The sequence below is a fragment of the Pristis pectinata genome, chromosome 29, assembly GCF_009764475.1.
Source record: "Pristis pectinata isolate sPriPec2 chromosome 29, sPriPec2.1.pri, whole genome shotgun sequence".
In the NCBI taxonomy this organism is placed as follows: Eukaryota; Metazoa; Chordata; class Chondrichthyes; order Rhinopristiformes; family Pristidae; genus Pristis; species Pristis pectinata.
In genome coordinates this window covers 25946973-26019061 of record NC_067433.1, presented here as the reverse complement: position 1 = coordinate 26019061, position 72089 = coordinate 25946973, and the positions used below count along the sequence as shown (strand labels likewise).

Genomic DNA, 72089 nt, shown 5'->3' with positions numbered 1-72089 from the left:
TTCCCCAGTCGTTCCTGAGTCTATGCAACTCACCTCCTCTAAAGAAGATGGGAGCGGAGGTCTGAGTGTATTTCAGGCATAGGTAGTCAGATACCTGCTGAGTAAGGAGGTGACAGGTTCCCGCGGGTACATGAAATGTGGAGTTGGGGATCTAATGAACTCATGACTTATTTTATTGAATGGAAGGGCGCGCTTCCGCGGCTGAGTGGCGACTCCTGCTCCTAATTCGGATGTCGGTGTGTCTGTATGTTCGGATGGGGTGGTGACCAGGACTGTACACAGCGTTCTAGCTGTGGTCCGACTTGTGTTTATACAGTTCCAGCAGAGCTCCCTGCTCTGCAATTGTGTGCCTTCAGCCAACAAAGGCAAGTCTCAGTTCGGCCTTCTTAACCCACCGACCGACCTGTCCTACTGCCTTCAATGACCTGTCCGCATGTTCTCCTGGTCCCTCTGCACCTGCACATTTATTCGGGTTTCCCATTATTGTGTATCTACTTACCTAGCGTGAACTCTGTACCTGCAACGCCTCACTTCCCGGGACTAAGCCAGTGCTCTCTGGTTTGGCTGCCTCTGCTGTGCGGAAACGTTTCCTATTATCCACCTCTCTATGATCCAACAAATTTGTTTTACCTCAACAGGTCAGCCCTCAGCCTCTTATGTTGGAAGGAAAATAACTAAAGCAGAGTCAGTTTCATTTGATGAGAACTCCACGGCCCAGGCGACATCTCGGTGAACCTCCTCTTCACACATCCTGAGATATTCACGACCTCCCTTTGATGTGCCGACCAGAACGTTTCTTACACTCAGTCTCTCCCGCCTGCTGACTCCCGGGTTCCGGGGGGGAGCACCCGTCGTCCTCATCTGCTCTGCACTCTATGATTCCTGCCCACACCGATGTTGTTGCCTGTTGACTGCCCTTTAAATCGGCCAGAACATTTTTGGGCTCGAATCACCAAACTTTCGGTGAACAAATGAACGCGCTGATCTATTGAAGGATGAGGAAATCCTGTTCCGATGTGAATGAGACTTCCTCCATCCAAATGCCCGCACGAACTTCAGGGTGAATGGTCATCGACCTGAAACGTTAACTTTGTTTCTCCCTCCACAGACGCTGCCTGACCTGCCGACTATGTCCAGCAGGTTCTGTTTTCAGTTTAGGATCGGTCCTGCTTCTCTGACTCCCGGATCGTTCCGTCCCTCAGTCCCGGGACACACTGATCGCATCCCATGGAAAATGACCTTCTCTCTGCCCAGTTGTGGATATCCAGGTAGTTGTGGCCACGTGGTTAAGGCGATGGACCAGAAATCCATTGGGATTTACCCGAGCATGTTTGAATCCTGCCGACTACATGTTCCCAGAAGTTTCTCTTTTATATTGTCTGTGACCACCTGATCCAAATCATTAATGCAGATTGTGAAAAGCCGGGTTCCAGCACCGAACCCTGGTCACCGCCTCCCGACCCGGGAATGAACCATTTCTTCTCGTTTCCTTCACATTGTCGCTGTGGAGCAATCAGTCAGCGCGTTCGCCTGTTAACACAACAGTTGGTGGTTCGAACGCACCCGGAACGCATCCGGTAGCTTTGGATGTGTGTGTCGCTCTCCGCTGGGTAACACTGCTGTTTTAAATTGAAAATATTGTTTGTTCACGAAAAACAAAATACGGATGCAGAATGCACAATAGCAGCACACGTGTCTTTCCTTACATTCATTTTGCGATCACACAAATTATCGAACATGGAACCAATGCATCACCTTACAGAGCACCAGTGTCGCTCATGTCTGCACTTTCATCAATACATTCAAGAAGTGTTGAGCGGCTGTTGCACAACCTTCAGCCCCTCGGTGCAATCTGGGGGCAGGTCGCTGTTACACAGGGTCCAGCCCCTCGGTACCGTCTGGCGGCAGGTCGCTGCCTCACTGAGATCATTGGCAGCTCTTCCTCATATTTTCCGGACCAAGGAGCCCCTACGTTCCGCTTCCCATTCACATCAACGTCCATGGTAAATAAAAAAATAACAACTTTAAATTATCCCTATGGTTGCTCAGATTCCAGATTTCCGGGTGCAATGTTAAATTTCCTGTTTGGGGAGCACTTGGTCATTCTGTCTGAGTCTGCCCCGATCTGACGGAAGATCACTGGAATGACATATTTACTTTGAATCTCTCAGCACGAATCAGTATTTACAACATTTCCTGGTTCTATTTGGGACTGACGTGTATTCGTATCTTTTGTGAAATACTTGCGTCATACGCCTCCACGTCAAAGTTTTAAACAAACAGGAACCATCTTAAAATTAAAAAAAATAAAGTTGGTTTCGATCTTGATTTAAAGTATACAACTGAAAGGTGTGTCACCCCCGGGTAGAAACGGTCCCTCTTCTTACTCGCGTAGTCTCTCCCAAACAAGTGAATAAACCTAGGATGGTTCGGACAGATTATTAATCACAAAGGCATCAAAGAGTGTGCGAAGTGATAGAGAACAGCGGATTAACGTTAGGTGATCAGCCATGGTCGGATTGAATGGCGGAGCAGGCACGACGGGCCGAATAACCCACTCCAGCTTCTGTTTTCTAGCTGTCAATATCTAAGCTTTGTGCTCAGCGAAGGGTCTCAGAAAGTAGCTTCCGTACAAACATGTAGACAGGGATGTAGCTCAGTGGGAGAGCACATGCTTTGCATGTATGAGGTCCCGGGTTCAATTCCCGGCATCTCCATGTTAGTCACCGGGATTTTTGAACAGTGAGGGAACATTCTCGTGGTCCCAGCCTAGAAAGAATAGCGACTGTGGACTTCCAACCGCGAAGCATCCCCAGGAATGACTCACCGTCCCTTTCTGCCAGAGTGAAGTGTCGGGACGTTCTGGGCGGGATAAGCAACACAGTGAGTAAGAGCCCAGGTCTGGGTTCTGAACGGACGATTGATTAGGTAGGTAAATCGAAATGGTGACAAAAAAGTTCTTTGAAGAGGCTGAGGCGATAGCTTGCAAGAGAGGAGCGCCAGAAGTACAGGAAGTGCGGGGTAACTAGGGGATCTACCTCAAGAGTCAGGGGAATAGATTTGGGACGGAAATGAGGAGAATCTGCTTTTCCCAAAGAGTATTGAATCGGTGGAATTTTATGCCCAGGGAAGCAGTGGAGGATGCCTCATTAAATATATTTAAGACACAGTTTTATAGATTATACATCGTAGGGGAATTAAGCGTTATGGGGAAAATGCAGGTAGGTAGATCTGAGTCCAGGACCAGGTCAGCCATGATCTTATTGAATAGCAAGGAAGATTCGACGGGCCAGATGGCCTTCTGCTGCTCCCATGTCATGTTCTGACATTCTTATGTTCCACACCGACATCATGCTGCGAACCCATGCCGCCTAAACACAGCATTGGGACCCGACTCTTTACCGACAGCGGACTCCGCCGAAGACGGTCAGTTGTCTGTGGGACGTCTCCGTTACTACATGCGACTAAAGATAGGCGGGGGATAAGTTCAGAACAAGTTGAAAGTAAATATAGGTTTGACAGAAGATCAGGAGAATGCACGAACACTGAACCCACCACCACACATTTCACAGTCCAGTGTCCCACATTTGTGACATCGCAGAGATCAGCGCACGCGGAGTGCATTGGGCGAGCCTCAGCCCGAGAGAACAGGCTTGTGATCACCGTCACTGCACCGCCAGGTCAATACACTGGCCCTGAGGCACACCGACATTCCGCATCCGTCACTGCCCCGAACGGCCATTTGACTTGAAGATTATGGCAAACGATAATTTGCAAACCACTACATCTGGGGATACGGAGTTGTTGCGTTTGATGCAAGCACTTGCAGTGTGGAAAACAAAGTCAGCTTCTGTTGTGCTTTAAAGTCGCGAGTTCAGTTTCACGAAGAAACAAAGTGAGCTGCTGGTTCTTCAGCACTGAAGGAATTCTAACATTTATTCAATCAGAGTGACAGGATTGGGAAGTTAATGTGATCTCATCATTGGACAATACGAACCCCGGGTGTGGGTGAAAACATCTTAAGTTTTACAAACCCTACAAGCGGAATGAATTGCCCCCATTATAATGTAAATAGTATTTTACCTGTGAAATATTGGGAACGAGGTACGAGAACCTGGAGAGAGCACAGAAGTCACAGAGATAATAACCTGATGGGAAAGATCGTTGGAACCAAGGAAGGGAATACGGAGAGAGGAGGAGGAAGCGGCAGGAGAGTCAAAGAAAGAAACAAAAACGAACAAGGGGTCGGTGCGAACTCAGGAAAAAAGAAACTACAAAGAAGAATAGAATGAATAACACTCTGAGAACAGCGATCGCATTCCCTCTCAGCAGCAGAGTGGCGCAGCGGAAGCGTGCTGGGCTCATAACCCAGATGTCTATGGATCGAAACTATCCTCTGCTATTTCCCTTGTTGGCATCAACCATCAGTGCATTTTACGCCGAGAAACTGTCATATCACACCTAAATACAATTAAACCCTCGGCATTTAAATTAAAAGTTTATTTCTGTTCAATACATTTACAAGTTTTGTGGAAGCTTCGTTCAGATAAAAACATGGTCCTCATCGTGCACAGCCATAACCAAGCGTTAGGTATTCTCCGAGAATATTGAAACAGAAAATGCAGGAAACGCGCAGCAGCTCTGGCAGCATCCGTGGAAAGAAAACATATAGAGGTTTCAGGTGGATGACCCGATCAGAGCAGGGAAAAGAGAAAACAATGAAGTTTTCTGTAGCAGAGGAAGTGGAGAAGAGGAGTGGGTCGAACAAAGGAAAATCCCCTGATAGTGTGAGAACAAGTGAGTTACTGTGACAGTTAGAATCAGGTTATGATTTATTCTGTGTGACGCGTTGTGAACAACAGGTCTGTGGGCCCGGTCCTGCAGGAAGACTGCACGAATGGAAAGTGAAGTTACACAGGGGGATGACGGGCAGAGGCGGGCACGTCTATCATAGGAAGATCGCCCCTCCTCCATTCTCTCCGGAGGGTGGTTGGAATCAACTGTATAAGTTGATGAATTACAAATCATTTCCTGCATTAGTTACTGAGAAAATAAACCCTGATTATGAAAGTTCCATACATCAGCAGACATTCAGGTCCGAATCGGAGCCCCACCTCCGGCTGTGACTCAACACAACCAGTGTCTGAATCGCTGGAGAACCCTGAGACCACTCCAGTCACACGGTAATGTGGGTGCAGAAAGGTGCCAGTTTTACAGTCAACGAAGTAACATCGGGGCTTCGTGTGAGCCCTCCTGGGCCCTGACAATCGAGTGCCATATCACATACTTCCATCGGATCCTCGTTAGTATAGTGGTCAGTATCCCCGCCTGTCACGCGGGAGACCGGGGTTCAATTCCCCGACGGGGAGATGATTTTCTTGTTTCCCTTCCAAATTTAATCATAATTGCAAGTCGTATTTTGAATCAAAACATTCGAAATACACAAGAACAAAAGAAACAGGATCAGGATCAAACTGGGCCATCTGGTTCGTCGAGACTGCACCGGACACAGATCCACCTAAAGCCTTCACCCCACAGCCCTTAATGCTCCGACTGTGCAAAACAAATCCAACAACGTCTTAAACATAGTAAATGAGGTAACCTCTTCTGCTTCCTTGGAGATAGAATTCCACAGATTCACTACTCTCTGGAAAAAGCAGTTTCTTTTCTCACCTCTCTCCTAAATCTATTACTCCCAATCTTGAGGCTATGCCCGCTGGTTCTAGTCTCACCCACCAGTGGAAACAACCTCCTTGCCTCTCTCTTATTTATCTCTTCCATAATTATTTTTGTTTCGATAATATCCCCACTCATTCTTCTGAATTCGAGCAAGTATAGACCCAGACGACTAAATCACTCCTTATAAACTGACTCCTCACCTCCAGGATCAACCCGGCGAGACTCCTCTGCAACGGCTCCAAAGTCCGTGTATCTCTCCTCAAGTGAGGAGACCAGAACTGCATGTAGTACTCCATCTTTGGCCTCACCAATACCCTGGACAGTTGCAGCATAATCTCCCCGCTCTTAAAGTCTCTCCCTCTGAAATAACGTCCAACACTCCACTTGCCTTCTTGATAACCTGTTGCACCTGCAAACCAATCTTTTGCTATTCATGCACAGGAACTCCCAAGTCCCTCTGCACAACAGACTGCCGCAATAAATACCTCACAACAATGACAATATAACATTAACCACGGCGTTCCCAAGCCCAACAACCAAGTCGTGTTGTTTTCATGGATTTTGCTGAACTTAACAGGCATATTAGGGTGAAGATGAAGTGTGATATCTGGCTCCAGGATGACAGGGATAGCTCCAATGAGCCCAGTGAGGTAGCAGCCCTCCGTCCCCGGGCGACGGGAGATTGTGATTAATATGGAAACGCTGCAGCCGAGCGCTGAGGGAAACCGAACCATGGTGACTGTCACTGATTAATTCCTGCCTTTCCAAATGCGGAATTGCCTTCTCAGTCATATGTATTTCATTAGATTTCCTGTCACTGACTGTACACCTACAGACCCATCATTACCTGCCTTATCTCTGCCGTCCTTCTCGGTTAAGAGTATCACACTTACTACTCTCCATTCAACGTAATCATCACGTGTGCCCCGGGATAAGTTAAAAAGTCTTTGTTATAGCCCCAGAATTCCTTCCCTTGACGCCTCTGTATCAACGATGTGGATGAAGGGATCATCCAGGTCTGTATCTCGCACATGGATGAGCGGCAAACCGAATTTTCAGGACCGGGAAGACAGCCTGCAAAGGTAGAGACCCAGGCTAATAGAATGGACAAAACATGGAAGCTGGAGAAAAGTGTGGACATATCTGCGGTTATCTACTGTGTGGGAAAATTAGTGGAGTTGATTGTGAAGAATGTGAGGAACATCTTGGTCCCAAACGGAACATAACGTTGAACTGAGCGTCAGCGTTGACGTGCTTGGGTGACGGGCCAGTTCTGAGGATCCCTGTGCTCTATTCTGGATATATATTTCACATGTTCTCAATAAATTCACGACATGGTTTCTAGAAGTGGACTAAAACGGAACAGTAGAATCATGTAGTCGAATGAGAAAGCACTGAAATGCGTCAACTCAAAGATACCACGAGAGGTGGGCTTCCATAATGAAAAACAACAAATGTACAAAAGCTGTGGATGCATTTGTGCAATTGGAGACGAGTTTGAATTGGAAGCTGTCTGATCTAAAAAGCATCACTGCCGTATAGACTACAAGAGAGTAGGTGCTGCAGTTAAGCATTGCTCGTTGGAAATCATTGGGGCGACATTAATGTTGCCAGAAACGGGAGGTGGCAGTGTTAAACAAATCGGTAAAAGAGTCCAGCAGAATGGCGGAGTAGGAATCCACACACAGTTTTTGGAATAAACAGCGGATGTTTATTCACTCTCTTTGAAGTACGCAAAGGAATAGCACAGTTCAAATGAGATGAAAAGACACTGTAGAGACACTGTCTAAGTATGGTGCTTATCTAAGTTCGACCCTCTGTTCCAGACCTCTCCCAATACTTTTGATGCCTTATGTGTCTGGAAATCTACCTATTCATTCCTCTATATATCCAATGTTTGGAGGAGAGACTGTGCGAGTGAAAGGAGGGCAGTTGCTAACCAATAGTGCACACTCAAAACTGAAATCTGTATTTTATGCCACGCGTTCGACCAACTTTGCGCCGCGCAATTGAACATAGTGTGTGTTAATTTGAGGCAGGGGCGAATAGAGGAAACGTTCTCTTCAAACTTAACATTGTATAGTAGACTCAAATAAAAACAAAACAAGAAATGGTGGAAATTCGCATCTGTGATGAGAGAATGAGAGAAAATATTTCGTTGTTGTGAACCTAATTATAATCAGATCGTTTCACCCTCAACCTGAATGAATAATTATCTCAAATCAAATGAAAATAGAACATTGAATTGAGTTGATCAGGAAGTCCAACCACCCATTTGTGTTAATATTAATGATGTTACTTCATTTGATATGCACATTAAGTGAACGGGATATGGAATATCCTGGATACCAATCCTGAGGATTGATAAGGAAAGCTCCCAATGAACACAGTGAGACAGGGGCCTGAGGTCAACCGGCACTGAGGGGAAGGGTCCGGTGTAACAACAGCACAAAACATTTGATGTTTTGGCCAATGGAATGCAAAGAGGGCATGTGCTGGTAATATTGCAGCGAATAAAATATGTTTGAAATTGTATTCAAAAAATATGTAAGCCTTTGCGGCCTCTGAAGTGTGCAGCATTACACAGTTGACATGGACTCGCACAACATTAGCTGTCGGATCGGCAGCGGACCTGGCTGGGGTGGAACCACCAGCCTTAGAATCAGAGTCAGATTTATTATCACTCACTTAAAAGACGTGAAATCTGCTGTTTTGCGATAGCGGTATCTTTTAGTTAACAGCAGAATTCCTTGAGTGTTTTCGCCATGGAGACACCCTGACGAAAGTGGGAATGAATGGACCATTCTACGATTGGGAGGGGCTGACCAGAGACCTGTGCTTTGAACCGTTTTTTCACAAGCTACATCAATGATTTGGTTCAGGAAGTCACGTACAATATAAAGCAGAAAGTGCTGGAAACTCTTAGCAGGTCGGGCAGCATCTATGGATACAGAAACAAGATACACGCGTCGGATCGTTCGATGAAGGGCTTCAGGGCTGAAATATTAACTGTGTTCCCCTCTCCAGAGAAGCTGACCGACCTGCTGTGTGTCTCAGTATTTTCTGTTCGAGCTTCAGATTTCCAGCAGCTGCAGTTTATTTGACTTTCACAGACAATAGATCTAGGTTTGCTGATGATACAAAACTGGGTGTCAGTGCAGTGTCAGTGTGAAAAGGATGAGAAGAGACTTCAGGGGGATATCGACATGCGAAGGGAATGGACGACGACATGGCGGATAGAATGTACTGTGGAAAATTGTGAGATGCTCTTCAGATCCGGGAATTCTTTAAGGAAGAGCGATTTAAATGTGTTTGTGTTGTGAGGAACCCGGGTGTTCTTGTAAACACAACACTGAAAATTAACATGCGAAGTCAGTGAGCATGTAGGAAGGCAAACGGTAAGATAGTCTTTATTGCGGGGTTTTGGATATAGGAGGAAGCACGTCTCACTTGTATTATACCTGACCCTGGTGATACGTTATATGTAACGCACGAGAGTGTGAATGAGGGGCGGGAGTACTCAAGAATGAAAAATATGATCATTATTATGAATCTCTCAGATCACGGCTCATCTGTTGGACCCTCCGCAAACAGACTTCGAGGTATGTTTTTAGAAGTAAATATTCTTAGAAATGTTACTATGTTGTAAATATATAATTAGAATTAATCACAAAAGCCATGAACACACACGAAAACATGCCATGGGAAATGTAAATTTGAAGCCTTTTTTAACAAACGAAAGGGATCCTTTTCCTGCCTGTGGCAGTTTTTGATAAGAATTGGTTCTCTGGTTGGGGAGTGAGTTCTCAGACTTTAATCCTATGTTATTTATGTAGACGAACGTCAATAAAACATCGACAGAAAGCGCAGTGGAAGCAAAATTCAGGAAGGAAACGGAACAGTACAGTGGTGACAATGAAATAGAATTGACCTGCGAAATAAATCAGAGGAATCCAACTGAATATTTGAACCTTGATGACATCAAGCAAATCCGTCATTTTCCTGACAGCCACGTAGAGTCATGCATTTGGAATGACCGCGTTCTCGTTGGCACAGGATGACAGTCAATACCAACTTAACTGAAAGAATGAGGACAGAATGTGGATACATTATTGACGAAACACAAAACAAAACCAACGTTTGGTTGAATATGTGTGAATCTGCCATCTGTGTGTTTGTATCTCATGGCCGAAACTGAACCATTAACCTGTACAACGTTGAAGCAATTAAACTATCTTTAAAATTGAGCTCCATGCGTGAACTTGGAAGCTTGACACAGGAAGCGAATATAGTGAGAAGAGAATTCATGGGAACAGCCGAGTCAGGGTTCAGGGCCGATAAAGAAGTATCAGCGTGGTTTACGGAGAGTAATCCAGTGGATGCCTCTTCACACTGTTGGGTCGGAGGAGAAGTGATTGGCGGATTGCTGATTGTTCTCTAGATTGGGAATTTAGGCATTGGCCGGCACTAAACTGAACGTCTTATGTACAGGTATAGAAATTAGGATCAGCAGTGGACCACTGGAACATTCAAGCCAGTTCTGCAATTGAAATCTTTGCTGGTAGTCATTTCAATGCTGCATTCCCATGATAAGAAAAAAGAACGATCAAAAATTACTGTTGAAGTGGCGCAAATTTCGAGGCAAAAAAGAGAACTTGCAAAGTTCTCCACTGAAAATCTGTCCAAAAGTCATAACAGTAAATTGCATTTGATATCTCCAATGAGGTAAATCTATCACAAGATGATACCATGTGTAAAGTATTTAATGATTAGAGTTTGTTCAGTGGTTTCTGTCCAATGTGTCTGAGGTGATGAGTGTAGCCTAACCAGAGTCTCGCCGATCTGCAACATTACCTCCCGGAATTGACCTCAATCGCCGGCTAATGAAGCCCAGCACAACATACGACATCTTTCCTGCCCTATTCAGTTGTGAGGAAACTTTGAGGGATCTATGTACTTGGACCCCAAGATCTACCTGTTCCTCTACAGTGCTAAGAATCCTGCTGTTAGCCATACACTCGGCCTTCAAGTTCGTTCTTCTGAATGTCTCACTTCACACTTCTCCGGGTTGAACTCCATCTGCCACTTCTACACCCAGCTGTGGACCCTGTGTAAATCCCGTTGCAACCTACGACAACCTTCTTCACTATCTACGGCAGCACCAACCTTTGTGTCATACCAGCTCCACTTCCTCATCCAAACCATTTATAAAGTCACAAAGAGCAAGGGTCCCAGACAAGATTCCTGTGGAACACCACTAGTCACCGACCTCCAGGTCGAATCGTCCCTTTCTACATCCACCCTCTGACTTCTGTGGGCAAACCAATTTAGATTCCACATAACCAATTTTCCATGGATACCATACCTCCTGACTTTATGAATGACCCTACCATATGTAACCTTTACAAACGCCTTGCTATAATCCATACATACCACATCCACTGCACTACCTCGATAAATATATCTTGTCACATTCTAAAAACAGTCCATTAAGCTCATAAGGCGTGACCTGCCCTTCTCAATGTGTTGACTATCCCTCATAAGACTATGCTTCACCAAATGCTCATAAATCCTGCCTCTAAAAATCCTCTCCAATCATTTGTCCACCACTGACGTAAGACTCACTGGTCTATAATTCCTAGGATTATCCTTTTTACCTTTCTTGAACAACGGTACAACGTTTGCCATCCTCTAATCTTAAGGTACCACTCTTCTGGCCAGGGTGGACTCAAAGCACATCGTTAACGCTCTCGCAATCTCTCCCCTCACGTCCCATCGTATATCCTGTTTTTCCCGAGGATGTATCTATTCTAATGCCTTTTAGTAACTCCAGCGCTGCTTCTTCTTGAACTTCGACAGGTTCCAACACATTTGCCGCTTCAGTGCTCACCTCACATTCACCTAAGTCCCTTTCACTGGTGAACGCTAAGCTAAGTATTCGCTAGGGACCTCCCCTAACAAAGTCAGATCCAGACAAATATTTCCCCCTTATCCCTGAGCGAACCTACCGTCATCCTGGTCATTCTGTAAAAATGTCAGGGTTGTCCTTAACCCTACTTGCCCAGCGCTTCTTATGTACACTTCAAATTCTCCCAAGTCCATTTTAAGCGCCTTCCTGACCACATTATAACTTTCAAGAGCCCCATCTGATTTTGCTTCCTAAACTTTAAATGCGCTTCCTTCCTCCTCTGGACAAAACCCTCCAACTGTCTTGTTAACCATGGTTCCTTCATCCTGTCATCCGTTCCTTGTCTTTGCGGGAAAAAAAAACTATCTAGAACTCCGTGCAAGTTGCCCCTAAACAACGTCCAGATTTCTGCGATGCATTCACCAGAGAACATCTGTTCCCAGTTTACGCTCGCAAGTTTGTGCTTAATACCACCGTAATTTGCCCTCCTCCAGTTAAATGATTTGCAATAATGTCTGCTCCTATCTTCGCCGTGGCTATGACTAAGGTCAGGGAGTTGTGGTCACTATCGCCGAAATACTCTCCCACTGAGAGTTCTTTCACATGTCCAGGTTCATTGCCTAACACCATATCCAGCATGGCCTCTCCTGCAGTCAGCTTGTCCACATACTCTGTCAAGAATCCTACCTGCACAAACTTACCAAATTCTGCCTTATCTCAATGTTTGCAGTGAGAAGGTGCCAATCAATATCAGGGAAGTTGAAGTAACGCACGACAACAACCCTGATATTTTTGAACCTTTCCAAAATCTACCTGCGTATCTGCTCCTCAGTGCCCCGATGACTATTTTCGGGCAATATTCCCAATAGAGTGATCGCTCCCTTCCTGTTTCTGCATTCAACCCAGACTGACTCAATAGACGATCTTTCTATGATATCCTCACTTCTTACAGCTGTGATATTATTTCTGATTAGCAATGTCACCCCACCCCTTCTATCCTCTTCCCTATTACTTTCGAAATTTCTAAACCCAAGGACCTTAAGCAGCCACTCCTGTCCTTGCGACAGCCAGTCTCTGTAATGGCTCAAAGTTCATCACCCTTTTGCTTTACATTTCTCGCATTAAGGTACTCACATTTCAACCCATCTAACTTACTGCATTTATGCCCCGTCCCCTGTCTATCTCTCCTCGCCTTCGCTGTACACATCGCATTAACTTCTCCACCCACTGATTCATCCAATAATCTGACACTCCAGTTCCCATTCCTCTGTCAAGCTGGTTTAAATCCTTCCCAACAGCTCCAGCAAACCTGCCCGCAAGGATATTGGCAGCAATCCAGTTATTGCTACTCTTGAGGTCCTGCTTTTCAGTTTCCTTCCTAACTCCCAATAATCGCTCTTCAGGACCTCATTCCTTATCTTAACTACGTCGTTGGTGCCAATATGCACCAAACCTTCTGGCTCCTTTCCCTCCCCCTTAAGTATGCTGTGCACTCGATCTGAGACGTTCCTGACCCTGGCACCTGCGAGGCAACATACCATCCGGGAGTTTCGTTCGTGTCCACATAATATCCTGTCTGACGCCTCAACCAACGAACTCCCTGTCACAAGAACTCTTCTTCCCTACTTCATTCCCTTCTGAGCCACCGATCCAGACTCCGCGTCGGAGACCCGCCTGCTGTGGCTCTCCACCGATGACACACACTCCTAACAGCATCCACAACGATATAGTTGTTATCAAGAGAAAAGGTCACCGGGGTATTCTCTACCGACTGCTTATTCCTTTTTCCTCCCCTAACCGTCACCTAACCACATACATCACGCACCCTAGATGTAACTACCTCCTGGTAAGACCTATCGATCATCTTCTCAGCTTCCGAATGATCCGGAGTTCAGCCGCAGCTCCAGCTGGAAGCAGGCTGCTGTTAGCGCCTTGCCCCCGGGCCCGCGAGCACTCCATTCACAGCTGATTTAAACCCGCACCCGCCGCTCGCTGAGGGAATGGAGCTCACAGAGGAAGCTGCAGCGGATTTGTGTGTGTTCTGCCTCCCGATGTCAGGACCAGGGACGGGTCTAAACGGCGCATGCGCTCATGTCCGTCTGACGTCGCAGAGCGAACCCCATCTGGGAAACCGTTTCACAATATCTCCGCCCCTGATAATGTGAGATAACTTTCCAAGGTTCCCGTCAACCCCCTTCACTCCGTGGCAAATAACCGCACTCTGTCCAGTCTCTGCTGATAACGGAAAAATCCAGCTCAGAAAACATCCTGCAGCCCCTCCTGTCACTTCCTCTGTTCAATGGGAATGTCCCATTTTTATGGCTGACCGGCCGGGTCCATTTTTTGTTGTAAATCTTCCGTGTCTGGGAATAAGAAGTTTTAATTTTATCTTCCTTGGTAAGTTGCTGTGTTTGTCAAGGCAAATAGCAGAGAGCGGTTTCGATACATCGGCCTCTGGGTTATCGCTTCAGTACGCTCCCGCTGCGCCACTCTGCTGTTGGTTAAACATTGTGGAATGTGGCTGCGCTATGAATGTTTCGCCGTCCCTTCGACCATGTTCATTTGTTCTGTCTTTATCCTCGCTGACTTCTCTTTCTTTCCTGACATTTTCCTTCTGTCTCTCTTCACCTGTCGCTCTGTCTTCACTTCCCTGCTCTTTACTTCCAGCCCCATCCAGTCACTATCCCTGTGCTGTCTGTGCTCTCTCCCGATCGGATACCTCGTTCCCGACATTTCGGTAACGACTGTGTTTGACATGATTTCATTGAGCCTGTTACTGCGGCCCTGCTGTCGTACATTCTGTTTATCTTCCTTTGTGTGTGTTAGGGATATAAAGGTTGGCGAATTAACGGCGGTTCTAATTCCCAGAGCAACGCGGCCGGACCAGGCAGTGACAGGTGGTGAGTAGATGGGGTGCTTCAGGGTCCAGTGTACTGACTTGGCAAGGGAGTGACGGTGATCACAAGGCTTTTTTCCCGGGCTGAGGCTCGTCCAGGGCACTCCCGGTGGGTTAACTCCTGCCATGTCCGAAATGTGGGGCAGTTGACTATAAAATCTGTGGTGTTGGGGACTGTGTTTGCGCTTCCCTGATCTTCAGTCAAACCTTGGATTTGTTCCTACCGTATTCCGCGCCTCTTCTTCGTTGCCTGAGGGAACGGAGACTTTCAGCGAGCAGAGCGGGACTGATACTGCCGCCGGTCTTTTTAATTCTCTCGTCTCCGCCTCTCCAAATGATATTTCAATGGCATGATCCTTTACCTGCACAGTCTGTTGTCCGCTCAGAACCCAGACCAGTGCTATGCCTCACCGAGACTTTGCACATGAGCCGGGAAGGGCGAGTTTCCAACTCTCCCACATGGGGGGTTCAGTAACTGGCCGCAGGTGGTTACCCGCCCGTACGCCAAGGCCAGAGCTTCACTCCTGCACAAAGCGAACGAGTGAGTCATCCTCGGTGATGTTTTCTTCTCACCCTGTGTCCTTGCCAGTGAGGCTCAGATCCCTAAACTGTATCAATAAAAGGATGATACTGCCCAAAGAGGCACATTTGTAGGAGATGATAACTACATTTGCACAAACTGAACCGAGATGCGACTCCTCAAGGAAAGGGTTGAGAGTCTGGAGCAGCAGCTTGATGACCTTCAGCTGATTAGGGACAACGAGCAGGAAATAGACAGGACTTAAAAGAGTTTGTAGAGAGTACCTCTGTGGCGGTCCCCCTCGAAAATCGGTATCTCATTTTAGATTCCGTTGGAGAGGATGACCTGACACAGGAAGACCTCGGCAACCAGGACCTTGGCACCATGCCCGGTACTATGGTCCAGCGGGGAAAGAGAAACGCAATGGTTATTGGAGATTCTATAGTAAGGGGTACAGATAACAAATTCTGCGAAACCGACAATGAATCTCGGATGGTGTGTTGCCTCCCTGGTGCCAGGGTACGGGATATCACGGACCGGGTCCAGAATATTCTGAGGAGAGAGGGTGAGCAGCCAGAAATCTTGGTACAAGTAGGTATCAAAGACATAGGTAGAAAAATAGAAGAGGTCCTGAAGGAGGAATATAAGGCATTAAGGAGAAGGTTGAGAAGTATGACCTCAAGTGTGGTAATTTAAGGATTACTACCTGTGCCACGTGCCAATGGTAGAAATAATAGATAGCTCTGGCAGATGAATGTGTGGCTAAGTTACTGGTGAAGGGGGCAGGGCTTCAGGTATCTGGATCATTGGGACCATTTTTCAAGGAGACATGACCTATTCGCTAAGGATGGGTTGCACCTAAACTCCAAAGGGTCCAATATCCTGGCGGGAATGTTTAATTTAGCTGTTGGGGAGGGTTTAAACTAATCTGGCAGAGGGATGGAAACCAGGATGTTAAGATACAAGATGTTAGGGTAAGGTAGGAATTTAGAGAAACAAGTCCAAGACAGTGTGCAGTGAGGATGGCAAAAAGGACAGGCAGTTTAGAAGTCAGGATAATTTGCTGAACAATGGAAGTACAACAAACCAGGACGTTAGGATACAGGATGTTAGGATGGAGGATGACGTATATAGAAACATGTCTAAGATAGTGTGTAGTGAGGATGGTATGAAGGACAGGCAGGTGAAAAGTCAGGAAAATTTGCTGAACAATAGGAGTACAAAAAAATCAATATCAGATACTGGACTAAATGTACTATATTTAAATGCACGGAGCATTAGGAATAAAGTGGATGAACTAGTGGCACAGCTGCAGGTTAATAAATACGACATTGTGGCAATCACCGCGTCATGGCTTTATAACGAATGTGATTGGGAACAGAATGTACAGGGATACAGAGTGTATAGGAAGGATAGGCGGGTAGGCAGAGGGGGGAGGTGTGGCCAATTTGGTCAGTAGTGATATAAAATCAAGGAAAGGAAGGACATTGGGTCAGAAGAGGCGGAATACTTATGGGTGGAGCTACGAAATAGCAAGGGTAAAAGGACAATAGTAGCAGTTATATGTAGGCCCTCTAATAGCAGTCAGGAAGGGGATGACAAGTTGCAGTTTGAAATAGAAAAAGCGTGCCAAAGTGACAATGTGAAGATAATTATAGGGTATTTTAACATGAACGTCGACCGGTATATCCAGCAAGGCAGTAGAACTCAGGCGAGTGAGTTTGTGGAATGTCTACGGGACGGTTTTTTGGAGCAACTTGTTGATGAACCCACCAAGGGATCGGCTGTTTTGGATTGGACGCTGTGTAATGAACCAGTGGTGATTAGAGAACTAAAGGTAAAGGAATCATTGGGAACTAGTGATCACAATATGATTGAGTTCAGTTTCAAATTTGAGAAGGAGATCCTGATAACTCGTGTATCGACATTTCTGTGAAACAAAGGAAATTACGGTGGTATCAGAGAGGAGTTTTCCCATATTGATTGGAAGAGTAAGCTAGCTGGAGGGAATTTCTACAAGTAATAAAGAAAATGCAGGATAGATATATTCCAAGAAAAAAAGGTTTTGAATGGAAAAAAGGCACAAATGTGGATAACGAGAGAGGTGAAGGCTAAAATAAAAGCAAAACGGAGGGCATACAAGGAAGCAAAAATTAGTGGGAAAACGGAAGACTGGGTAACTTTTAAAAGCCTGCAGAAAGAAACTAAGAAGGTCGTTAGGAAAGAAAAGATGAATTATGAAAGGAAGTTGGAAGATAACATTCGAAAGGATACCAGGAGTTTTTTTTAAATATATAAGGAGTGAAAGACAGACACTGTCTGATAAAGGAAAAATCGATAACGGTGCGGGAGATAGTATAATGGATGATAAAGAGATGGCGGAAGAACTAAATGAGTATTTTGTATCGGTCTTCACTGTGGAGGACATCAGCAATAGACTGGTTAGCCAGGGGACTCACGGAATGGAACTGAGTTTAGTTAAGATTACTAGGGAGAAGGTGCTAGGAAAACTAAATGGGCAAAAGACTGATACGTCTCCCGGACCAGATGAGGTGCATCCCCGGGTTCAGAAGAAGGTGGCTTTAGAGATAGCGGAGGCACTGGTGATAATTCTCCAGGAATCGATAGACTCCGACATGGTTCCTGAGGACTGGAGGGTCGCAAATGTAGTTCCGCTGTATAAGAAGGGTGGGAGGCAGCATAAAGGAAATTACAGACCTATTAGTCTGACGTCAGTGGTGGGAAAGTTATTGGAATCGATCCTCAAGGATAGGGTTATGGAACACCTAGAGGTGCAAGGCAGATTATGTCCTAGCCAACATGGTTTTGTGAAGGGAAGATCCTGCCTGACCAACCTATTGGAGTTTTTTTTGAAAAATCACAGGTAGGGTGGATAAGGGAGAGGCTGTAGATGTTGTGTATTTAGACTTTCAAAAGGCCTTCGACAAGGTGCCGCATAAGAGACTGATTAATAAGGTGAGAAGTCATGGAATTACAGGTAGGATAACAGAATGGGTGGAGCATTGGCTGGTTGGCAGGAAACAAAGGGTAGGAATAAAAGGATCTTGGTCTGGTTGGCTACCGGTTTTTTGTGGTGTTCCGCAGTGTTCGGTGTCGGGGCCGCTTCTTTTTACCTTGTACATTAACGATTTGGATGATGGAGTAAATGTTTTTGTGGCTACGTTTGTGGATGATACCAAGATAGGTGGAGGAGTAGGGAGTATTGAAGAGACAGGAAGGTTGCAGAGAGACCTAGATAGTTTAGGAGAATGGGCAAGGAAATGGCAGATGAGATTCAATGTTGAGAAGTGTGCAGTTGTACACTTTGGAAACAGAAACAAAACGGGGAGATTATTATCTGGAAGGAGAAGAAAAATCAAAGTACAAAGTACAAAGGGACTTGCGGGTACTCGTGCAGGATACCTTAAAGGTTAACCACCAGGTTAGATCTGTGGTAAAGAAAGCGAATGCTCTGTTGGCATTCATTTCGAGAGGTATAGAGTATAAAATTAAGGAAGTGTTGGTGAGGCTCTACGGGGCACTAGTGAGGCCTCATTTGGAACACAGTGCACAGTTTAGGGCCCCATATCTTAGGAAAGATGTGCTGATGTTAGAGATAGTTCAGAGGAGATTTACGAGGATGATTCCAGGAATGAAAGGGCTTACGTACTATAAACGTTTGATGGCTCTTGGACTGTACTCACTGGGGTACAGAAGAATGAGAGGGGACCTCATAGAGACATTTAAAGTGTTAAAAGGACTGGACGGAGTAGATACGGCTAGGCTGTTAGCCTTGGTGGGTGAGTCCAGGACCAGAGGGCACAATCTTAGTATTAGAGGGTACAGGCTTAAAACAGAGATGAGGAGAAATTTCTTTAGCCAGACGGTGGTGAATTTGTGGAATTCCTTGCCAGGTACAGCAGTGGAGGACCGATCATTGGAGGCGTTTAAGTAAGAGATAGATAAATATCTGAATAGTCGGAGTATCAAGGGATATGGGGATAAGGTCGGAAATTGGAGTTAGAATAGTTTTTTGCACATGCCCGTGCCCCAATTTCTCATTTCTTTTTCCTTTTTCCCTGGAGCAGACTCGATAGGCCGAATAGCCTACTTCTGCTCCCTTGTCTTGTGATCTTGTGATGTTGAGCGAAATATTGGAAGTGATTTATCCCTGCAAGATGTCACTATCCCAGCTCACTGGGAGCTCGGGGCAAGATCACATTTCTCCAGGAATTTCAGCACATTGTTTAAAATTCACTGTCACCATCGTGGAGATGCCGTACATTGAACCCGCAACCTCATACATGCATAGCATGCGCTCTCCCACTGAACTACTACCCCGTCACAAGTGAGCAGGTTCTGAGACACAAGAGACTACGGATGCTGCAATCTAGAGCAATAAACAATATACTGGAGGAACTCAGTGGGTCGGGCAGCTGAAGAAAATGGACAGTCGACCTTCGGGTCCAGATGATGGATCACGACCCGAAACGTCCACAGTCCATTAACCTTCACAGATGCTGCCTGACCGCTGAGTTACTCCAGCGCTTGGTGTGTTGTTCCAGATTCCAGCATCTGCAGTCTCTTGTATCCACAGTCCGCTGCAGCCAATCAGCGCCCTGCCCCGGGCCCAGCTGATTTAAATCGCTCCCTCTGCAGCTGAGGGAATGGCGCTCACAAGCGGAGCTGCAGCAGACAGCGCACGTGCTCTGCTGCCCGCTGTCCATCAGGGCCATGGTAGGGCTACGCGCTGCATGCGCTCTTGTTCGCCTGACATCATGGAGCTGAATCCTCCCGGACCTTACCCTAGTTCACTTTGTTCAGAGTCAGAGCGAATGTTCCGGGGCTATGGGAGGGACAGGGCGGCTTTAAACCTGGTGTCCGTCCACTTTAAAAACATATCCACTTGGGATCGTTCTCTGCAAAATGTTTCAGCTGTCTCTGAGGCCGAACACGAAGTACCATCTTCTTGTGAGACGCTCCCGTTCGAGCTCACTGCAGACCGGGCTGTTCTACATTCCAAGTTTCCGATGAACTGATCACTTAAACAACAAACCCGTTATCGATTTTACAATATTTTTATTCAAAATTCTCTTGTATTTCCAGTTAACTTGGGAAAAAGAAATAAACATCTCCCCGTTGGGGTATTGAACCCCGGTGTCTCGCGTGACAGGCGGGGATACATACCACTATACTAACGAGGAAGCGATAGAACGATGTAGCCTATCTTTCGGTTGTCAGGGTACAGGAAGAATCACAGGATAATAACTATTTTTATTCGTTGACTGCAAGGCAGGGTCCTTTCAGATTACCACCTCATTGTGTGACTGTAAGGTCTAGGATTTTCCAGAGATTCAGTCACTTATGGTGCGTAGTTTGGGCGACCTTTTGGGGCTCAAATGCGTGTGATTGGAAATAACATATATAATCAGGATTTAATTTCCCATTTGCAGATGTGAGAGGCAGGAAAATATGTGTTGCTGATCGACTATTTCAGGGATCTATTCTCACCTCAGTCCGATCCAGGATGTATCATCACTGGGTGTTGTGCAACTACGGTCTTTTGGAGGGTGGCGACATCAATTGGACGGAACAGGGACTGCAGCAGAGTGAGGAATAACCCGTCAGAAAGCAGCTCGGGGACTGGTGATCGAGTCCCAGACTCAAACAGCACTGGAGACGGTCCAGTATACGAATCACCTGCAGCATCATGGAGCGGTGTTGGTATAGTGGTGAGAATAGTTGCCTTCCAAGCCGTTGACCCGGGTTTGATTCCCGGCCATTGCAGGTTGTTTTAAATGCCTCAGAATTCAACCTTCGGCAGAACACGAGGTGAGTGTAAGAGAGTCCCACTGCTGTTTCATTAACTATCACTTACTGTGGGCAGGCCAGTGGATCAGGGAAGGAATTCCGACCCTCAATCGTTCCCTAAAAATCATGAACGGATCACTGCAGCTTCCTGCTCTCACTCTGTCCCAGAATCCCATCACAAATTAGGACACATGTGGTCTCTCCATTACAGGAAGGATGGGGAGGCTTTGGAAAAGGTGCGGAGAAGGTTTACCAGGACTCTGGCTGGATTGGAGGTTATAAGCTATAAGAAGAGGTTGGACAAACGTGGGTTGTTTTCTATGGAGCACCGGGAGCTGAAGGGAGATCTGATAGAGGTTTTTAAAATTTGAGACGCACAGATAAGGCAGTGAGACAGAATAATTTTTCCCAGGTTAAAAATGTAAAATACTGGAGGGCATGCATTTAACGTGAGAGTGGGAAGTTCAAGGGAGATGTGTGTGGAACGCGATAGTGAAGGCAGGAATAGGAGGAGGTGGCAGATAAATGCTTTGCTGAGGAGCTGGTGCAGGAGGGAGGGTTTTAGATTTCTGGATCATTCGGATCTCTTCTCGGGAAGGTAGGCCTGTACAGAGAGGACGGGTTACACCCGAACCAGAAGGGGGCCAATATCCTTGCGGCGAGATTTGCTAGGGTGGTTGGGGAGGGTTTAAGCTAGTTTGTGAGGGGGAAGGGAACCGGAGGAGTAAGTCAGAGGAAGAAGGGGATGGGGAAAAGTTAGATCAAACAGGTCGAGGAGCTTTGGGGAAGGAGAAGCAGAATACAGACTATAAAAGTAGTAAGGTAGATGGAGTGAAGTGCCAGGAATAAGGGGGATGAACTGAGGGCTGGGATAAGTATGGGGGACTGTGATATCGTGGCTATTACTGAGACGTGGCTGACGTCAGGAGAGGAGTGGATATTGAATGTTCCTGGTTTTCGGTGTTTTAAGAGGGATAGGGAAGGGGGCAGAAGAGGAGGAGGGGTGGCGATACTGGTCAGGGACACTGTTACGACTGTGGAAAAGATGGATGTTGTAGAAGGATCATCTGTAGAGTCTGTATGGGTGGAATTAAGGAACAAAAAAGGAACAGTTACTCTACTAGGAGTATTCTATAGGCCCCCCAGTAGCAGTAGAGATATGGAGGAGCAGATTGGCAGGCAGTGTTTGGAGAGAAGCAAAAATAACAGGGTTGTTATAATGGTAGACTTCAACTTCCCAAATATAGACTGGAACCTGCTTAGTACCAAAGGTTTAGATGGCACGGAATTTGTTAAATATGTCCAAAAGGGATTCCGGACGCAGTATGTTGACAGGCCGACTCGAGGGAATGCCATGTTAGATCTAGTTTTAGGAAATGAACCGGGACAGGTGAAGGATCTATTGGTGGGTGAGCATTTGGTCGACAGTGACCATTGCTCCATAATCTTTAAAATTGTTATGGACAGGGACAGGTGCAGAGAGGAAAAGAGCATTTTTAATTGGGGAAGGGCAAACTATGAGGCTATAAGGAGAGAAGTTGGGAGTGTAAATTGCGATGTCCTTTTTGAAGGAAAATGTACCATGGAGATGTGGTCGATATTCAGGGATCTTATGTAGGATGTTAGGGATAGATATGTCCCGGTGAGGCAGAGGAGGAATGGCAGGGTGAAGGAACCGTGGGTGACAAGAGAGGTGGAACTACTTGTTAGGGAGAAGGAGGTAGCGTAAATGAGGTATAAGCAGCAAGGTTCAAACAGGGCCCGTGAGGAATATAGGGTAGCGAGGAAGGAACTTAAGAAAGTGCTGAGAGAGCTAGAGGGGATATGAAAAGGCGTTGGCGAGTAGGGTTAAGGACAATTCCAAGGCCTTTTTCAACTACGTGAAGGGTAGAAGGATGGCTAGGATAAAGGTAGGTCCGATTCAAGACAAAGGTGGCAGAATTTATCCTGGAGGAGGCGGAAGTGGGAGAAGTTCTCAATGAGTACTTCTCTTCGGTATTCACCAGGGAGAGGGCTGTTGATGACGCGGAAGGGAGTGCTGGTAGCGGTAATGTTCTCGAGGTTTTAGATATCAAGAGAGAGGATGTGTTGAAGTTGTTAAATAATATTAAGGCAGATAAATCTCCGGGGCCTGATGGGATTTTCCCCAGACTGCTTCGAGAGGCTAGAGAGGAGATTGCTGATCCGCTGGTAAGGATCTTTGAGTCCTCGTTCTCCTAGGGGATGGTGCCAGAGGATTGGAGGGTTGCGAATGTTGTCCTCTTGTTCAAAAAAAGGTAATAGGGGTAGGCCAGGGAATTATAGACCAGTGAGTCTCATGTCTGTGGTTGGTAAGCTGTTAGAAATGATTCTAAGGGATAGGATTTATGAACACCCAGAAATTCATGGACTGATTAGCGACAGCCAGCATGGCTTTGTGAAGGCAAGATTCTTGCCTCACAAGCCTGATAGAGTTATTTTAGGAGGTGACCAGGGATATTGATGAGGGCAGTGCGGTGGATGTGGTTTACATGGATTTTAGTAAGGCGTTTGATAAGGTTCCTCATGGTATACTTCTTCAGAAGGTCAGAGGCCAAGGGATCCAAGGAAGCTTGGCTGTGTGGATTAGGAATTAGCTTGCATGTAGAAAGCAGAGGGCTGTGGTGGAAGGAGTGCCCTCGGATTGGAGGGCAGTGATTAGTGGTGTCCCGCAGGGATCAGTTCTGGGACCTCTACTTTTTGTGAGGTTTATAGATGACTTAGAAGAGGGGGTGGAGCGTTGGGTTAGTAAGTTTGCGGACGACACTAAGATCGGCGGTGTTGTGGATAGTGTGGAGGGCTGTCGGAGCATACAGAGGGATATTGATAGGATGCAGAGCTGGGCTGACAAGTGGCAGATGGAGTTCAATCCGGAGAAGTGTGAGATGACACACTTTGGAAGGGCAAACTCCAGGGCAGAGTACTGGGTAAATGGCAAGGTACTTGGCAGTGTGGAGGAGCAGAGGGATCTGGGGGTTCATATTCACAGTTCATTGAAAGTTGCCTCACAGGTGGAAAGAGCAGTTAATAAGGCCAATGGGATGTTGGCTTTCATAAATCGCGGGATTGAGTTTAAGAGCCGCGAGGTGATGATGCAGCTTTACAAAACTCTAGTTAGGCCACACTTAGAGTACTGTGTTCAGTTCTTGTCGCCTCATTATAGGAAGGATGTGGAGGCGTTGGAGACAGTGCAGAGGAGATTTACCAGGATGCTGCCTGGGTTAGAGAGTATTGAATATGAGGAGAGGCTTAAGGTACTGGGGCTTTATTCACTGGAAAGGAGGAGGATGAGAGGAGACATGATAGAGGTATATAAAATATTGAGAGGAATATATAGAGTAGACAGTCAGCGCCTCCTTACTAGGGAACCAATGCTGAAGACGAAAGGGCATGGCTTTAAGGTATGGGTGGGAGGTTCAGGGGAGATGTCAGGGGGAGGTTTTTCACCCAGAGAGTGGTTGGTGCATGGAATGAACTGCCTGGAGTGGTGGTGGAGGCAGATACATTGGACAGGTTCAAGAGCTTGTTGGATAGGCATATGGAGGAGTGTGTGCTGGGGGGATATGCGGAATGAAGGGTTTAGGTAGTGTGAGGGTGGTTTGATGGACGGCACAACATGGTGGGCCGAAGGGCCTGTTTTGTGCTGTGTGGTTCTATGGCTAAGTGTTTTACACAGACAGCTGTCAGTGCCTGGGACGGGCTGTTGGAGTACAAGTGGAAGCAGGTCCGATAGCAATGTTGAACACGCTGTTAGATAGGCCCATGAATCTGCAGGGAGTGCAGGGATATGGATCATGTACAGGCAGAATAGCTTAGTCTAATTCTACATCGTGTTCGGCATAGACATGGTAGGCCGCATGGCCTATCCTTGTGCTGTACTGTTCTATGTTCTATGATCCCAACATTTCCCAGATGACGTGTTCGCACTGATTGACGTCAGTCTGTTCACCCCCAGCTCCCTGTCTATCCGAGTGTAATCTCTCCCCTCACTCCCCCTCCGTTTCGACACGGTATACACCCTGCTTCTGCAGTTACAGGTGTAATACACGGTCACAGGGTCACACAGCATAGAAACAGGACCTTCGGCCCACCGTGTTCAGACCAACCATTACATTTCCGACTGTGCTAAACCCCTTGTCCAGCACTCGTCTCAAAAATAACTCTACATTAGTGATGAAAATGCACATCTGGATACTTCATCAATGTTGTGAGAGTTACTGCCTCCGCCGCCCCCTCTGGTCGTGCGGCCCAGACACCAACCACCCTTCGGATGGAAACCTTCCTCAGATTGTCACCAAACCCTTTCCCCCGTCCCGGAACAGGACATTTCTATCCGTCACCCGTCCGTCATTGTGCCTCCGCGATTCCACTTTCCATGGGTAAAGCCGGCCTGCCCTGTATGTCCTACAGCCCCATAACGTGATGTGTTTGGTCTCACCCTGTCAGAGATGTTCCACTTGTTCTCCCCACTGTCCACTCTCCACTTTCTTAGCTGCTGAACATTCACTTGTTCTCTCTCTGTCCCGGGAGTGAAACTTTTGATTTCCATAGACGCTACCTGACCTGTTGAGTGTTTTAAGCACTCTCCGTTCTGCAGCAGAGAACAGCCTCATACAGCAGAGAATATTGTGTATTGGACGAGAGCTGAGCACAACAGGGATTGTCGTTCTACCTTCCGGATCTGTCCGCATAAAATGAGAACTTTAATATTGAAACGCAAGGTTTTCATTCTAAGTGAAGTGAAATGTATATTGTGGGGATGTGTGACGTGACAGCGTCCTGTTGTAAAATGTTCAGCTGAAGAATAGCAGAGGATGGTTTCAATCCATCGACCTCTGGGTTATGGGACCAGCACGTTTCCGTTGCGCCACTCTGCTGTTACACAAGCAAAGTGCATCTTCCTGTATTTCTTATTTCATTCTCATTTGCCGTTTTCCTTTCCGACTTTTCACTTTTTTTTTGCTGGCTTCTCTTTTCTTTCTCCTCACTTACTACTTTATTTCTTCCCATAATCTCTCTCTCTCTCTCTTCTCTCTCTCTCTCTCTCCTTCCTTTCTTTGTTCCTTACACCCTCTCCCATTCCGTTACCATCTCTGTGCTGTCCGTACTCTGTCTCCGTTGGATCCCCGTTCCCAATATTTCAGCAATAACTGCGTTTGACATTATTTAATTGACCCTGTTACTTCGGCCCTGTTGTCGGACATTTTGTTTCTCTTGTTCCGTGTCTCTTCCGCCTTCTTTCGGTCAAATATGAATGTACAGAGCAGAGGGCACGGTCTGTGTTGCAATGCGGAATGATCCGGGGATACTTTGGTCACCCTGCGGGAGCCAAGCAATGGCTTCACCCACATCTGGTGGTGGCTCATTTAGTCGAATTCCGAGGTCTCATTAACTTCCCACACCTGTCACTATAACTCAATAAATGTCAGATTACCTTGTGTTGAAGGTCTGACAGCTCACCTTGTCTCTTTGTGACCCTCCTGATGCAAGTTGTCGACCCGAAACGTCGACAAATTCTTTCCTCTCACGGATGATGTTTGACTCATTGAGTTCCTCCAACATCGAACAAGGATCAGCACAACACAGGAACAGGCCCTTCGGCCCACATTGCTGTGCCGAACTATTTAAATTATTAATCAAATGCCCAAACTAAACTAATCCCTCCTGCCTGCACAATGTCCATAACCTTCCATTTCCTGCATATCCATGAGCCTAAGAGCCTGTTGAACGCCCCTTTCGTATTTGCCTCAAACACCACCCCAGGCAGCGCATTCCACTCACCCACAACACTCTGTGTAAAAAAAAGCCCCACACTTCTCCTTTGAACTTACCCCTCTCACCTTCAGTGCATATTCTCTGGTATTGCACGTGGTAAGATTAAGAAGCACATCTCTGGCAGTTGGCGATGGAAATATTAGAGGTGAGTTATCCGTGTCAGATGTCACTTTTCCAACTCTCTGTGGCTTGGGCCCACATCACGTTTGGATTTTACTGGCCGGATCCGTTCTGAGGTCAGTCCGATGTCTCACCAGGAACGTGCACTGGGAATTGTTCAAAATTCAAGGTCACCAGCATGGAGATGCCAAGGATTGGACTCGGGACCTCATACATGCAAAACATGCGTGCCCCCACTGAGCTGCATCCCCACGGCCACTCCGTAATGTAAAAAAAAGCCGCTGCTTGCTGTGTCTCACCTGTTGATCAAAAGACGTAGACGTTGGAAAATAGAGAGTAGGGCTGCCACCGGCCTTTCGGCCCTTCAGCATTCAGTGCGATCATAGTTGATCAATCCTCTATCCCTTTCTCTCCCCAAACCTCGTGGGACGAAACCATTTAGATTCCAACTGAATTATCGAAGAGCCAAAATTAAATCAAAACACGATAGTCCCGGCAAGTCGGTCAGTTCCAAGGATATCGCCGGAGGAAGCACACACATCCCGATGAAAGGGAAGCGGAACATCGGGGCTCCCGGACGTGAGAGCCCGCAGGGAGGGCTCCCACTGAACCAAGTAAGGCAGCACCAGGGAGCGTCCGCCTCCGGACAACGCAGTGTTACCCAGCTGATAATGACAAGCACAGCAAAAGCTGCCGGTTCGCCAGCGTCCCTGGGTGGGGTCGAAACACCAACCTTTCGGTTAATAGCCGAACGCGCTGACTGATTGCGCCACAGAGACAAGCTGAAGGAAGCGGTGATGAATAACAGTCCTGATGAAAGGTCTCGGCCTGAAACGCCGACTGTTTATTTCTCTCAGGACTATTTCGTGTGTGTTAATGAATGATTTATTTCCGGGTTGGGAGGCGGCGACGAGGGACTGGAGCTGGGATCCGGCTTTTCCCAAGCTACATCAATGATTTGGTTCCGGGGATCACGGAAAAATATATAATAGAGAAAATGCTGGAAACACGTAGTCGGCAAGATTCGAACCTGGGAGGGGAAACTCCAATGGATTTCTAGTCCATTGCCTTAACCACTCGGCCACGATTACCACTTTCCCCACAGCTGGGCAGACAGAAGGACATCGGCCATCGGATGAAATCAGAGGATCCCGGGACGGACGGGCACAGCACCGATCTCGCAGTCAGAGAAACATGACTGATCCTGAACTACAAATAGAAACTACTGGAAACACTCAGCAGGTCAGTCAGCGTCTGTGGAAGGAGAAACGAAGTTAACGTTTCAGGTCGATGACCTTTCACCCTGAACTACAGGTGGCAAGTTGGACGGTGAGAGACTCACTCAGAGTGGGACAGGGTTTCTTCACGCCGCCACCACACCCCGAGATGTCCCAGTTTGCTCTCAGTCTCTGAATGTGGGCATCAGCAGCAGGGGCATCGTTTTATTTTTATTTTAAATTTTATTTACAGCGTGGTCACAGGCCCTTCCGGCCCACTGAGTCAGCGCCGCCCATTTTAAAACCAAATTAACCTACCCGTACGACTTTGGAATGTGGGAGGAAACCAGAGCACCCGGGGGAAACCCACGCAGACACGGGAGAACGTACAAACTACTTACAGACAGAGACGGGAATCGAACCCCCATCGCTGGCGCTGTAATAGCGTCGTTCTAACCGCTACGCTACCGTGTCGACCGAGCTGCCCTGGACAAGGTGGAGCCGGGCCGCCTCCCTGTGCAGCTGCGTTCCGTGTAGTGAGGGAGTTCCCATTGGGCTCTCAATGACGTAGCTCCAGGATCCTGACCTGGCGCCCAGGCAGTGATGGCGATGCGTGAACCTGCAGGTTGACTGGGCTGGGCGGCCGGGCCGGTTTCACTCTCCTCCTCCTTTCTAATCCATCCGACGGTCTTGCCAAGCCGCTTCAGAGGGCAGTCACCAGGTAACCCTATTTGCTATGGGCTCGAGTCAGATACAGTCCAGAGCGGATGAGGTCGGCGGGTTTTCGTCCCCCAGTACCCGAGAGTCAGCAGGTGCGAGAGACTGCGATCGGTTGGTGGGGCTGAGCTGATGTCCCGTTTGTTGTCAAAGTGTATTGACCGGACACGTCTCTCTTCTCTCTCCAAGGGCGCTGCGTGTCCTGCTGAGTTTTACAACATGTTTTTGTTGCCATATCAAATTTCCAGCAACTACAGTATTTATGGGCGGTTTGTACCTGACTCTGGATATACAAGGGCGGACATGGACTGGGACGAGACTGACATCGGTGCCTTAAATTCTCCCCTGACTTGCACAAGTGTATTTTAATGAGTATTAAGAGGCTGGAGGAGCCTTGGTGTTCAAGTACAGAGAGCCTTAACGTGACAGCTAATGCAGGTAAAAGTGTGCCGCATCTAAACGGGGAGTTCCTTCATGACGCGGTGCCTGGAATTTAACAGCATGGTGGCTTTGCTCCAAACATGTCAGAGCTTGAGTCGGCCCACACTGGAGTGTTTTGTGTAGTTCTGTTCGCCACACTGTAGGGAGTGCAAGATTTCGCTAGAGAGGGTGCAGAGAAGATTCACCACGATGTCTCTTCCGTATTAAAGGTTGTTCCTTTTCGAACAGCGGAGGTTGCGACGTGATGTAATTGGGGTACGTGAAGTGACAAAGGAAAAATATGTCGCTCCCGTTGGCGATGGGACTGGAACAAGAGTACCTGGACTGGAGGTGAATTATCAGTAAACGATGGAGGGGGGGGGGAGGGGGGGCTCAACACCGAAGAAACAGAGAATGTGGCCTGAGACAGGAGAGGGATTTCTAACGTTCAGTGCGCGTGCTCAGGCAACAAACGGGAACATTCCTGTGGAACAAGGAGTGTGACTGAGACTCTGAATGAAGACATGAAATCGGTCTGTGCAAAAGAAAGGGACATGGTCTCCGTCGGGAATGGAGGGGGTGTGAGGACGGAGATTCCAAAGGGTAAACATAGACACGAGCGAGTGGTCACTCAGAGTGAGCACATCATCTCGGACATGCCAGGCACCTGTAGGCATACAGTTTCCTGTAGGCATCTGGACTAGAGAGTGAGGGCTGGAAAATGCGTTTATTCGTTCATTGATTGACCAGGAAAAGATGAGGGATGAGAATTATATCCATGATCTACTTTCAAGAAGTGACGAAGTAATCTCTCTTACACTCAGTACCAACCTCAATTTTTGAAAAATATTTACTCGGAAATTAACCCCTGACTGTGCTGACGCGGCGAATCTCGTCTTTTGCAGCTTAAGATGTCCTCAATTTAAATGTGTCCGCCTTTGCAGCTCCTGTTCCGTCCACCTGATGTCCCCATCCTCCAACAGATTGCATTTGCACAACGCAGAGGAATTATTCAGCTGAGAATCGACACCTGCAACAGCTGATTAACTGCGAATAGAGTGTCTTGTAACTCACATCAGCTGTGAATCAATCAAAACTCTACCTTTTCAATGATACGCAGTTTACGCCAAAATTAAGTCACACTCCCGGAAAGTCTCCAAGAGGAGAGATTTCTAATAATATCCGAGAGCACTCCGATCTCACGATGGTCATAATGTTTCTGTCGCTGACTCAGTTTAGTTTCTGGTCAAATTAAACACTCGGGGCTTTGGTATTCGGGGACTCAGTGATGGTAAAACAAGGAAATGCCGATGTTGGATGGTTAGACCCTCTCCTCTCGGTGCCACTCATTGCTTGGAACTTCTGTTGCCGGATTATTACCTGTGAATGGTCAATCCACTCCCGGATGTCTTGGTTAAAACAGGAATGGGATGCTTCATTTGCGGGGAGTGGGAAGATAACTAAGTCGTCAGAGATCATCCCTACCTGTGATGGAAGGAAAGACGTTGATGAAACAGCTGAATGTGGCTGAGCTTGGGGGAGAAATACTGCAGTGATGACCTGGAGCTGGGATGATGGACAGCTGACAGCTACAACAGTTTTCCACTGCGCGGGAGATAACTCTGACCCTTGCAGTGTCTTCGTTTTGGTTCCCGTTAACTTCAGTTGGAACAACACTTGATGCCGTGCTTTGTCAAAGGCTGCATTCTTTTCAACTGTAGACACCCTATGAGTTGTACTGGAGGAAGTCATGTTGGAAAAAGTGAATAATTGTTGGTGACCTTCCAAAAAACATTGGCCTCTGGAACAGTTCGCTCTTCTACAGGTCGCTTCTGTCCCACAGAGATCCCAGTGGTCCAAAAATCTAAAGCCCTCCTGCCGCAGGAACTATTCAGCCGCGAATTTGTCTGCCATATTGCCCTGTTCTTACCCTCAATCGCAGTGGCACGACGAGTAATACAGATATCACTACCCTTAAGGTCCTCCTTTGTATCCTGTTTCCTGACTCCCAATATACTCTCTGCAGGACCTCATCCCTTTTACCGTCTGTATCATTGGTCCGAATGTGTTCAATAATTTCTGTCTGTTCACCCTCACTCTTGAGAATGTTCTGCAACAGCTCAGAGGCATCCTCTACGCTGGCACCAGGGAGGAATCACATCATCCTAGAGTACGTTTTGCGGCAACAGGATCTCCTGTCTGCCTCCGAATTACCTAGTATAATATTACTATTGTGCTTCTGCTTTCACGCTTCCTTGCTGCGCTTCAGAGCCTGTCATGGTGCCACAGTGAGTCGACGCTCTCTTGAGTTCAGTGAGTGAGAGGTGATCTCATTGCTACTCACTGTCTCTGGACCCACGGGTTTGTGTCAGAAGCCGATGGATGATTTGTAGAACTAATGAGAAGTGAAAATTAAAATAAAACTCGTATTGCAGAAAGATAAAACAGTCGCAAGAAATGATGAAATAATAAGCAGACGAGGCCACATCTGTGGGAAGAGAAAGGAGTTCACGTTTCAGGTCAAAATCCCTTCCTGCATCTTGCAGGAATCTTCTGTTCCCTTTTCAGGTCTGACGAATGGAGATTGACCTGAAACTTTATTCCTCTTCCAACGGGTTCTCAGTATTTCCTGCACAATTTTATTTTGTTCTACAGCTCAGCAACGAGACCATTTGACTGTGTCCATGTAGTCCACAGATAATCAGTCGACTTTCAGGAGCAACCAGGACAAGTGCGCAGGAGAGAATTTCCAAAGTTGACTTGAACATGTAGTCGGTAAGTTAACTGGCCCTTTGAAATGCTCCTCGTGTAAAAGTGGGTGGAGGAGTTTATGGGAATGTTGTGAGAACAAACTGAGGTCAATGTAAACCAATCATTGATGTGTGAACCCAGTGTGTTGAACGGTCAGTTTCTGTGCTTCATGATTCCATGACGATAATCCTGTCCCACAAAAGCTCAGATTGCAGCGACGAAGGAGAGCGATGTAGGAAGATTTTGTCAGCACTGGGATATTTCAGCTGTGGAGGAAAAGAACATGGAGGAACGGAGGTAACATTTTTGACTCTGGAACAGATGAAGTTTCAGGGAGAGGTAACGGCTGTTTACCGCCATTTATAAAACAGTTAAATTTTGCAAACAGAAGTTAATTCAAGGGAGAAAGAGAAAGCATCGGCCATGATAGAGAGACGGTTGGGGGCGGTGGTGGGGTGGTGGTGAGAAAGAGATGAAGAAGTGAAGGCTTAAGAATTGAAACCATACTTATAACTGGCAAACTATATATTTATATGCATTTATATTTCTTTAGCAAGGATTAGCCAGCTGCTGACCCACTAGTTACGTTGGAATGTTAAGTATGTTAACTGCCTTTGTTTCGGGTAACTAACATTTCCCATATGTCAGACGGTGACTGAACAATGAAGGGTGATACCTGCCTTTGAAAGCCTTGATTATAACTCAATTATACTAAGACAAAAGGTGTTATAGCTGTCTCGAAATCTCTATAGCTTGACCGAAATTCGCGGCACCGTTTGCATGGGATGTGCGTGACAATTTCTGTATAAATGTCTGTCTGCCCTTTGTTCGGAGAGAACTCGTGTAGCGACTCTTAGTGAGTGCTGAAGAGCATTCTCCTAGCGGTGCACTGCTGATAAAGGTATTTGTTGGAATCGAACTTTTTGGCACTGTGTTATTTACAGCGGACGGAAAGGGAAAATTGATTTCGGGACGACAATTTGGCGAGCCAGCCAGGAGTCCAAGACGAGGTTTCGGAAGCGGCGTGAGCGACCGACGGGGATAATGGCCACCTGAGACGGACGGGCCCACAAGGTAAGATTCACCTTGATCCCTCTCAGGCAGTCGGACACCTGATCGATCCTTTCGCTTACCGACAATCCTCTGACGGACTCCTCGCGAACCTGTCCGAGTGCCACAGATAAGGAAGGAGTTCGAGTCCCCAGTTCAGTTAAGTTCTGTTCGGGGTTCAAGTCCCCAGTTTTGGGTTTGGGATTTTAAGTTGTGAATTTCAAGGTTTTGTGCTGTAAGTTCTATGATCGGTTCTCCGGTACTACCACCCTGTCTTAGACCGGTTCTTAAGAGGGGAAATCCCACACGGGAAGGTCAGGAACCTGAAGTGGGTGAAGGAAAGAGACCGATATTATAGGTAATCGCAACGATTCGTACAGTCCGATCGGGTAGAATACAAAAATGGGACAAACTCTCGATAAGTCTGGGTTCAATACCCCACTATCTAAGTTATGTAAAGACGATCCGAAGAACGAGAGTAACTTCCGTAAATTATCAGCAGGCCTCAATAAGAAATTGGGAAACGAAATATGGCCATTGGCGGGAACTTGGGACGTAGATAAATGTCTAAAGGCAGAAAAGGCAATTTGGGAGCGGAATACAGGGGAAAAATGGAAATTATTGATGTCCACTTGGAGAAAAACGGCCGAAGACCTAACAAATAAATCTAAGCAGGCTAGTTGGGAACATAATGCGCGCAGAAGAGGAATTAGTGTGTGTGATGGCCAGGGAAATCCTAAGAGTTGGGAAGTCCTGAAGTCTCAGTGCGGAGACCACGGTGCTGTAAAGAGCAGAAGGGAGAGAGAAGAGGTAAATGAGGTGTATAAGGAGAATAGCAGAAATAAAAATAAAAGTAGTAAGGATAAAGTGTAGGTACCTTCCGAAATGTCTGGCGTGCCCCTGTTGTTCCAAAGTAATGATACGGACGAAGAGGAGAAGGATTGGATGGTCCGACCCACAGCACCTACCTACTCCCACGGTTTCATTGCCGCCCCCATATGATGCGGCTAGCCCGCTAGCCGTCCCGTCCTTACCACCGGCGACTGCTAGCCAGGTCCCGCCCACAGGCCAAGTCCATGGCCCTATTGCGTCCCGAACCAGGATACGTCTTAGTCAAAGGGAAAGCCACAGACAGGTGGCTCTAAGGCCACAGACAAACGACGAAGATTTTTGGCAAGGGACGGTCCTCCAATAGATTATCAAACGGACACCGACTCTGATTCTACCACTGATTATGGCCACCCTATAGATCCCAGTCTACCAACCATGTTGAATGGGGTTAATCGAGCCAAGGTTAATATACGATTCCCCAACGGGAGTGTTCCCAATCCTGACCCAGCCCAAGCCAGCGCTAATCCTACAATCCAAATTTGCACCCCTTGGAAGCCTCAGGAGATGTGCTTAATCATGAGTCAGGCGCCCAACCGTAAAACCAACCCGGACGATTTCATAGATTATGTGGTTAGAAAAATTCAGATGTATCAGGCCGCACCCAAGACCTTTTCAGTCTTTGTTGCATTCCCCTTACGACTAATAAAGTGGCACAGTGGAAAGAACACCTGGGGAACTATGCCGACTGGACAGCCTCTCAGGCGGCCGTCCGGCCTCAGGACCAGGTGGCCACTATTAGATCTGCCCTTCGTAAAACCCTCCAACAGCCTATTGACATAACTAAAGTTTTAGAATTCCGACCGAAACAAGGTCAGGACGGCCCAGACTTTTGGGACCGTTTCTGTTCACTTTATGGTACCTATGCGGGGGACGATGCCTTCAAAAGAGGCAATGCCTCCCCCCAGTTTAACGTCCTCCTATTACAATGCATCTCTGCGGGAGTGGCCTCAGCTATCAGCACTAATGACATGAACTGGCCTGACCACACACGACAAGCCATGAGAAGGGGGCCATTCCACTTCTGGAGTAACGGCGCGAGTCGAGAGCCACAAAGACAAAGCAGGAAATGGTGCAGAGACCCCCTCGGCCCCAACTTTCCTACTCCGAAACTACGGGCTATCAACTGGAGCGGTAATTCTGCGTTCCAGAAGGGGTTGACTGGTCAGGTAAAGGATACCTACTGTATCACAATGACTTAAGAGCCCCAGTGTACCAGCCCCCTTGTGGGCAACTGCCACCACCCTATCGTAATTACCTAGGACCCAGGGTACCCCAACAACCCACATCGGCGAGAGCCAGACCGACAGGATGCTATCTTTGTGGGTCACCTGACTATTGGCGGAGGGACTGCCCCCACAACCGTCATCGGCAGACAAGACTCACTGGCAGAAGACAACCTTTTTCAACCAACATCCCGTTTTCTGCCTGACTAGACGTGGAGAGTAGCCTCTCTATGTACCCTGCCCTCACCGATAACCCGGACGATGAACCCATCGTCAATTTCTTAGTTGAAGGAAAGCCGATTCCCTTTATGATAGACACGGGAGCAAATACTTCGACCCTTGAAGCCCCTCGTATTACCCAGCATGATTTTAAACTGTCCACTGCTTCAGTTCCATTGAGCGGAATGGAGGGACAGGGAAGATCCTACCCCTTAACTGAACCCTTGCAAGATAAATTTGAAGATCGGGAATGCCTGATCCAGTTTGGAGTAACCACAAGCCTGGGGGTTAACCTAGCCGGAAGGTACCTCCTCTGCTCCTTCCAACTCAAAATACAATGCCTGGATGACGGTATTACCATTACTGGTCCTAAAAACCATGGGATCCTCTGGATTCACCAGCATCCTCAGTGGTGGACGGTGAACCTCACGAGCCGCGATTTTGACCCATCCTTGGTACCACTGACCCACATGTGACGCTAGCTTAAGACCCCACTGGGGCCTCAAGGGAACTAGAAGGGTCGTATGCTCCTCTCCTGGGTAGCGTGGTAACCGTCACTCTTTTAGAGGAAGTAGTGGGAAAGGAGGGGGCAGTACTTCTAGTCCAAGTGCCTAACGAATTCTGGAATCAGTCAGGCTTGATGTCCCCTCACATTACCCTGTCAGTTAACGAGGGACATAGACCAAAGGAACTTGGATTCCTAGCCCACCGGCTTGAAGTACAGGCAGACAAAGGCCTTATCTGTGTTCTTCAGGCTCAAACCAGGGGGGACCCTGACTTATTACCTCGTCCCTTTCTCGGTGACGGACTGTTTACACCATAACCGTCCCCATCGACTCCCTTAGGATGAACCCACCCCCGATTTATGGGCTGCATCGAAGTCCGAGCTAGGATACACCCCAGTGACCCCAGTCCAGATTCGTGGAAGACCGGGAGCACAACTGCCTTCCGTCCCACAGTATCCCCTTCGGAGAGAGGCAGTCGACGGAATAACTCAGTTAATAGATTCGTTCTGCAAACAGGGCATCCTGGTTCGTTGCCAATCATCCTGTACCACCCCCATTTTACCCGTCCCCAAACCCGGACGAACAGAGTGGTGCCTTGTACAAGACCTACGTAAGGTCAACGAGGTGGTGGAGCCACTACATCCCGTGGTCCCAAATCCAGCTACCATTCTCAGCAGTATCCCTGCCGACTCTTGCATTTTTACCATTGTGGATTTGCAGCATGCATTTTTCGGAATTCCTCTCTCTCCCGACTCGCAGTACCTGTTTGCTTTCACCTTCCAAGGTTAGTAATACACTTGGACGCGCCTCCCGCAAGGTTTTATACGCTCTCCGACTATTTTTTCACAAGTTTTACATAAACAGCTCCAAGGGTTGCATCTTTCTGATAAATCCGCCATTGTCCAGTATGTAGATGACCTTTTACAAGCAAGCCCCTCAGATCCCGCCAACATCGCGGACACGAATAGACTACTCAACGCGCTCCACTCTTGGGCATACGTAATACCTCCACAGAAAGTAAAGCGAACCCAGCACCAGGTAACATTTCTGGGCACCCTTTTAAGTGCTACCGAGCGGCGGCTCACTCCCGAACGTATTACGCCCATCATTGCCACCCCACCGCCCACTACCCCAAAGGGTATGCGCGCCTTTTTAGTGTTAGTAAATTTCTGCAGTTAGTGGCTACCTAACGTGGAGCTCCTTACTAAGCACCTCACACACTTGGCCTCAAGCCAGTCCGTGGGACCCTTTGAACTTACCAAGGAACAAAGGGAGGCCTTTGATAGCCTCAAACGGGCCCTTGCCTGCGCCCCGACCATGGGATGCCCTTTGCATGATCGCCCATTTCAGCTCGTCGTGAATATCCTAGAGGAATTCGCTGCAGCGGTCCTTACACAACCCCATGGGGATAGGAAAATACCGGTAGCATACTACACCACTCGGCTGGACCCAGCTGCAAGGGGACTTCCACCATGCTCACAAATGCTTCCAGCCATTTATTCCCTAGTAACAGCAGCCTCCAATATAACCTTGCAACATGCAGTGATGGTTTAGTCCTCCCATACCGTAACGGCACTCTTAATTTCTCACCAGACGCAACATCTTACCCAGGCCCACTTAACAGATACGAGGTAGCACTCCTGAATAACCCACTCCTCACTTTTGCCTCCTGTACGACCATTAATCCTGCCACCTTCCTAGAGGCCCCACCTGAAAATCTTGCGGACCCACCTCATGACTCTCTAATTCGTAACCACTTTTTAACTGCACCACGCCCGGAACTTTCAGATAAGGCCATCCAGTCAGCCGACTTAAACCTGTACGTCGACGGTAGTTCCTACATTTCTGAACAGGGCATCAGCCTTAACGGTTATGCCGTGGTTAACGACTCCCAGAGTGTGGAATCTGCATCGCTGCAGCCCCCAGTCTCTGCCCAAAAAGCAGAACTCTTTGCCCTGACCCGAGCTTGTACTTCAGCCAAGGACAAGGTAGCTAATGTCTTCACTGACTCCCGCTATGCTTTTGGAGTTGCCCATGATTTTGGCCAACTCTGGACACACAGAGAATTTCTGACTTCTACAGGTAGCCCCATACAGAATGCGGTTTATGTAAAGAACCTCCTCCAAGCCATCCTCCTCCCAAACAAATTGGCCATCATTAAATGCTCCGCTCTCCTTTCAGATGCCTCCCTAATAACCCAGGGCAATAACAGGGCAGATACAGAAGCGAAATTGGCAGCACGCTAGGGGTCTAAAACCGTTTTCACTATGGAAAAACAAGTAGTTGTTAGCAAGCCAAAGATAGCAACGCCGGACACCCCAGACATGATCACTGTGCAGCACTTACAGGGGGACACCCCTGATTCATAAAAACAAATGTGGAAGGCGCACGGGTGTACGCACTCTGCGCTACACAGCCTCTGGGTTACTCCAGTCGGTCAAGTATGTATACCTGATTCTTTGTTGCCAATGCTTATTGACTGCCTACATTCTGACACCCACATTGGCAAGGAGGGAATGAGTAACATTTTACTGCGTACCTGGTGGCACCCCAGATTGGAGGAAGCAGCACAAGAAAAAGTACGGTCTTGCTTGATAGGCCAACAAACGAATGCTGGGAAAGGGGTGAAGTGCACTCCAGGCAACACCCCCTTGCCAGGTGGTCCTTTTGAATGCATACAACTCGACTTTATTGAATTACCGCGTGTACATTGGACAAGTACTGTCTTATTATTGTTGATGTATTTAGTAGATGGATTGAAGCTATTCGAAACACCAACAATAAGGCCTCAACAGTGGTAAAGTAATTGCTCAAAGATGTTATACCAAGGTTTGGGTTACCCCGACGGATACGTTCTGACAATGGCCCCCACTTCATAGAGAAAATAAATAAGGAATTGTGCGTGGCTCTGCATATCGAACTGCAGTTCCACTGCACCTACCACCCTCAGTCAGCAGTGCTCTCAGAGAGAGCTAACAGCACCCTTAAGAATACACTAACCAAATTAGTGTCAGAGACAGGTCTAAAATGGTTGAAGGTTCTCCCCTTACATTATACTATATGAGAATCACCCCCCACTCAGCCACCGGGGTATCGGCTGATGAAATTGTCTATGGGCACTCCGGGTAAAATCCCATGCGACGCCGCCTCCCAACCCACCACACAGTTTGACCTTAATATCATGGGGGATGAACTACAGAGGTATTTCAGACAACTTAAGTTCTCTTTAAAGTTTCTTCATTCTCAGGTGGAGAGTGCCTTTAAACCACCTCAAGGTCAGAACACGGAATTGCCTGACCTGAAAATCGGAGACTCGGTACTGATACGGGATTGGGAGCGCCCTAAACTGGGATCTCGGTGGAAAGGCACCTTCCAGATACTACTCCAAACACCGACAGCAGTGAAAGTAAAAGGCCAGGAACGTTGGATTCATCTGAGCGACTGCAAACGCTGGCCACTGGAGGAAAGATAATACCTTTTAAATTCGGAACTCTCACTTTAGCAGTACTCCTCTGTGGGCGTTAGAGGATAATTTGTTTTACAAAATACATATGCAGCTACATGGGAATCGCACCGTTTGTTACCCCTTGGCAGAGTCAGTAAAAGGCCTTTTTATAGCCCCACCAAGCTGGAGCCCCAGGGCCCTCTTAAAGAGTGAATTTTCAAAAACAAAGTGTTTCGGACAGATGGGAACTTACAGGAGGGTGCTGCCGGGTAAATGTTTGCAAAAAACAGTAACAGGACCTAGTAGTGCAGCCCACCACCAGTCCTTCTCCCACTGTTTCAACGGCAGAAGGGTGGGGTTGTGGGCTAGCAATTGTACAGCATACGATAGCATGTGCCGCCACTACCTGTACAGAGAGGAATTGCGTGTTTAAAGGGGGATGGTTTAGCTGTGAGTGCGCTGCCACCAGGTGTGCTACGTTACTTGCATTAGAGCGATGGGTTTGTGGAGAAGGGAACGGGACCCACGTGAAATTGTCCAATGTGTATTTAGAATGGCTAACCAGGGAGAATTACCTGAGGGAGCATGGGAGAAATGTTGCTGGGATCTCTTGGTATTCTCAAATGCCCAGTCCACGGCAATCGGGAAATGTAACCTGCTACCGGGCTAAGGAAGGTTATGTGTTACTCTTTAATGGCACTTACATCACAGCCACCCCCACTTTGCCAGCCTGGTTTGCAATAGGAACGATCGGGCCGGTCACGGTCCCCTGCTCCCAGAAGGCTCATGTCCGACGAAGACTTGTGGTGCGGTCAGTTAGTGAGGAGTTCTGTGAGGATTGGAGGGATCCTATGTCATTGGGATCTCCTTTAGCATCGTTAGGTTATGGATTCCCTAGTACTCTCTCTCTGGGGGTTTCGGCGGAACTATCTCCGCAAAAAAACCGGAACTAACTTATTTGTGAAATGGCTGCACTGGGAAACAGTACTATGGAGGACCTGAAGGCAGTGAACCTGGAACTGGCAGAGCTTCGACTTTATGCCCAGCAGACCCGGTATGCTGTGGACTACCAGTTGGCTCAGCAAGAAGGAGTATGTGCTATAGTTGGGGACAAATGTATCACCAACGTGAGAGACGAATCCTACAACATCTCACATGCCATTCAGGACATTCAGACGCAGGTAGATAGCTTTAGACGAGAATTAACAGGAGGGACAAGTTGGTTGGTGTAGCTGTTAGGAGGGTCGTGGGCATCATACCTGCTGCATGGAGCTGTGGGACTAATCGTGATTATACTAGTAGGCTGTGTGGTACTGGCGTGTCGAAATACCTGTTGCAATGTCCTTATTAATGAGATCTCGGCCCCATTCTCAGCGCCGCTCTGGTTTATCATGAAATGATAAAAAAAAGGAGGGAATGAGGAAGTGAAGGCTTAAGAATTGCAACCATACCTATAACTGGCAAACAAAATATATGTATATATGCATTTATATTTATTTAGCAAGGAATAGCAAGCTGATGACCCACTAGTTAGGTTGGAATGTTAAGTATGTTAACTGCCTTTGTTTCGGGTAACGAACCATTCCGATATGTCAGACGGTGGCGATACTGAGTGTAATTAACATCGAGGTGGAGGCTTGGTTTGAACAATGAAGGGTGATACCTGCCTTTGTAAGCCTTGATTATAACTCAATTATACTAAGACAAGAGGTGTGATAGCTGTCTCGTGATCTCTATAGATTGACCGAAACTCGCGGCGCCGTTTGCATGGGATGTGCGTGACAATTCCTGTATAAATGTCTGTCTGCCCTTTGTTCGGAGAGAACTCGGGAAGCGACTCTTAGTGAGTGCTGAAGAGAATTCTCCTAGCGGTGCACTGCTAATAAAGGTATTTGTTCGAATCGACCTTGTGGCACTGTGTTATTTACAGCGGACGGAATGGGAAATTGATTTCGGGACGACAGTAGAATATCACAGTCAGTTAGAACATTGGTGTAGTTCAGGATGACTGCAGTACTTTCAATCCAACAAAGAGGAAACTCTGAACGTTGAGTTGGCAGGTAGTCTGAGGTGGATCGCGGAAATACACCCACTGAGCCGGTTCTGAATGGAGAATGGTTATTGCTTAAAGATCGAAAGACTGAATTCCAAAAGGCGACCCTCAGGGAAGAAAGGTGTAACAGGAAACATATGGAAGGTGGAAAACCATGAAATATAGATGTAGTTAGGAACCGAATAATGCCGAAAGGAAACACTCACAAATTTCCTAAACAAGAAATGATCCTGAAGTTTGGGAATGTTTTCGAATTCAGCAAAGTATTACAGAGAAACTGGTCTGTAAAGCAATCGAAACGTTGGGAGCAAACGCGAGAACTGTTGAAGCAAGCTACATGAGGTTTAAAGTGCATGGACGAACAGTTGGCCAATAGCTTCAGTGATACGAAGCTTCATTGTGGTATTTTGAACGGATGGGTTCGGTCGCCACTTTGCCACGGTTGGGTGATTGGTCCATGCAATGTACTGACTGGTTCAACCAATTTTACTGCCACCCCCTCGATACTTTTCCCACCGTCACGCAAGTGAACCGTTGGCGATTACAAGAACATAAATTGACGATTATACATGTGCACAAGAAACATTAACAAGGATCGAATTAATATCGAAATAACGTGATGGATGGGCGACCGGTGTTTCTTTTCCTCTTTTCCTTTCTGTTATCAGTTCCAGGTCCTTAACGGCAAATGCAAGTTGAAATGGGAAACGGTTCTGATGGAACACGGAAGACACTTGGACAAGCGAGTGAGAGTCACTGAATAAGTTGCGACCTAAATGTGATATTTTGATAAATGTGAAAGATTTACCGGTGCAAATTATGAACACAGATTTCCGCCGATGGAGGAATCCACAACAAACATTTATCAAACCTAGTGAGGACTGATGGCAGGAGGCACTTGTCCACACACAATTTATGGACTTGCTGTGAACTTACTTCCTCGCTGAGGCATCGCGTATCCGTTCTCCCAGACCAGCTCTGTCCAGTAAACGTTACCTTGCATTCCCATGTGGATCAACATGAATTGCAGTCTGGTTAGAGCCAAGCATGGAAGACTTCTTTCATCTGTGCTCTCACATAATACAAACGGGAGACACTGGAACGCCACGAACGGTACTTGACAGGTCATATATTCGTAGGCATTCGGGTTTCAAAGGTGATGGAAGAACGAAGCTTCCTCATCTCTCATCCCATGCAAATTATTCTCCACAGTGTCAGCATTGCAGACGAATTTTCCAGTTGACAGCAGGCCTGAATGATCACCCAACAAGAATCAACGAGAAGATCCGCAGCTGCCTCCAAGACACGTATGCAAAATCCACTGCAGCGACCTCGGAGATATCCACCGATTATAGGAGCTGGTGGACAGATAGTAGGATACTGGTCGGCGAGAGGTAACTTATATCTGGTTTGAAAACTTCAGAACTACATTCAAAAATCACTACCTTGTTAATGATCAACAACTAACTCCGGCCACAGTGTGTGGGGGCTCCTTCAGTCAGGCCCGCGCCAAATCTGTGCCCTCCTGCACTTTTCTAACAAATGCCAAATGAATCTGGAGGAAGAACATCCATGAATATTTTCAATACGTTCTGCTTTTATCCCCCACCTGTGAAATTGGGACATTCATCACGTTCGTTCATCGTTTCCGATTGCCCCGCCGGCTGCGATGGTTATGCATTGCTGGGACGCTTTATCCGTGTTCCTGTCCTCCAAATCCGTGAGCTGACCTGTTCCATTAAATGCATTCATGTTTCCTGACCCACCGATGTTCAACAAAAGTCAGCAGCGGCTCGTTGGTCTAGGGGTATGATTCTCGCTTAGGGACGTGTTTGGGCTGATGTGCGAGAGGTCCCGGGTTCAAATCCCGGACGAGCCCTGTTTTATTTCAGAAACACCGATTTCCTTCGTAGTTCTTATCACTGTCGCAAGGTAATTGACTCATAATTGAGCAAGACAGGAGATGTGTTATGAGATGCAGGAGCTTTGTCTGCGCGGTGAGCCTGTGGTAAATCATGGATTTACATGTTGATGGGCGTTGTTGGAACTGATGTGGAAGAGCCGAAATAGTGAGGTGAAGCGAACACCTCTTACTTTTTTTTTTGGCCAGGACACGAGTGGCTCGAAGTTGCAGATAATTTAACCGACACTGACTGAAATTGTGCCCCAACCGCGAATTCAACGCCCTCGCTCACACCGGTCACTTTATTGTGTCGTCACTTTGGGATTGTGAGAGCTGGAATTTTTACTCTGACCTCAGCTTCTGCCGCCCAAGATTTTGTGTCGTAATCCTGACTTTCTGAAATCACTTGACGGATATGATTATTAGTTATAAGTCGACACTGAAAGGCTTGTTGGGGAATTGCACAAGGAAGAATTGATAACTGAAGGAATGAACACAATCCAGTAATATTGAGGTGGAAGTGACAATTCCAGCCCGGCTTTCATTTGCAGCGTTCATTATTTGCGGATATTTTCCATGTTCGATCAATTCAACAGTGGCCTGATTTGCAGCAGTCTCGTGAGTGGACCCAACTCCGCAGTATCATACACCAGTCGGCTAATTCTCAAAGAATCTACTTTGTCTTATTTCACGGAGCTTACATTAAGTATGAAGGGTTGCCAATAATCCTGATTCAAGTGTACAGGAGTACTGATAGAGAGGCGTATTCACCTAATGAGTGAAGTGACCACGATCTCACTCAAATGAGCAATAATCCGACAGCTCCATGATGATCAAGTAAATGAACCCTCTGGCGAATAACCTCAAATCCATGCAGTCGTCGATGCCGTCTGACGAATGGTCCAAACAGTTCGTGTGGGGTGACACCACTTGTCGTTACACGAGACTCAGACATTAAGACCTATCAGTAATGAACGAGAATTAATATTTTTTTACAGTCACTCACATGGGGGAATATTGGGGTACATCGGATGGACTTGACTGGACTGTTGAACATCGACAGGGACGGAAGGAACACTGAGGATGCATTAACTTTCTCTGCTCATCAAAATACACTCAGAAGTTGAAGGAACACACACGCCTGGTTCACTGTGAATGGAGGTCCCTGTTTCACGACGCAGGATCTCCACATTCATCCTTGTCGTGGTAAACTCGTTCACTCTCTGCACAGAAGCCAAGGACATCACTACACACTCACCTTCCGAACTAACGATGCAGAAAAACACAGCTCCAAACGGCGCGCTTTGTGATGGTATCGGAATAAAGATTCACCCCCTCACGGATCTTTCTTGCCGAAAACAAAATATTTTCAATACCCATCTCAGCGGCAACAACCACAACTCCGACAGAGTTTAACGGTGTACGGTTAAACGCAGCCAGCGCTGCGACAGCCAAATAGTTAAATCCATTGGCCATCCTTCATACAGGTTCGAACCCTGCCCGCAGCGATCACCCTTTAGACAACAGGGACCAGTCGTCCAACTGCCGCTGGTAGTTTTAACCTCTAGTCAGGATTTCCCATCCCTCGCAGATTGGGGCAGACTTTTGCCCCACAAGAGATTGGGCAACCTGGAGAAACAATAGATTCTGCAGTTGCTGGAGGAACTCAGCAGGTCAGGCAGACTCCATGGAGAAATAAACAGTCGACGCTTCTGCTCGAGACCTTCATCAGGACTGGTAAAGAAGAAGACATCACCCAGAACAATAAGTTCGAGGGCGGGGGCAGGCGAGTTCAGGAAAGAGGGGAAACATAACAGGGTGGGGTAGAGGTGGGGAAGAACTAAGAAGCTGAGAGGCTCTAGGTATAAGAGGTAAGGAGCTGATCAATAAGGAATCCGGTAGGAAAGAGCAGTGGACCATGGAATAAAGGGAAGGAGGTGGGCAAAGGACAGGCAGGTCATGAGAGCAGGGGAATAGATGGGCAAATCATGAGGGCGAGGATAGTGGAAATAGAAGGCTCATTTGCGGAGAGGGTCGAGTGGACAAGGTAATCGCTGAGAGAGCGATCCGTGCGTAAAGCGGAAAGGGGGGAGGGGAAGAGGTACCCAGTGGTGGGATCCTGTTGGAGGTGGCTGAAGCTGTGGAGAATGATGTGTTGGATGCACTGACTCGTGGGGTGTTGGAGAAAAAGAAAGGGTGGAGTTACCGGAAGTTGGAGAAATCGATGTTGAGTCCATCAGACTGGAGACCCTCAAGGCGAAATATGAGGTATTGTTCCTACAACCAGCGTTTGGCCTCAAGTTGTTAGTAGAGGAGGCCATGGATGGACATGTCAGTATGGGAGAGGAATGTGGAATTGAAGTAGTTGGCCACCGGGAGTTCCTGGCTGTTGAGGTGGACGGAGCGAAGATGCTTGAAGAAGCGGTCACCCAATATGTGTTTCGGGTCTCAACAATGCACCGGAGGCCGCACCGGGAGGACATTCGTTACAAGGCGCAAGACTCAAGGAATAAAATTCCCTCCGTACTAAAGCGGGTCTTCTGGTCTCCATCTAGGGGCGTGGGTCCCAATCGCACTCCTGACCTCTGCTGATTTTAACATTTATAGTTTTGACTTTTTCAGTCGAGATCAATTATTTCCAGTGACTAGGACCAGAGCGATTTGAGCAGATAAAGGAATGGGTATAAAGTCGTCGCGTGGTTTTCTCACAATGGATCGCAGTGCAACGGACAGAGTGCGGGCTTTGATGAGTGAGGGGGCGTTGGTGAGTAGAGTCCGTGGCTTTTTCTCAACTCTGGCCATTGATTGGACAAAGTGACGTTAGTCCAGTTTGGACAGGTTGTTTGTGACTGTTTTGTTAATATTTTGCTGAAATGAAGCGTGGGGACAAAGATTTGATGACATATTAAGTCCCGTTCCAAATTATACAACTCCGGGGAGCTCAGTCCCCTTGGTTTAGCACCTTACTGGATATGAGAATTCCGAGACGCTCCTTCCAGTCTGGGTGACCACGTCAGCGGGAGGTACCTGAAGGTCGGCCACTCGAATTGATCAAAGTTGCTTTGCCCCTGGCCTCAACATCTGGTCTTGGCAATTTCACAAAGCCTTGATATCCTTGATCATTCATACGTGCATCTACGTCCTCTTTAACTCGCCCAGTGACTGATACTTCACAACCCCAAATCGTAGAGAATCCCTTGCGTTTATTGTGACATATTTCCCGCGACCGTTCCTCTACGAATTATAGAAACACCTCAACGTCTCCTCAGTGATGGTCCATTAGAACCTCACGCGGTTCAGAAAAGAATACTCCTAATTCTATCATGTAAAGAACACAGTTTTAACATCATCAGCTGTTCGTTATAACACACTCAACCCGGTAATAAGGTTGATCCATGGTGTCTGAGCCGCCTGGAACGCTGCACTATCCTTCACCGAATAAAAGGAGGAAAACTGTACACATTCCTCCAGGGACGGCCTTACAAACCCGTACGATTTGAACAGATGTTTTCCTTATGTCTGTTCTTCAGTCTCCTTGCAAGAAATGACAATCAGTCAGTTGCTTCCCTCAAGACTTAATTCACCCGCCTGCGAACCTTCTGTGGTTTCAGACAGAAGGAAACCCCGTTTCCTTTCTATCCTCATTTGAATTTCTCTCAATTTTGATAATAGCTAATCCACCGAAGAGCATCTGCTAGCTGTTCGTTCTCCTGATTTTTAAACTCACTGTTGTTTCATAAGTTTAAAGTCCCAGTGTTAAGATCTATTACCAGCTTTTCACCTTGTATGATCTTGTGTTTGACTTAACAATCTCCTTCACTTCCCATGTTGACCGTGGGTGGTTCATCATTCTCACTGGTACACCCCCACATCCCGCAACCGGATTTCAGTTCTTTGATTCATGATCAGGTCTGCAGGGGTATGGTCCTGACGAATTCCACATTGACCATATGTCAGGAACTGCATACTGACAGCATGGTCGGTGTTATTTTGTTGAGGGAGGAAGTGTTTTCTCTGAATTAATGTAATTATTTTTTACATTTTATTTACAGCGTGGTAACAGGCCTTTCCGGCCCAACGAGTCCGCGCCACTCATTTTAAACCCACATTAACCTACCGGTACATCTTTGCAATGTTGGAGGTAACCGGAGCACCCGGAGGAAACCCACGCAGGCAACGGAAAACGTACAAACTCCTTACAGAAAGCGACGGGAATCGAACCCTAATCGCTGGCGCTGTAATAGCGTAGCACTAACCGCTACGTTACCGTATCTGAGAGTCATCTGTTTGAGTAAGAGGGAAAATAAAGTGCTGATGCATCGTGGGTTACTTGACCAATTTGGAGGGCCTCTGTTGTCTCTGACGTGGGTGAAATTTCAGTGGACCGAGGGACTGAGAAAGCTGGGTATTGAGCAGAAAATTGTGTTAAACTCGTGGTAGATTCAGTGGACTTGGAAGCGAGATTTTTACGAATGACGGACTGAGCTGAGCAGTTTAATCCAGATGACAGGCAGTGAACCGTTGTCTTTCGACCACGTGGTGATCTCAATGTTATTAAAGTCAGAGATAGTTCACTTATGTCACTTTAGTTTGTGCTGTAAATATCACAGGCTCAAAAAGAAGGATTGAAAGTTGTATTTTCTCTGTGACCGTGAATATCAGGCGATTGAGTTCCGAATATTCGAATGGAGATGTTTCCTCTTCTATTAAAATAGAAGTCCTTTCCAGCTGCCGTTCCAGTGTCAGAGACACATATTACCTCCGACGTTTCCGGCGATTACCTCCACGAAAGCAAAAAGATGTACTTCGATTTCGAGATACATGAGCTCTTTTCTGGTTTTGAGATAATATACTGTCCTATCCTGGCTGTTCTTGGTGTCATCAATAAGTTAGTAAATCGCTTTATTGTGCTATGGATTATCCTTAACCGAAATCCCGATTTGCGGAGATGGGATTCATCCCGTACTTCCTTTCGCTATGAATCTGTTCACGCTCAGCCGCTCCTTGCTCTGATCGTTATATCCAAACGCTCATTGGTGAGCTGCAACGGACCAGTAAATGGACACGTCAATCTTTTTTCAGCGCAATATGAGTTGACGGAAATCAACCATTATTGGGTTGCATTGTATGTTTGCACCTAACCCTTCAATATGACCTGACGGGTGTGTTTGTGTGTGGACTGGTTTATTGAACATGGCCAGAAACAGGAACGTGGACTGCGTGGATCAGATCAGAAGGGAAGTGGGTGATTGACAATGGTTCCCTGATCCAGCACCAGTCACACATGTTACCAGTGGACGTGGGTACCGCTTGCGCTGCAGTGAATACTGTTCTGTTGCAGTTTTCATTCCAGATTTACTTAACTGCCTTTCTCTTTGTCTTTTTATGGGATAGTTTACAACTGTATGTTTGAAGAGAATAGGCTACCACGCCATTTGGAACGGCTGGAGAATACTTTGTGGTGGGACTGCAACTGTCTCTGTCCCATCTCCAGCCCCATCTCCCTTCTATTGTTTGTGTTTATTGTGACTTGAATACATTGAAGCTTGAATCACTTTATTGATACAAACGTCCTTCATCTCGTGGATCTATGATCTACTTTCAACAGCTTTAATGTTCCACGTCAAACTAATTGGGTCAGGCATCCAACATAATGTCCGCAATGGTTCCATCATCCAAGGTAGATATGGTCTGCTTAAAGATAAAAATAACAATAAAACCACCAAAAGTTGTCGGAAATCTGTTCGCCCGCAAATAGCTCCGAAAATCTTTTAAATCCACATTCATCAACAGCAGTTTGAATGGATGTTTGTGATGATCTGCCTGGATACATACAGAAAATCAAATTACACAACAAGATTAAAGGTTTGGAGTAACTTTCGGGGAGTGGTTAACAAAAAATCTTCCCCTCATTAAAACAAACTAATTCTGGTTCCTTTATTTCAAGTGTGTATACCTCAGCAGCAGAACCGACAATTGCATTCGATTTGAAAGTGGGCAACACAATCTGAGATTGGAATTATACAACCATAATATCAGCTTCAGCATGTTTCTCTTCAGACAGATTTCTGCACCATGAAGGATTTCTGTCACATGAAGCTCTGCTTCTTCAAGATTATTTTTCGACTACACGAAAATGCTGAGATTGTTCTCATTCTGTCTTGTTCATTTGTGTCTTTCGTTTTTCTCACAGTTAACCTGGTGACGATTGTGGTCCTGTCTGGGGGAAAGTGCGGTCTCTCCAGGTGTGTCATCCGGTACCTGTTGGCCATGGCAGCGGCTGATCTGCTGGTCGTTATCCTTGGTCGGCATTGAGACAAATTCCAATTGTTCAGAGCATGATTGTTGTGAATACCATCCCTATGAGTCACGCTGTCCTGCTTCACACTGCACATAATTTTCCGTCTGGTTCACAGTCACATTCTCTTTTGTCCGATTTGTTGCCGTTTGTTGCGATTAGCTGAAAGCTTGGTGTTTCCACCAAGAAAACGGTGGACTGTGCAAGAACAATCTCACATCGAGGCAGCTCCACACAAATACAGAGACTGAGATACTGATAGACACAGTTAGACACTCATAGAAAGATGCAGGCACAGTAATAGCAAGAATAAGACACACTCGGTGATGGATCCAAATACAGCTGCAGTTGGAGTCAGTGAAAAGTACACCGAAGAGATGGGGCAGGTGCACTCTTACACAAATAGAGGGACAAGTACACTCAGACAGGAGCAAGCAAAGGCAGCTACAAAGGGAAATGCATTCACTCACACATACACAAACACACAGACACACACACACAGACATGCACATACAGATACACACACAGACACATAAAAGAGACACTCAAATACACACACGCAGACACATGCAGCCAGACACACACACAGGCATACACACACACACACACACACACACACACACACACACACACACACCACACACACACACACACACACACACACACACACACACACACACACACACACACACACACACACACACACACCACACAGTTACTCAGCAAAGCATTTGTAGAATACTAAATTGAAGAAAATAACAGAGCATAGATAGAAGCGTATTGCTGACAGATAGCAATGGCACGGACAATGTGAAAGGAATACACTGGTTGCGCGCATTTTAATATTAAAATACTAATTCCTGTGATCAATGCAGATTTGGCATGAAACGATGATTTCAGAACACTGTGTATCGCTTGTAATTGCTGCTCACATTTTTGAACACGGAGATAACTCTTTCCAGATTTCAATATAAACCGGTTGCATGATCAACTTGACATCTGTGCGGACCTCCAGAAAGTCGTTTTGGTGAGTGGGAAAAGTGATTGAACAAAATAAATCTATTTTAATTCGGAAGTGCTGTCGAGGTTCTGTTTAACAGAAACATGGAAGTATTACAGTGGAACTGAGGACATTGTGCCATCGGCGATCTCCTCACACTTTGCAGGAAAAATCCGACTTTTCCCTCCCTCCGGCTTTTCCTCGTAGTTATTGCGAATCTTTTAAGCGGGAAGGGGTTCCTTCAACAGTTTAATTTGCAAGCGAGGGCTGCTATCTATTCAAACATCCGGGTATTTTTTTTCAATTCTTCTCAAGTTCCGAGTCAAATAAATCTGCTCAAGTCACATTTTCCTGAGGTAAGTTAAACATAAAATATCACAAAATTTAGCTGTTACTGAACCATTGGCGCGACGAAGGTGGAGCTTTCTATGTCCTCCTTACATCCTCTTCCATAAGTTTTTTTTCCTCGTTAATCTTGTATCTCTTGGAATATTCTGAATTTCAACTTTTCATAAATCATAATGTATTAAAATGAATAATCTCCACGACATCCACGGTGATTGGTCCTCTATCTACAAAGACCGAAAGGGAAAACCTGAAGAGAGCACAAATATCCGGCTGATCCAAGAGCTGACGTTCCAAGTTACAGCTCTGCTGGGGTGTTCTCAGTAAATAGGTTACACGCTCTGCCTTCGCATTTGCGTGTCTCTCGGGGTGGCCAGAACGACGGTTAATTAAAGTACAGATTGACTTTATTTGTGGAGGATTGATGGTGGCCATGATTGCCCCACACTCCCACTGTCAATTTGTAGACAGCACGTGTCCAAATGGAAGACGAGGTGTTGTTCTGCACATGTTCATTGGGTTTTGTTACAGCAGTGCAGGAGGTCACAGGCAGATTATTCGCTGTGGGAGTGGGATGTTGAATTACTTTGCGGACAACTGGAAGTTCAGCGTTACCCCTGTGGACTGAAAGCAGGTTCTCTGCAAAGCGATCAATCAATCTGGTCTGGTTTCTCCAATGTGAACACCAAATTCAGGACATTGGATTGGAAGGTTGACTCCCTGCTTCACTTGAACCGATTATTTGGACACCTGACTTTTGAACAATAAGGTGTCCAACCTGAGTCGGCGATTCGCCAAACAGAAGATTCGTTAATTTGCTGGATTTTCCGAATATTTCTCGTAGCCACGCAATCTCCTCCACTGTCCAGCTTTTCTTTATGAAATGGATTGAGATACAATTTCCAGGTTCAATATTGCAAGCAATTCTGGTCCAGTGCCACGTTCTCCAGTGTTGAACATTCTTGACAGTGTTGTCGTTTCATGATTGGTCTCCCCATTTGTGCGGGCAGTGCCTTCAGTCGGAGCCGAACTAGCTCAGTTGGGAGAGCGTTAGACTGAAGATCTAAAGGTCCCGGGTTTCGGCATTTTTTAAAAATATTTTCTTTGAATGTTGCTGCCTCACGGCACAATCGACGCGGAAGATTTATCAGTGGGCTGATACCTGGGTTGACATAGGTACTTCCAGTTTCAATGACATGACGGCGATTTCTATTTTATCTCAAATCGTATGTTCCTTCTTTAATGGGTGCGAAGTTTCACAGCTGGTGTGTCCTCCCCTGCGGTCCGACCTGCTGAAAATGCCGCACACTCCACCATCATAAGTCCAGCTTCCCAGCTGCCGCTCCTCCCAACACCACATCGGCACAAAAAGCATCGGGGACTTGGAACAATGTCCCGGAACAAAATGCGCAGAATCGCAGACCCTGCGACAGGGGGGCATGTTCACCCGCCCTTATTCAGGAGACAGGATGTTGGAATCTGCTGCTCTATCTCTGACTCCGCCACTGTCTGCTGGGAGAAAGGACCTTCTAGTTGTTTCAACGCGAGAAGATGCGGGAGAGCAACTGGCCGCAGACGCTTTGTGTCATGTACCAGGAGGTGCCTGTGTCATTGTCATTACGGCCGGTGATTTCTCCGGTGAATCGGATTGACGAAGCCTCAGGTGTATCATAGAAATTCGAAATGGTTGAAAAGAACATCGGTCCGATTGCTTGCCAAGTCTCACAGTGGATTGCTGACAAACAGTACGGGTTAAAAGAGCGACAGTTTTTGACTTACCGTTTCTCGCCATCACACAACAGCCACTGAGAGTGGAAATATGCACTTTTCTGTAAACTGATTCTGAGGAGTTCCACCTCCCCCTTTGTTTTCGTTCACTCCCGTGTCCTCTCGCCCATTCTCTCTCCTCTCTCCTGCCCTCATGACGAGTACATGCGGTAACCGGAGTACATGCGGTGCTGCAAACCGTTTTCGAAAAGGACGGGGTTTGAATGGGTTGTTTTGAACAGATCGAACAGATGTGGTGGAGGGCGTGAGCGGTAGAATGGACCAAAAACTTAAGGTCGGTAAAACGACCGTGACAGCACTTGAATCTATAATCTACTGATGCCTTCACATCAATCACCGAAGTCAGACGCCTTCTACATGAGGCCACACGGTTCCTTCCTGTTCCAGGATGCTGGAAAAAGAATTGAGAATGATGCTGGGGCCGGCGTTCTGTGAGAAAGCGAGAAGAAGGAAGCGCGCATTTTTTCAAGCACACAGACAATTAGCTGGTATGAAGTGTTTTGAGACGTCGCATATTCCCGTGACGGAACTGAGAGAACTCCCTGAAGAGGAGGAGTCTTCATTTCTGATCGAAATTTTATTAGTCCGCTTTCCCCGTTTCACCCCTTTCTGCTGACGGATACGAAGGTTGCACGCTGGTTCGCTGCGATGTGTGGGGAGAGCTGTTTCAGTGTCGTAACCAGTTGTGAATGAAGCAGACTACCTGAGGCAGGCGTGACGCTCCCTTCTCTGTCTGTCATCTGAGGCACCACACGGTTTCCCTCATCCACAACACCAGTATTATAACGATAACGTACTCAGGGTCCTGGATTCCAACACTATGTAAAGGACAGGTGGCATGAGGTGGGATGGTTTCGACGCTCCATCGTTAGCCTGTTATTGTTCCTCTCGTTAGTTGACAGTAACTGAGGTAACATAGTTAACCGTCATCTTTCCTTGACACCTATGTGGGGGCGTGTTGAGTTGACAAGTGTCGCAGACAGAAGTTTCAGCAATGTGTCAGTAACTTAGAATCATTATCTTAAATTGTCTGCAGTTACATTTTCACAGGATCTGAAATATCGTTTGAAAATTACAGTAAATAAAGAACAGTGAAACCCGGGAATTACCTGCCCAACCTTTTCATCCAGAGATCCGTAGAGTCCAGGACCCGCACCACGAAGGTTCAGTAGTGGTACAGCAGTTCCTCGTTGAAACTAAGTTCAGAGTGATGTCGCCCACAGGGATGTACGTTGGGAGCTGGGGAATGAAATTACGATGGGGATACAGAGACTGCAGATGCTGGAGTCTGCAGCAGCACACAGAAAGCTGGAGGAACTGAGCTGGTCAGGCAGCATATATGGAGGGAAATGTTCGTCCAGCGTCTTTTGCTGCTCCAGATATTTCCCAGCATATATGCTGCACACCAGCTGAGTTACTCCAGCGCTTTGTGTGTTCAAAGAGATAAAGATATCAGAGCAAGATCTCGTGTGTCTACATGTGACATGAAACATTTCGTACATTATTATGGAAAGGCTCGATAAATTACCTCCTTCGGTTTGCACTCACCCCACTACAAACATATTCACTTTCAATTATTTCAATATTGGAGTCCCAACGAACATCAAGACGCCAGGTATTAGAGGCAAAACTTTCTCCGTCGTCTTTGAGCGCCTCGGTTGGGATGATATACTGCTGTATAGATGTCAATGTTATTCACTTTAGGAGCGTTCGACTGTTGATATTCACAGATGTAATCATTGGCTTCTTGGTCCAGTCAACAAACTGTGGAAAAATGAAAGCTCAGATCTACTCCTCGCATTTTCTGATTGATTGGCGGAAAGTCGAAAGCGATGAATCAACTGCTGAAGACATTGTGGGACATTCTGTTGTGAAAGAGAAAAACATCATAAAACTGAAGAAAAATCAGAGCATCACATGGTAGGTTGTTAACACCGCAGGATGTGTAAACACAGGTTTGAGTCCAGTGGAATGAAATGGTCCAGTGCTGCATGGATAATGAACGTTCTGAAGGACAGGGAATTAGGGTAGGGTTGGTTTCGAGACTGGAGGATTGGCTATCGCAAGACATCTGGGGATAGAGCTGGGGCTATTGATTTTTTGATAGATATGGGTAAGTTTCAGTGCAAGATTTACAAGTCTGCCGAACTTACCATGCGTTCATGCAGAGCAAGAATTGCGGAGCATTAACGGTAATACTTGCACGAAGACATTGAGAGTCTGCCTGAATCAGACCATGGGGATGCATCCACTCTAAACCATTTGCTTTCTAGTCCTTCATCCTTTCCAGTCCGTGTGTGTTCTGGAATTATGCTGTCCCTGCACTCATTCTGCAATTATAATGTTCCTCTGCATCTTTACTCCACCGAGAAAATGCGATTTATTACCTCCTCTGCATCTCCATGCTGAAAGCGCAGATTGCTGCCTCAGTCCAAATGAGCCCCGATCACTCCACAATTACCCGCATGCCTCCAAGGCCTTAATAAATTCCTGTGGAGCTTTTAGTTTTTCTCACTTGGACAACCAGGACTACCTTTTGCAATGATTTCCTCACTTTTTGTCCGTTTAATTATCAGTGACAGGTTACCATACACCATTCCCATAATGAATGTAAAATGTCTGTCCATGAAGGTGCAACCATGTCAGCAGAAATGTAACCTGAGATAACAGAACAGTCGAAAAGTGAAAACAATACTGAATGATGGTTGTCGGAAGTTAAGGAACAGGTGAAGGAAAATCGGCAGTTTCACCTGTCTCTCACACAGCAGTGATGAAGTCGAAAGCAACATTTCATCGCACAGTGTGTTCCATGTTAACGTGGAACCTGTCTGGCAGCGTTTGCTGATTGGTGTTCTTCAGTCCGAGCACTGACCCGCCCTTCCGTAGTCCCCTGTATATCACGACCTGGACCATTCTCGGATTGACCTGTCTTCGGTCCAAAATCGGTGACCTCGTACGTTGATCTGCCTGGCTCTGTGTTCAATCGCTCCTCACGTCCCCTCTGCAGGAAGGTTTCAATTGCACCCACTTCCCAAAATGTGCATTCTGCTCCCTCTTCAGAAGTTTCCAATGTCTACATCCGCTCGTTATTCACCTCTGCGAACAGCTGGAGGAAGTCAAGGGGACGGGCGAAACCGGTATTCACCCCATTTTCTCTCGACTTTTCATTCCATTCTCATTCCACCAAATCTTATTGCAAACTTTTCATTTCATGACTCACAAACCATAACGGTTTGTGTGAAGGTGAGAAAATTTGGAGTCTTGGAAGTTTTTAAGTGAACGCTTTTAAAGCTCGTTACCTAAACCAACAGCTTACGACGAGGATGGGATTCGAACCCATGCGTGCAAAGCACAATGGATTAGCAGTCCATCGCCTTAACCACTCGGCCACCTCGCCTGTTCTGCACAATCGACCTATGTTTTTTAACTCAAACAATCTTCTTCTATGTCCCACACATTCACTTTCACGTTTTCCTTCTATAACAAGTTACATTTTTTGGTCACCTTGACAAGAATTTTAATCCGTTCCGAATCATAAAGGTTTAGCTTTTTTTCAGATTATCGATTTGTATCGTTTCAGTGCAATCTATAATTTCCCCAATCAGTCGCGGCTTAATTGCTTTTATAAAGTGCTTTTGGGCTTTGCGATCATATATTATATATTGAAATAAATACAGCGGGAAGGTTGTGAAACTGCATTGAATCTCATGACAATTGTCATAAGATTTAATACAGTTTCACAACCTTCCCCAGACAAACTGCCAATGGTTCCGACATATCTTCCTTTGCTAAGTTTGCTGTCAGATTCAGCTTCAACCTTCTTTCTCCTGGCGAATGAAACCTTCAATCCATATGAGAATCCGGTGACAGGTTGGAGCAGAATGTTGACGTCCTTGAGACCTCCGGGCTAACAACCCTGCTGTGCCATTTATAGCGTCTCCCTTTCTGCGTTACACTGAAGTGCATCAGGTCACACTTCCCATTCTTGGCAGAGCAAAGACAAGGGCATTCCCAAATTCAGGATAATGTCGGATCCGGTAAAGCTGCAGGATACGTGCAGTGATATGTGGGAAGAAAGTGAAGAATTTAGAGTTCGCGAAGTATAACATTGTTATGTATTTGGAAAGTCCACGCTGTTGCAGGATATAATGAGCTTCACTCGTTTTTTTTTATCTTTGGGAAGCGGATCGCGCAGTTGGTCTTCGATTAACGTGCACGAATAGGGAAGTTTCGGATATGGGCCAAACACAGGCAAGTTGGACCTGCTGATACCGGCACCTTAGTCCACACGGTCGAGGTAGCCGAAGGGCCTATTTCCGTGTTGTGTGACTCTCTGAGATCTTCGGGTTGTCGACAGAGCAACAGCTGCATTTAATTGAATATATGTCTGATTGTGTCCCTTTCACTCCTCTTGATTTCTGGAAAAACAGAGATTTAACAATGTTACCAGAGAAACAAAGGACTGCAGATGCTGGAATCTCTATGAAAAACTATAATGCTGGAGGAATTCAATAGACCAGGCAGCATGCGTGGAGTAAAACAGGCAGTCAACGTTTTTCAGAATATTCCTTCAGAACGTTTCCGCCTGGTTTCGAACGAGCGGCCTCTCCCGTGGAAGGCGAACGTGATAAACACTACACTACAGAAGCACTGTCGGACACTTCCTCTCGACTGCAGCAGCAAGTCTGAACATCCCAATGCCCAACGGACACTGCCAGATGGTTGTGTGCTTCTGCAGCACGAGATTGGCGGCTGAAATATCTGAAAAAAAAACACGTTCTCTGCCACAATAAAGGATGGAATCCATCGGACCATTCCCGCTGATCCCAACACCCGGGGATAATTATGTCGCTAAATAACGTGACTCCCGCTGAATCAAGGCGAGGGGTGCGAAGTACACCAGACATTTCACAGAGCGTTCCTTTATGTGTGTGAGAGACGGAAGGAGATAGGTATAAATCTCACAGACGAAAGGGAAACAGTAACAGAGAGAAATTAACAACAATGACGTCCACTGAGGGGTCTGTGGGAGAGAAACGGAGATGGAGACGAGGAGTGGAAGAGTTGGAAGGAGCAATAGCGGAAAACTCAGAGACAGCGAGATCATGATGGAGGCGATTGCGTTCCATGCCGGGTTCTCGATACTGAACTGGTCATGTCCCTCGTCCGGCCGCCGCTGGGAATGAATGGTCGAGCAGATGTTCAAACTAAAATCGCATTGCATGTTTATTTATAGCAATATCTTTGGGCAGCTGCGGTCAAGGTGAATGGTAACGGCAGGAAAACGCACTGTCCTCACAGCCTGGAGCATCAGTCAAAGTGGTGTTCCTGGCCAGGATCGAAACTGGGGACCTTTCGCGTGTGAGGTGAACGTGACAACCGCTACACTACAGTAAGCGCCGAACGCTTTGTCATTTACACTAAGGGCTTTCATGGAACGCTGGCGTGGGAAGAGGCAGATTTGGCAATGTTTCCTCCGTGTTCAAAATGTCCACCAGCTGGTGAATAAATGGGCTCGTCCGGGATTTGAACCCGGGGCCTCTCGCATGTTATGTACTTCAGAACCCGAAGCGAGAATCATACCTCTAGACCAACGAGCCCACATCTGTCTGTTAATAACAATGACACAATGAAACAGTTCAAATTTAGTTGTTGGAAGCCCACTGTCATTTCTGTTGCTGAATGTCGCAAACAGACGGAGATGAACAAGGAAGGAATGAACAGGAGAATGAAGAATATTCTACACTGACCATCACCAGAAAAATTCACGAATTAAGAAGAATCCCTTTCTTCACAGAAATAAGTGAAGTAACTTCAGAGAAGATGGAAGAGAAGAAGGTGGAACAGAGAAGAAGAAAATACGAGAAGATCAAACTTTGAAACAGAATTATTATTATTGCATAACCCTGTTAGAAATCCCAAGGTCATCGAGAAATGCAAGTTGTATCGTTATTAAGTATCTTCTCATTTCCGTCTCTCGCTTCTCGCACAGAGAACAAACAACAACATGAATGCAGTTCATTGCTGCTGCGCTCAGTGTAATTTGAGGATGACCAGACAGTTTCGGAGAAACATATTCTGGAAAAAAATGTGCACTGATTTTTTTTTTCTCTTTATAAGGAGAGACCGGTGCAGTTCATGTGGAATAATTCACACACAATGGTAATATCCTCCGTCAGAAAGAAAGTTCGGCGGAATTGAAACCCTGTTCCACGATAAGTTGCCGATGGGATGTGAGTGGCGGCGACAGCTTGTACTTGTCACATACAGCAAGCAGAGCGGGTCGTTGGTCGCAGGGAACGTCACACAATTTCACTTCATTTAAAGCGCCAGACGAGGCGGAAATCTCGGTGTCCAAGCCTAGTACATACAGAATGGTATTAAAGAACGCATGGAGTCACTTCTCTCGTCCTCGCAACGGTGCAGAGACCGACAGATTTATACCCAGACCTGCTTGAGAACCAGAATTCAGAATACTGGTCTTTTCCAACGTCATTCGAGGAGAAATGTGTTCCCGGAGGTGAACAAATTCGAACGATCAGCCACCCCCCTCGCTGGAAGCAAAATCATGACAGTTGCGTTGCCGTACCCTTTGCTGTTGTCTCGTTCAACGGGAAAATGAACAACTGGTTTCAAAGTCCTTCCCATTTAAGGCGGTTGATAAACGCCGGTAAAACATTAGTTTTGTTCATTTTATTTGTCATGAGGACTTATTATGAAGTTGTGGTGAGATCACACATAAAGAGCTGAGTGTGGTGGCGAGGTGGCGGGAGAAGGATTGAGGGAGGTGCAAATGGAGGCGAGGCAGTGTTCGGTAGATCAGGCAGAATTGGCGCTGTGGAGAATCCATTCCTGGATCCGGTGACACAATGGTCAGAAGTGGGTGGATCCTGAATCTGAAGAAATGAGCAGTATCTGATGCAATTCCCAGCCAGATGATGCACAAAAGCTGGTAATGCAAGTTACATCTCATTGCTACATCTGTCTGACGGCGCGTGAGGTCCGTGGCCTCACTGGTCAAAACGCCTGTCTCGGGAATAGGAGGTCCTGGTTTCAAGTACCAACGGAGCCGTTCATTTATGAGGTGAATTGCCGTGTGATGAAGGCGGGTTCCATGCAAGCACAGCCAATTAGGCACCTCCAATCATGAAACTAAATGCTGCAAAAAGGAAGAGAACAAATCAAAACTTTCAGAAATGCTACCGGTCTTGCAGTGTTTGTGGAGAGAGAAACATGGGCGATCTGTTCAAATACATTACTTTTCCGATTACTTTGCTTTCAGTTATCTTGTGTTCCACTGTGTGTTTTTGTTTAGGGTGATAATCGTTTGCATAACGCGGGTGTGTCCTGCTTTGTGAACTTGCCCTTGTCCTGTTGACAAACTGGTTCACACCGTGGTGCACAAGTATTTTCTACTCAAACGCCGGCTATTTTGCTACTTATTTCAAAACACCAGACAGGCTGCATTACAGATATGCGTTGGAATGCACACGGATATTAAATACTTTTACACCCATTTGCTTCGTATAAATGTGGGCCACGATCAGTGCACGTCTTCAAACTCCCCGCTAACTCGGGACTGTTCTGCGGCCCCGCAGTGATACCGTTGACCACAGCACCAATGCAGGATCAACACCGCTGTGATCTGTGCTTGTTAGATATTGTTCGGAAAAACATTTCCCGATGTATTTTTAATAGTGCAACAGAAAACGCTCTTGTAAGGGAAGAATTTCACCCAATAGCAGTGGTGGGATTCGAACCCACGCCTCCGTGGAGACTGGAGATTTAATCCAACGCCTGAGACCGCTCGGCCACACTACCGCACAACTAAAATTCCATTTTCATTCATACACAATTGCGCATATCGGCTGAGCATGTTAATCTTGGTAGTTTCTTGCCCTCCGTGTGTGCTTTGAAATTCGCTCTCCCAGATCCTTTGATTGAGGCTTGATGCGTTTACCATTTTTCCAACTCATCCAATACTTCTTCAAAACAGATCGGAGAGAGCAGTGGTAAACGGTTGTCACGTCATGCAGGGTAGCAGACCACGGTGTTTTCCAGACGTCAGTGCAGGGGCACTAATTTACCTGAATATTCTCAGTTTGGACATGGGTCTGCAGGGTTAAGCTTACACATTCCCAGCGGATGCAAAAGGTGACCTCACCACCCTATCTGACTGTGTTGTCACGTTCAGTAACCTTTGGACTTGTACACCAAGAGCTCCATAAAGTGTCATCTCAATCTTCTTCAACGAGATGAAGAAATCCCAGTTTCCTCAGCCCAACATTGCCAATGAAATCATTGACATTGGCCACGATTCCAGAAAGTCTCTGCTCAACCGTCTCTGGGATATTCATAACGGTTCCAAACTGCGCCAACAGATGTGCAAAGCAACGTCCAATGTTGGCCCAAACACATTTTATGAAGTCTTCATGATTCAATGCCGGTTATTCCCTGTTGACTTCTCAGCAAATAGCAAAAGGTGGAACAAACCAGAAACTGCTCCGTCAATACTCTTCTGCCGAGTCGGTTAGGAGTCAGGGATTTTAATATAAAGAAGTAATTAAGATTATCGGGTTTATGGGGGGTTCAGGTACCAGCTAATCTCGGCACTTGAGTATTGTGAGGAGACAGATTTCTGTGATGAAAATTGACGTTACTTTCTGAACTACCGCAGACGTATCAACAGGAATAAGGACACCCTGGTCACTCATCGAAGAAGGTCACGGGTGACCAGATTGTCTGCTGAATTCCGAATTCCCGACGTTTGCTTCTCCCGGCTTTCACTCCCAGCCGCTCAGATGCCCTCTCCCCCTCACCATCTGCCTTTTGCCCCTCACCACTACCAACCTTCCGCCTTCACTTCGATTCTCAGTCCGTGTTGAGTGAACTACTCGATTATTTCAAACCATGTCCTGGATTTCAAGATTTTACACACTGTCGGTGACGTCATCACCCAGTCGAACTCTGATCTTTTTTATCATTGTAACAAGTGCGGATAAAATACCGACTCTGGTGGAACTTGAACCCACAACTTTTGAATTACTTGATAACTCAGCAGTAGAAGTCCAACACGCTATCCATTGCGCCACAATCACCCACTGTGCTGCATATTGATAATGTTACTGATGATCAAATCGCAAATTGTCAAAGGCAAACTCTCATCCCCTCTTTTTTATTTTTTTAATTGAAGAAGTGGCAAATCCAGTCCTCCAGTTCCCATCTAATTGCAGCACCGGATTCCTCAATGACGTTTTGCAAAATATTGCGCAGCATGCATTTCTGATGCAGCATTTTACCGTAGGGTCAGAGATACCTGGGTACGTTTGACATCCCCTAGAGGCCGTTGTGGTGAAAAGCTTCTCCCGTAGCAGTCGAATTTCGGGGAAGAGGACATGCGCAGTTGTCAGCGTGAGGTCGCCGTGAGCACACTGCCGTCTCCTGCACGCTGACGGCAGAATTCGGGTATCCTTTCAAATTCCGCAAGGATTAAACTAAAATTCAGAAGAGAACCCACAAGGTGTCACTGCTTATAGTCCCCGTTCTCTGAGTTACAGTGTTTTCACTTACCCTGACGAAACCCAGGTTAACATCTCTGAATAGGTAAAGATTCTCGATTCTTTCCCTGAAACAGGCCTCCTGATGCATCAGTTGACAGACGTAAAGAGACGAAAGATCTCATGAAGCGTCGAAAGGCGACTGACATTCGGTGATAATTGATGGAGAGAGCAGAACATTGTGCAGTGATTGAAATGGAAAGACCTTAGAGGAAGCAGCAAATTAATTGACTTGGCCATGGCTGCATAAGGTTTGATCAGAAAAGAGGAAAATACAGAGGAAAAGCGTGTGGAAGAAAAGTGGAATAAAACTGTGTTCTCAGGGAGAAAAAAATAACTGAAAACTATTGGATTGTGAGCATAGTGGTCGAAGAAATGCTTCCCAAGCACAGGGTAGAAAGAATAACCCCTGAGCCGTCCTTCAAATCGCCGCACCATTCAGTTGCAAGACACCTTTTCATGACAAGTGAAACGGCTCAGTTTCAGGTAACTTACACGTTAGAAGTCCAGCGCGTTGTTTATTGCACCACCGAGCCCTGTCATAAGGTCTGAGTTCAATCGGGACCCCGTACTACCCGGGTGAAGTGCACAGTTCAGTCTATGACTCTGTGGGTTTCCTGCAGGATTACCGGTAAACTCCCATGTCCCAAAGACGTATGGTTTGAGCGCTTAATTGGTCGCCGTAAAATGTCCCAGGTGTGCAGGGGAGCGATGGATCCTGGGGATAATTGACAGGAATGTAGTAAGAGTAAAGTAAGATTGATGTGGATGGGTGATAAATGTTTCTGCGGACTGAATGGGCCGAAAGGCCGGTTTACGTGCTCCATTCTCTGTGACTCCATGACTGTCTGGCTCTCAAGCCAGTCTAGGTGAATGATGTCTCTGCATCGCATTTTGTATTGTCAGCATCGCAGTCGCTGGAAGAATATTACGGAAAAACGGTGAGGACACATAGAAGAATGAACCAGCATCATCGGTACAACAATGACTGAAATCACAATTTTTGACCAATTCCTATAACAATGCTTTTTGATGATGTTGAAAGTTTTGAAAATAAATGTTAGTAGGTATACTCCTGATCAGTTGTTGATTTATGCTGAAGTAAAATTGAAAAGTGAAATGTGACATGTGGAAATAGAGGAAATTATAGTTTCAGAACTATCAGTGGTCATCGGCACTTGGAGAGCCGTTGTCTTTGACCAACAGAACAATCCGACATTGCCTGGTTTCCTTCCGGCGTCAGGAAACAACAATGTATCTTCGTTTCGTTTCATTTCAATCTTTTGATTGAATGAAACCATCGAACTTGCGTTTTAAAATTTGTGCAACCTTTTATCAGTCACCAGGGTCGACACCATTTAAAGTTCTCACCTCCGACGAAATGGCGATTTGCTGTTTCAGCACACAGAGAAGTGTTGAATGTCCGGAAGAAAACCTGAGCTCACCGCCCTTGGTGGGCTCCAACCACCAACCTTTCGGTTAACAGCCGAACGCGTTGGCCGATTGGGCCACAGAGACAGCTGATGCCACTGTCCATCGACAGACAATGTAACGGCGCAGGGACACAAATCAAGATACTTAATTCCGTTCCTCATTCTGTGCTTTCGTTGCAAATTAACAGCACTATATTTCGAGAATTTTACATCGTTTTCTAATTGATGGATTACAATTAATTAGAATTACATAATTAATTTCTAATTGAAGGAATGGACATTTCCCCTGGTGTGGGGTCTGAAGCAATCGTAGATTTTACACGGCAACACCTTCGTGGGATATCTGCAGTTTCCTTAAATATATTATTTGTTAATATTCCTTTTCGTAGAATAATTTTATCATGTTCCTAACACAACTGTAAAGCCCTTTTTAATCTTTAACCCCTCAACTTTAATGTGTGCCCTCCGTTTTCAAACGATTCCACCCAGGAAAAAAAAACAGTGCGAATCCATCTTAAAATTCCCCTCATGATTTTATAAACCTCAAGAAGGTCGGCATTCGGCCTCCGTTGCTCTCGTGGGAAAAGACCCAGCCAATCCATTTTCTCCTTATATGTGAAACTGTCCAGTCACGACAACACCCTTGTGAATATTTTCTGCACACTTTGCATGTTAACGACATCTTCCCTGTAGCGATGAGACCAGATTTGCGCATAATTCTCCACCTGCAGTCTCACGAACGTCTTGTTCAGCTCTTAGACGACGTCCCACCTCCTGGACTCGGTGCCCTGACTGATGAAAGCAAGGGTGCCAAACATCGTTAACGCCAGCCTGTCTACCTGTGTCGCCAAATTCCGGGATCTATGCACACAATAAATAAAACTCCAAGGTCTCTCTGCTCTACAACACTGCACAGGGCCCTCCCATTTAATGTGCAATTCCTACCCTGGTGTAACATCTGAAAATGCGACACTCTGCAGTTGTCTAAGTCAAATTGCATCTGACATTCATTGGCCCACATTCCCAGGTGATCAAGGCCCTGTTGTGATCTCAGATAAACTTCTTCATTATACCATAATATTGGTGTCACCCGCAAATGTAATGACTGTGCCACCGACATGTTCAGCCCATGTGTATATCTTCGGGTCACCGCACAGATCCACGCAGAACTCCAATGGTCACAGGCCTCCATGAAACAAACACTGCACTGCCACAAGCAGTCTCCCCCCAGCACGCACTGCCCTCGTTAGTACCCCTGGTCACCTCTTCAACAACTGAATGAAGGCCCTGAGTCACTGTTTCCTGCGCAGCGAACAGTACTGTCTATCTCTATTGTGTCTTTCCCTTTCTAAATGCAAGTGCATCCTGTCACTCTGACTACCTTCAAGTAACATTCCCATCGTCACCGGCCTACAGTCCATGGCTTGTCTTTGCAGCCCTTATTCTGTAAAAATACATCAGTCACCCTCCCGTCTTCCGGCAGCTTACACAGGTGTAACAATGGTAGAAATCTCTCTTCCAGGGCCCCAGCAATATATTCTCTGCATTTCCACAATGTCTTTGGTTACACCTGTTCAGGCCCCGCGGATTTACACTTCATTATACGCTTGAAGACTCTCAGCACCTCCTTTGCGATCATGCGGATATGATGGCTCATCAGTATTCTGTTTTCTGAATTATCGAGCTTCCGTGATCTTCTCCACGATAAATACAGACGAGAGATATTCACATAAGACCTCGCCCATCTCCCTTGTGGCTCATTGAGGTCATCTCCCACATGACCTCAATGATCATTAAATGGACTTCGTCTGTCCCGTGTTACCCGTTGCTCTTAATATACATGCAATATCTTGGATTTCATCTTGACCTTATCGAGCAACGCTATCGCATGTCCCCTCTTTGCTCTCCTGACTTCTCTCTCAAGTGTACCCCTACATTTCTTCTGCCCCTCAAGGGATTCTCTGCATTCCAGCTCCCAACAGCTGATATATACCTCATTCATTTTTACTGAGCATTCTCAATATGCCTCATCAACTGGTGGTTCCTAATTCTGCCAGCCTTACAATTCACTCGAACAGGAATTGTCAGTTTGATTTCCTCGTCTGTATCGGTCATCCATCTGTGACATTACCTTGTCTATTTTCCCTCTGGGACGGGACCACATGCCCAGCCTCACCTACTGGATTGCCTTACTGCTCTGCATTTCCTATTTTTACTTTATTTTTTCTTGGGCCTTTTGTCAATGTTCTCACCCTTCAACTGTTCACAGCCACTCATTAACGACATAACCTTGATTACAGCAGATCCTTGATGTCAAATTTCATATGTAGGGTCTCTACCCGAAACGTCATCTATCATTTGAGCTCCACAAATGCTGCTTGACCAGCTGACTTCCTCCAGCAGGTTTTTTTTTCTGCGTGGCCTCCCCGGTTTTACCTTGTCAGTGAAACCCCACTCCTACACACTCACTACACAAACGTCCTTGTCCGCATTTTCTGTTCTGTCGACGGATCTCGGGTCCGTAACACGGACTTTGTTTCTCCTGCCGCAGATCCGGCTTATCAGCCGGGAATTTCCAGTATTTTCTGTGTTTGTCACTATGGAAGCGCCGACGGGCAGCGTGATGTTGGTCCGCGGTGCGGCAGTGTGTGAATCACAACAGTATCAGAGGGTTTGACAGTTCACGAAGCGCACAGATCAAGTGTGAGGCTGTGATTGTATAGCGGTCAGTACTCTGCGTTGTGGCCACAGCAACCTTGGTTCTAATCCGAATCACGGCATATCGTCGTCTCTCCATTTGGAATTCAACGCTCTGCTTTTGCTGAATATCCGGCCGGCTCTTCTCCCAGGGTGTCACCACCAGCTTTCTCCTGGACACACGGGCTGTCGCCGCATTTCGAGCAGAAACTTCCCGACGGATCTGCTTATTGCATAATAACACACACCTGACTTCCATCCGGTGACTGGTATTCGAATCCTGGTTGCACTAACACTGGGTGTCAGAGTATTGGTCAATCTTTGGGTCTACTTCATCTTCCGACTGCTTAGAGCTGTCAACTCTTGGCCAGTCCCGGTTTCACTGTTTTCCCTAGGATATCTTGTTTCCGTGTCGGGACTCTGCCTCAAGAGCTCCGAGGCAAGATTCCTCCTGGTTGCCGTCTGTGCTCGGTTCCGAAGAAGCATCCCGACTCCAGTCTTGTGCCGGTGTTCCACATTTGGGTTATCCGCGATCTCGTTCTTCGTTTGACATTGTGACACTTTCCTACAACATTGGACTAATTGATGAATGAACAAAATAACGCACGGACGACTCGGTCCTGATGCAAGGTTCCGACAAGAAAAGTCGAAAATTACTTTTACGCCATGGTGTTTGCTGGAACCATTGAGTTCTTCTTGCCAAGTGTTTTCTGGAAACAGAGTTAAAAATGCAGGTGAAAGACCCTTATCAGAACTGGGGAGGAGCGAAAATAAACTGGTTAAGCTGCAGTGTCGTTCAGAAGCAGGATGTCTCCGTGGTCACAGCTCCAGTTGGCCTGAATCTGAGAACACGGCCGCTCTAGTTCGGCAATGCATGGTCAAACAATATTGACTGCACTGAGAGAAACGGCTTATTTGGAGAGGAGAGTGCGGTGATAATGGTGGTTTGGCAGAGGGTGGGCGGAGAGATATGGTTCAAATTACTCGAAAATAAACCTCTACGGAGCAAGTCTTATTTACACTTGGAAAGGTGGTATTTGATTGAAGATAAACTGCATGGGATTGTGTACGGAAATGCTGACCACTAATTTGATCGTGTTTTTGTTTGAAGAGATTATTTCAGAGGATTTATGAGGGCGGGGCGGTCGATGTTTTCCTGTGTGGACTTTAAGGGTTTTGACAAGGGTACGTCTCACAGCTGATCAGGACATTGGAGTACCTGGGATCCAATGCAGCCTTTCAACTAAGAACCAACCTTGTCTTGATGATAGGAGACAGAGAGTGGGGGGATGGTTTTCTGACTGGAAGGTTATGACGCACGGTTAACCACAAGGAACTGTGCCAGAATCTGTAACGTTCGTGACATGTATTGACGATATGGGTGTACTGTGGGTGGTGTGATTAGTAAATTTCCGGATGACATGAGAATTAATTGCGCCTACATAGCAAAAGAATGTGTCCTTGGCTACCTCAGGATTTAGAAAGCAGGCGAATTGGTCAGGTGGAACCGCGGATGGATTTTATTCCAGGAATATGACGGTGATGCATTTTGGGATGTCAAATAAGGTTAGAACATTGATAACAATTGGTTGGGTTTTAAGGAATGTTGTTGAACTACTTTGCCTCGGGATATAATCCCTAGCTTCTTGAAAATGTCAACGAGAGTCGATCGAGTAGCGAAAACGCGAAATGCACGTTTGTCTTCATGGAACGGAGCACGGCATTTGTCGTTGGGACGTCGTGTTACTACTTTGAGACTGGTTGTTATCCGGAACGTGCTCCCAGAGGAGGTGGCCGCGGAAGATAAATTCACAACAGGTAAGAGTCACCCAAATGGGGTGTGAATGGACAAGGCACAGAAAGATGCCGATTAATGCAGGTAAATGAGATTGGTACACATAGGTGTAACGGCCGCCACGTACTTGGTGGATTGTATGCGTCGATTCTGTTCTGACCAACTCTATGACTATGAATCTATGGAGGATATAGTATCAATGAGTGCAATAATATCAAAGAGAATCTCCTATATTATGTAATATTTTACGAGGAAATATTGAACAAGTTCTGTCTGTTCCTTCAAGTTAAGCATATAGAGGTGATCTCATCAAAATATCCAACTTTCAAATGGAGCTTGACAGTGTAGATACTGGGCTGGCGTTTTGCCTCTTGGGAGAGCCATGGTACAGATGATACAGTCTCAGAGTAAGGGGGCATGAAGACGGATGTGAGGTCAGTTTCAACTCCTGTTGCTCACATATTGAAGGTTTCCATGCACTGAACTACAAGACCTTCACAGACCAGACCAGGACAGGTTACCCATTAAGTGAAGCTTCGCCTGGACAGCAGCAACACACACCTCGAAGATAAGTGCAATACCTTTTGCTCAGAGACTGAAGTCTTCCCTGCACTTTACCATCGGAAGATTCCGGACGAGGACTCAAACATATTAACCAACAAATGAAGGATCCATCTTGCACTGTCTCTAGAAGCTTGTCTTTCCACTGCTTAAAAATCGCCCATCCTGTTTCCTGGAGAGTCGGATCTGCCGAACCAGATTCTGCCTAATCCCGCTATCCAAGTTCTGCGCCAAGTTCTGCTCAACTTGGATAGAGTTCCTTTAAAAAATGCAATTTAAAACGCTGCGATTTGAAACTACTTGAATGCGCCGGAGATGTGCTATGCTATTATCGGTCGCAACACTCCCACAATGCTACCTTGTTTTTTAGTAAATTTATCAGTTTAATTCGGATGAGATCTATCAAATTAGATGTTTAATCCATGGACACAAAAACATGATATTCACTGGCAGAAATGGTATTCAAGTGTCCTGAAAAGGTTCGTGGCATTTGGAAATGCATAGTTGAATGAAGCTGATTGCAGGACATCTTCCATACAATGTTAGCTGGAGATATGAGTCTGATGGTTTTTGAAACAATATGCCCATTGTTGGGAGTATTCCGCTCCCAATTTTCGCGCAGGAGTGGCAGAACGTTTTCCAGGCAGTGAACTTCCGTAATTAAAGCTGTCGGTTAAACGCAATTTATCACAGCGGGGATTTAATCGGCCGCCGTCATCTATTCCTTCATATATCCGAAACGGATACTTTTAACTGCTTTGAAATCTCGATGTCCCTGTGGAGATTGTAATGTGTATAAAATCACGAGGAGAGTATAACCTCACGGTTGAATTTGTAGAGATTGACTGCAACATAAAGGGATAAACGATTCATATGGAAAATGTCGCAAATATACAAGAACGTCGGAAAAATATTGTACTTTATCGTTGTTGTTATTGGAATTCCTGTAAAGTCAATGTAGCATATTGTGGTGTATATAACGGCGAATGAACTTCAAATAGAGAAAAAAAGACATGGCAAAGTAATTGAGCACAACTTTTGGTTCCGTGTTCATGGAAAAGTACAGAAACTGCTTCCTAAATAAACAGGAGAAATAAGAGTGAAACAAATCAGAAATTTGATGGAGACATGTACTTGAAAAATCAATCAAACTGAAATCGTGCAAATCGAATAAACCGGGGGGGGGGGGGAACTATTGAAATAGAGGATTCAATGATTTTGATAACCTTTTTGCTACAAAATGATTTAATATCTCATACAGTGAGCGGAATAGGAAGTCATTGAAGGTTTCCCCTGTGGTCAGCTCTATCACTAACAAGTATACCTCTACGGACTCTGTTGAGAGGGATATTCTTTCAGGGGCTAGCAGCAGTAGTCAGGTCTCTGGTACTGTGATCAGTTCTGATGCTCTGAGGGAAAAGGTGCAATCAGACAGGGCGATAGTGACATGAGACTCGATAACGAGGAGAACAGACAGCCACGGGCTTCTAATGACATAAAACAATCCTGTACTTTATGCAGTATGATATTAGAAAGTATGTTTAGTGGGATGTCTGATGACAGAAACATATAAGTCGGCTTTTCTTATAACTAAGGAGGCTTAGACGCGATCTGGTAGTGTTTTCGAAATTATGAATGGAATAGTATTCACATTTGTAAAATATTTCCCATTGCTGAGGTTACAAAAGGTGAGGGCGAAGGATAAAATAGAATTGGTGTCAGAGTGCGTCAAGGAGGAATGTCCTCACTCGGAGAATGTTTGGAATATGTACCGGGTGCCTGAGGTGGTGGTGAAGCACATATGTTCGCAACATTTAAGATGCATTCAATTGAATCGCCAAAGCACGGAATGTAACAAATCAAGTTCTGGTAAGTGTGATCAATGTAGATGGGTGAGTAGAGAGTGTGGGCCTAAATGCCTGTTAATGTGTAATGTCTGGCCATATGAGATGTTAATTTAGAGAGGAGAATAGTTGAACACTAGAGGAGGATGTTGATCTGTTACTAAGATTGCCAGGGCTATGGCTGATGGGACTTAATCCTGGGAAGAGAGAGGTTTCATATTTTGAGGGTCTTATAAGCGCAGGGCAATTGTGATTGGAATATTCTAAAGAGTGATGTGCGGCAAGTTTCAGTGCTTGGCACCTTACTCTTTTTTCATTGTTGATCGGCACAGTTAACAGTTAAAAGGGTTCTCTTCAGTATTAACATTCCGTCAATGCACGCGTTTTTTTAAACAGTTCATCTCCACCAAGTAATCCAAGATGGCAACCAGCAAATAAAAGCCTTTCACGGCACATGAACAATGATTAGAGTGACCGTCATTTTCCACAAACCCGGCCTGCGTCTAGTCGCAGCTTGAGCACCACATCCACCCCCGCAACACCCCCACCAGAACTAACCGAATCCCGACAAAACACAACACCAGCTGATCCAGTACAAGTACAGGAACAAATCAGAACAGATTCCAAATGTTCTTTTCCGACTCTCTTATCCTGACCACGGAACACTGATGAAGATGCTAAACACTCTTTTCTTTGTTTTTGGAACGTTGCTGCTGACTCAACCATTTGTATTCGGAAATGTAATACTTCTCAGTGAAGTTCATTGACACAGCCGTTGAGGTGCACAGCAAAGAAACAATTTACGATGTCGATCTCGACCATTGTACTCACCCATCCGAGTCGCATTTACGCATATTTGGTCCATATCTTTCTGTGTCTTGGTGATCACGGGCTGGTCTGGATACATGTGAACTGCTGTGATGGAACCTGTCTCCACATTCTCAGCAGCACTTTCCTCATTCTAACCACAGTCTGTGTGAAGGAATTCCCCCAAAGATCTCCTCTGAACATTCTCCCTCTCAAACTTTACCTCTGCCCTCTTGTTTTAGATACCCTACCAAGGGCAAACGATTCTTCCTATTCACTTGATAAATCTTATTCATATTTTTGGTATTGGGATAGGCTTATTATTGTCACTTGTACGAGGAACCGTGAAAAAACGTGTCTTTCAAACGGATTGTACAGGTCAATTCTTTACTCAGTGCAGTTAAACTGAGTTAGTACAGAGTGCATTGATGTAGTACCGGTAAAACAATAACAGCACAGAGTAAAGTGTCACAGCTACAGATAAAGTGCAGTGCAATAAGGTGCAAGGTCACACAAGGTAGATCGTGAGATCATAGTCCATCTCATTTTTTAAGTGAACCGTTCAATAGTCTTATCACAGTGAGTTAGAAGCAGTCTTAAGTCTGGTGGTACGTGCCCTCAGGTTCCTGTATCTTCTACCTGATGGAAGAGGAGAGAATAGAGAATGTCTCGGCGGGTGGGGTCTTTGATTTTGCAAGCTGCTTCACCAAGACAACGAGATTGTACTCCTCTATCAGAATTTCCCTCAGCCTGCTCAACTGTAGGGAAAACAAACCCATCTATGCAATCTCTCCATCCTACAGTGTGATGACACTGCACACGATAATTCAGCTGTCGGGTTA

At 46.3% G+C, this 72089-nt stretch overlaps 8 non-coding genes across 8 annotated transcripts; 3 read left to right on the top strand and 5 right to left on the bottom strand.

Annotated features, from left to right (window-relative positions):
- Positions 1–2645: 2645 nt before the first annotated feature.
- trnaa-ugc (transfer RNA alanine (anticodon UGC)) lies at positions 2646–2717 on the top strand. The gene has a single exon. It is a non-coding gene; the product is annotated as a tRNA-Ala (tRNA).
- A 2580-nt stretch (positions 2718–5297) lies between these two features.
- Positions 5298–5369, top strand: trnad-guc (transfer RNA aspartic acid (anticodon GUC)). Its single transcript has one exon. It is a non-coding gene; the product is annotated as a tRNA-Asp (tRNA).
- Positions 5370–27432: 22063 nt separating this feature from the next.
- On the bottom strand, positions 27433–27506 carry trnan-auu (transfer RNA asparagine (anticodon AUU)). Its single transcript has one exon. It is a non-coding gene; the product is annotated as a tRNA-Asn (tRNA).
- Positions 27507–27736: 230 nt separating this feature from the next.
- Positions 27737–27818, bottom strand: trnas-aga (transfer RNA serine (anticodon AGA)). Its single transcript has one exon. It is a non-coding gene; the product is annotated as a tRNA-Ser (tRNA).
- A 15191-nt stretch (positions 27819–43009) lies between these two features.
- On the top strand, positions 43010–43098 carry trnap-agg (transfer RNA proline (anticodon AGG)). Its single transcript is given in 2 exon segments — positions 43010–43045; positions 43063–43098. It is a non-coding gene; the product is annotated as a tRNA-Pro (tRNA).
- Positions 43099–55868: 12770 nt separating this feature from the next.
- trnas-gcu (transfer RNA serine (anticodon GCU)) lies at positions 55869–55950 on the bottom strand. The gene has a single exon. It is a non-coding gene; the product is annotated as a tRNA-Ser (tRNA).
- A 2114-nt stretch (positions 55951–58064) lies between these two features.
- trnap-cgg (transfer RNA proline (anticodon CGG)) lies at positions 58065–58153 on the bottom strand. Its single transcript is given in 2 exon segments — positions 58065–58100; positions 58118–58153. It is a non-coding gene; the product is annotated as a tRNA-Pro (tRNA).
- A 2139-nt stretch (positions 58154–60292) lies between these two features.
- Positions 60293–60374, bottom strand: trnaf-aaa (transfer RNA phenylalanine (anticodon AAA)). Its single transcript has one exon. It is a non-coding gene; the product is annotated as a tRNA-Phe (tRNA).
- Positions 60375–72089: the final 11715 nt, after the last annotated feature.